This window comes from Hevea brasiliensis, chromosome 14 (genome assembly GCF_030052815.1).
Source record: "Hevea brasiliensis isolate MT/VB/25A 57/8 chromosome 14, ASM3005281v1, whole genome shotgun sequence".
Taxonomy (NCBI): Eukaryota; Viridiplantae; Streptophyta; class Magnoliopsida; order Malpighiales; family Euphorbiaceae; genus Hevea; species Hevea brasiliensis.
The window spans coordinates 3,381,484-3,448,328 of NC_079506.1; the positions used below are offsets into that span (position 1 = coordinate 3,381,484).

Consider the following 66,845-nt stretch of genomic DNA (forward strand, 5'->3'; position numbering starts at 1 on the left):
ATAAAGATGTTGAGAGAGATGAAAAACAAAAGAGTGAAAAAGGGAGTGCAAGAAAAGGTAAAGAGGAGGTTGGAGAGAAAGAAGAGAAATATATACCTCCAGAGCCTTACAAGCCACAGCTTCCCTTTCCACAGAGATTTCAAAAAGCCAAGCTTGATAAGCAATTTGGAAAGTTCTTAGAGGTTTTGAAGAAGCTATAAATAAATGTGCCTTTTATTGATGCTCTTTCCCAAATGCCTTCTTATGCTAAGTTTTTGAAAGAAATTCTCTCAAACAAAAGAAGACTTGAAGATTATGATACTGTAGCCTTAACTGAGGAATGCAGTGCTATCCTCCAAAGGAAACTTCCTCCAAAGCTCAAGGATCCAGGGAGTTTTTCAATCCCATGCCACATTAGGGAATCATGTTCTGTAAAAGCTTTATGTGATTTAGGGGCTAGTGTAAGCCTTATGCCCCTCTCCATCTATGAGAAGCTTAACATGGGAGATCTTAAGCCAACCCACATTTCTCTTCAGTTGGTAGACAGATCAATTAAGTATCCAGAAGGAATCTTGGAAAATATACCATTGATAGTTGGAAAATTTTACATCCCAGTTGACTTTGTCATTTTGGACATGGAAGAGGATTCTCATATGTCAATCATTTTGGGGAGGCCTTTCCTGGCTACAGCTGGAGCTTTGATTGACGTGAAAGGTGAAAAGCTTGCTCTTAGAATCGGAGAGGATCAGTTAGTCTTCAATATTGGCAATGACAAGAAGAAGCAACATGAAGATGTAGACTCTTATTTAAGAATTGATATAGTTGATGAGTTAGCAAAAGAGCACTTTAAAAAGAGCTATCCAAAGGCTTCTCTTGAAAGTTGTCTTGTCCATGAAGGGACTATCAATGATGAAAATTCAAAAGATGCTGTATTTGCACAATATTTGAAGAGTAATCCACCTTGTCATATGGCACCAATCTTTCAACTTGAGCAAGTGGAGAAAAGTGAGGTCAAGCAACCATCTCTCAAAGAAAAAGATGCACCAAAGGTCGTCAAGAAAGAAATGGTTGGATTTTTAGACAAAGCAACAAGGATCTTCTCATGTAATGGAAAGAAAATGAAGTATAGATTCATTGAAGCACCTATTATAATGGCCCGACCCACTAGTGATATTGTCTGCTCTAGGTCGAAGCCCTCACGGTTTTAAAACGCGTCATTAGGGGTTACGAACCACTAACTTATAAACCCAGCATCTCTCCCGTGTTTTACCGATGTGGGATTTGCCTAGGGTGTTACAATCCACCCCCCTTATCCCCCCTTATGGGACTCAGCGTCCTCGCTGAGGTTTGCCCCACTATCGCTCAAGGTTGCAAGCGGAGCGACTCTAATACCACAAATGTAACGGCCCGGCCCACTAGTGATATTATCCGCTCTAGGCCGAAGCCCTCACGGTTTTAAAACGCGTCATTAGGGGTTACAAACCACTAACTTATAAACCTAGCATCTCTCCCGTGTTTTGCCGATGTGGGATTTACCTAGGGTGTTACACCTATTGAAAATAGAGGCAATAAATTCCAATTCCAGCTACCATGAAACATGACAAGGGTCAAGCTAAGGACCATAAATTAGCGCTCTTGGGAGGCACCCCAAGTTTCTTTATTCTTTTTTTATTAAGTTTATTCTATTTGCATTATTTTTGTTTTATTTTAAATATCCCTCAAATTCAATTTTGACATCGTTGAATTTTTCCTTTTGTGGATGCATTTTGAAGGACTAGAGGCTATTGCACTATTGGGAAGTTATTCTTACTTGATGTTTTAATTGTTTACTTCCCCAAAACTGATTTGTTTTAGTTGCCTTTGTTACAGATTCTTTTGGCTTGTGCAAAGAAGTTTTTGTGAGCTAATTCTACAGCATATGATGTTAACTATTTCTTATTGGCTGAGGTTGAGTGTATTATTTTCATATATCTATGTCTTTAATATTGGTATTATGGTGAGTGGTTCATTTTTGTGGTTGTGAGCTCAATTGGGCTGTGTTATTCAATTTTATGGTGCTGGATTAGAAAAACTGAGCATGCATGATTTGTTTTTGTGGATAAATGCAACTTTCTGATTGTAGTGCAGTGGTATTGGTTCTTGCTAAGCTTAAAATGTGATTAATGTCAAGCTGTAGGTTTTGAGTTGAAATGATATTGCTCACAAGTTTTTGTGTAGAAATTTTTGCTATCATGAACTTGAATGTGCAACTAATTTGGATTTGCATATGTTGATGAATTTTTATATTAACTTTTAATGATTCATGCAAATTTTGGCTAAAAATTCTCATTTTTAATGAAGTTTAAACATTAAAAGTCATTTTCCCTTGCAATTTCCAAATTTGCAAAGTGATTTTATTAACTTTTGTTTCCGCTGAATTATGCATAGGCAAACTGCACAACTTGTGCAGTTTTTATACTTCATTTTTGTCCTGTTTCTCATTTCTGCGAAACCTGCACAACCTAGTGCATAACTTATGCAGTTTTGCATCACTTAACTTCCTGTTATTTCATTTTTGCCGAAACTTGCATAAGGACCTGCATAACTTGTGCACCATCACGTCCATCCCAGCCACCACCTCAACAGCAGCACCCCCATCCAGTTCAGCAGCAGACCCTTTAGACAAGGGCAAAGCCATAAAAATAGATTGATTCTTGATCTATTCTTGTTTAGCTTCTAGTAGTTTCCCTTTATATACAGTGTTTACATTTTTGTAGTTGCTGGAACAAATTTAACTTGCTTTGATTTAGTTTGCTGAGCAAATTGAATGGATGGTAACTTTGGCTTTTCACTGTTGCTTTACGATTGTGAGCTCCAATTTTGCATACTAGTGTACATTCCTTCTTGACCCACAATTTTTTTCATTTTTTCTATTATATAATTCTGCTGCAGTTTTTAGTCCACTGCACAACTTGTGCAGTTATTTATGCAACTCATTTCAAGGTTTTGTATGCTGCATAACTTGTGCAGCCTGCTTATACACTGTATATATTTACATACCTCTGCTGGTGTTTGCACATTTTTCCTTGATATATCATTATGCTGCAGCTTTTCAATATCTCGCATGTGTGAAACTCCTTCTGCAAATGTTCTGCATAGCCTGTGCAGTCCCTTATGCAACTCATGCCATACTGCACAGCTTATGCACTCTCCTTATGCACCTGTTCTATACAACATTTATTCTGCATAACTTGTGCAGCTTTCTTATGCATCACCATCATCTCTTGAATTCACATTTTAGCTACTAAATCACTGTCCTATGCCAGGTAACCTTTCACATTTGCTTTTCATTTCACTAATACTTAGTTATTCATTTTTAACTTGAATTTCACTATGCACTACCTTAGACATTGAGGACAATGTCCAATTTTGAGTTTGGGGGTATGCATTAATGTTTTAATTTTGATTTTTGCAAAAAGTTTTCACATTTTAATATAGGAAATAGTCCAAAAAAAAAAAACATTTCATTCCATTTCATTAGCATACACATACATTGTAATTAGATTGCATACATTATATTGTACATATATACATACATTACACATTATCTAGGTATCATACTATATAGATATTGCAAATAGATTTGTTTTATTTAGTTAATGCATTGCTCAATTTCTTTTTTTTTTAGGAATCATGCATTTATAAAATAAAATTTTTGCCAAGTCCTTTGAGTTATAGGAAGTTGCTTATGGAGTGATTTGACTTACCTTTAGTTGGGTTTGTCGATTGAAAGTTTCTTAAGAGGTGCAAAGTTTTGAAGTGTTTGTCGTTTGCCTATATCTTCTTAGCCAAAAAGCCACCCAATTAGTCATTTGGAGATGGAAGTGTTTAGAGAGAGCTATAGGATAAAAAGTAGTCAAGTAGTGTCTTACTAATCCTAGAACAAATTTTCTAAACCTTTCAAGGCGAAATACCAGCTTTTACTTAAAAAGAGAGGTGATTAGGCATTCTTTGATTTAAACCTTCTCATTTTAAACCTTTGGCCTTTTTCCTAATTAAAATTAACCCTTGCAAACCCCTTTGAGCCTCTTTATTCCTAATTTTTCTTGAAACCCTTATTGCTGCCTAGCCAATGAACCAAACACTCCAACCCTTTTCATGAGGATAATTGAATATTAGGTACACTTTATACTCTGATATTAAAAAAAATCCAAAATAAAAAAAAGAAAATATATATATATATATATATTAATGAAAGGGAGAAGAAATGCTTGTCATCTTGTAAAAGTGATAGTATATGTGCTTTTCACTATTGTCATTCAAATTGAAAGAAATCCACCCAAAGTAATTAAAGGAAATGAGTTTGGGGGTGGCATTTTTAGGAATAATCATCAAGAGAAAATATAAATTCAAGCTTAAAATATCAAAGTGTCCCTCCATTTTATGTATTTTGTAAAATATGCTAGTACTTGACAATTCTCATTGTGTATTTCTCTCCTCCATATATATAAATATAATGAAAAAAAAAAGAGAAAGAAAAAGAAAAAAAATAATAAAATAAGAAGTGTACCTTATGTTTTCAAGATTGAAAATATTCTCATGCTTTGAATCCTTTTTACCCCCTTTTCTTCTTAACCTCATTTTGAACCCCATAGCCCCATTACATTCCTAAAAAGACCTTTAATCTCTTGATAGTACTTGCTACATTAGTGGAGATAGGAGTAGGGAATTTGCCTATGGGATTGGAAATTTATTCATTCACTCATTAAATTCCATCATTCTATATAGAGACACTTTGGCTATTGATTGTTCTAGAATTCCTTTTGGGCATAACTCTCTCTTTTGATTGGTTGGTTTGGGAATTTTGGATAATATTTGACTTGATGGCTAAGCGGTGAAAGTTTGGATAAGCATTAAATTCTTTGTATTTTTGAAGGATGGGTATATGGATTGTTGGTATGGCTAAAGGTATGTTAAGTTACTTTAATAGGTGATTTTCATAGCTCTTTGGACAAGGAACCCCTAAAAATTGCATTATATTTTAAAGTTTGCTTGAGGACAAGCAAAGACTTGAGTTTGGGGGTGTTTGATACATACATTTTGCATAGTCATTTAAGTTTTATTTCATGGCCATTTTATTTGATTATTAGTCACTTTTAGCTAATTTTATTAGTTATTTAGATAGTTTTTCATAATTGCAAATTTTTGGATTAATTCGTAATTTTACTTTGTTTTGTAGGAAAAATGGTGTTTTTGAGGGACTAAAAAGGAAATTTTGCCATTGAGGAGTGATTTCTACAGCCAAAGATGTCAAAAACAAGTTTTAAAATTGAAGTATACATTGGCCAAATTGCGCATAACTTGCCGCATAAGTTGTGCAGTTCTGCACAAGGAGAAGAAACAATGTCCCAAACCTGCCGAAATCTGCATAAGTTGCCGCATAACTTATGCAAATTCTTGCCTTGCTTATGCAACCTCACGGAAAACTGCATAACTTATGCAGTCTTGCACTCTGCTCATGCAGCTTCGCACAGAGAGCCCAGGAATCAGCTGAAAACTGCATAAGGGATTGCATAACTTATGTAGTCCCATAAAGTCTTCATAATGAGCTGGAAGAAGATTCCCTCATAAAAACACACCTCAAACACACCATTTTAGGGCTACTTGTCAGAAAAAAAAGATATAAATAGGCCCTTATCCCATTTTAGAAGGAGAGGAAAACAAAAGAGAAGGAGCAGCAGCTGAAGAGTCAAAAAGGGGAGCAAAAACGTCACCCCTCCATTTCCAGACAGATTTGGATTTTTTTTTCCTTTCTTGCATATTTCCTACCTTTCTTGTATTGGGTTTCTTAGTTCTTAGCTTAGATTAAAGATTTATTGCCATATTAACTCAGAATTTCTTGTAAATATCATGGATTGTGAGTAGTTTTCTTTGATTCTGGAGTAAGGGATGTAATATTTTAGTTATTTTTGTGGATTTAAACTAGGTTAGTCCCAATTTAATGAAATTTATGAGGTTTAATCCATTTCTTGTGTGCTTATTCACATGCTTAATGAAGGGCCCCATTAAGTTATGTTCTTAATCCTTGGTTGAAGCACCGAAAGGAGAAAACCAAGTGATAGTTAATTAAGAAATTGGACTTAATTAACTTAAATATAGAAATAGACTAAGGGTTAAGAGGGTTTTAATAGATTGATTAAAGAACCTAATGGGTCTTGGTTAATTTTAACTCCACGAAAGTAGGATTAAGTTAATTAAGGCACTCTTTGTCTCACTCGAAAGAGTTTTCAAAGGATTTTAGAATTAATCTCCTTTAAACCATAAATTTCATAAATTGGGCTAGCTAGGGAAAATCCCAAAATAACTTAAATATGAACCATTAACTCCAGAATCGTATTTCATTAATTATTGCTTAAAATTTTACTTTTGAGTATTTAGTTTAATCTCATTTTATTAATTTTCATTATTATCAATTTCTTTATTTTACGAATTATTAAATTAGTCATTGTTTGGATTTAGTTTTGCATTTTCATACCTTATGCTTCAAATTCCTAAATTTCTTTTATTAATTTGATTAAAATACAATTTTAACATATTTTATTTTACATAAAAAATTCAATCATTAACACAACTCCTCGTGGGAACGATATCTTTTTCTATACTACTTGAACGACCCGTGCACTTGCGGTTGGGACACATCAGCGTGCCTTCTCTCTTTATATGTATACACATATATATGCATAGATTCAAGAACTATATATGTGACAATTTTCGTACAACTTACTCAACAGTTTTCTTTTGAATTTTCACAATTCACATGGGTTTAACTTGCGAAGAACGCAATCATGTATTGACTCAAGAGCTAGCTTGAAAAGAAAGGAAATCATATCGGAATAATATTGTCAATTCTTTTCTTTCTTTATTTTTTTTGTTGAAGATTTATTTTTGTAAACAGTATTTACATGAATTTCTAATAAAAATGAAGCACAAAATAATATATATTTATAATTAATTAATAATTAATTACTTGAAGATATACTAATTAAATCAATTTCAATTAACAAAAGATTACCAAAACCTAAATAAATAATAAATATGTAGTTTAGCATAAAAGTAAATAACATATGTCAGTCTACCAACTGTAGATAAGCATCATTGCAACAATTGCTATTATTATTATTATTATTATTATTATTATTATTATTATTATTATTATGAGATGTCAATTTATGCTAAATTATTATCTTATTTAATTATGTATTTTTTTTAATTAAAATTTTTTTATGATATAACATTTATGCAAGCTAAAAGTTTTATTTTTAAAGTTACGTAGATCTGATCCTTCATTTTGTTATGGATATACATAAACAACATTCGTGCGTCATTTTGTTATGGATATACATAAACAACATTCGTGCGTCGTCCAAAGTAAATAATTTTATTTTATTGTTTTCATTATTATTATTATTATTATTATTATTATTATTATTATTATTATTATTATTATGTGTTCAAATAGTTAAATTATAGGAGAAATATTGAAATTTTGGTCTTTGGTCACATTAGTTTTCTTTAGTAGAACTTGGGTGTGACATAACATGCCATGGTTGTATCTCAGTAAACCATTTGTTTAACCACGTTTCTTCTTCTAGAAAATGTTCCATAAGCTCCTTTGAGTCAAAAGTTAGCAAGACAGAACTTTCCCCCATATAGGACTTTAATGGAGAACACTCTCTCCCCAAAGAAGTATTCCTGAATTATAAGAAATGGTATTCATGTTGATGACAGTCCCAAAAGCCGACCAAGACAACCACTCCATGTTGTCGCTGCTGGATGGAAACTACCCCCTAAAATGAAATCTTTTTGCTCCACGAAGTGAGACCTCCCTCGGCAGATATCAAAATCCTTGGTAACTCTGTTCTTGTTCTGCTCAGTATGATCACCAATACACATATGAATATTTTGTGAGAAAGTCCTTCTCCTGAGCAACGGAAACTGGTGACCTAAAGTGGGTGCTATGGGAAGATGCTCTGTTGTGCCTGCGGTCCATGGTTCGCTCACGTTCCCTGCTTTTCCTTTGCCCAAACTCGTAGCTTGTTTTCTGAAGGTATCTTCGATTGTAATGAGATTCGAAAGCTCGAAACTTATAACTACTGAACCAAATCTTGTTAAGGTTAGCCAGAAGAATTTGAAGAGATGCCATTGTATGAACACAAGCGAACCCAAATCTCCTGCCCATCCGACTCAGCTTCTGTGGCACAAAAATCTCAACAATATCTCCAAACTTGGAGAAGGATTTCCATAAGGTTTCAGCATTCAAATCTGGAGGAAAATTTTCAAAATATATATGCAGTGGGAAGGCTATGGTTGAAGGTTGATTTGTTGCCATGGCAGGTGGGAGGGAAGAGTTTCATTTTGGTTATAGGTTTGATTGGCTCTTTTCAGTTGTTTAACTTATCTTGTTTGTGGAATTCAGATTTGAAGGTGAAGCTAACAAATCGGGTAGAGGACCTAGTGTCTGGGACACATTTACCTATGAGACTCCAGGCGCGTTGTGTGCGTTATTTTTTACTACAGTCAAGACATCTTATGATTATACTTATTGTTGTGCAATCTTAGAGAGGATATTAGATCACAGCAATGGAGATATAGCAGTTGATTTCTATTATCGCTTCCGAGTATAATAGTCAAAATTTTTCTTTTAATTCTTTTTATTTTCCTACAAAATTTTTGTTTACTATTAAAAATAAAATTTAAAAAGATTTACAAAGCTGATGTTGCAGGAAGATATAAAAAATGTGAAAGATATGGGTTTTGATGCTTTGAGATTCTCCATTTCATGGTCTAGAGTTATACCTAGTAAGTACTTAATCAATGTTTTGAACGGCTTCAATTTTCTACATTATACATTAATAATTTTCTTTTTTTTTCATTTTTTAAATTTTGAATATTTAGGTGGAAAGAGACATGAAAAAGTGAACTAGGAAGGGATTGATTCTTACAGTGATACCATCAAGGAATTTAAAGCAAATGGTTTTTTTCTTTTTTTTTTTTTTTGCAGAATAACCTTTTTATCTTTAATATTTATCAAACATATTCGAATAGTAAAAAATTGAAGTGTTGTATGAGTATTAAAGTTTTTCCCCCATGTTAAAACGACAAAACAATAAACATTTAGTATTAAAAAATTCGAACAAATACAAATAATTAAGTAGCTACCAATATATGACACTTCTAGTTCCTTAAATACTTTTTTCAAAAGTAAAGAAGGAACTTTATCTTCCAGTTATTCCATCATGAAGTTAGAAAATTACACCAAACTGCTAACTTATTTTGTTGCAAAATGCAGTTTTAAAACCTTTTGTTATGATTTTTCATTGGGATACTCTTCAAGCCCAAGAGGACAAGTATGGTGGCTTTTTAAGCCCTAATATTGTGTAAGTATACAACTTCATATATTACATTTTAAAACATTAAAAGGTCAAGATTTATCAGAACAATAATATTCTTATTTAAGTAATAAAATATCTTATTAAATGTTTGCATAAAATATAGGAATGACTATCGTGATTATGCGAATCTTCTTTTTGAAACATTTGGTGAGCAAGTGCAAAATTGGATGGCTTTCAATGAGCCATGGGCTCTTAGTGAAGTTGCCTATGATGATGGACTTATTGCCCCTGGTCAATGCTCACCATGTGTGAATCCTCAATGTCCCGTTGAAAACTCAGCAATTGAACCTTACATAGTTGCACATTATATACTTCTTGCTCATGCTACAGCTTTCCAAGTATATCGAGAAAAGTACAAGGTATATATGTGTGTATAATTAATTACTTCTTTTTTCTTGAAGTATAAATATATGTATATTTTAGTTATATTGGTTGTATAGGAAAGGCAAAGTGGCCAGATCAGGATAGCACTTGTTTCCCTTTGGTTTAAACCTCTCTCCAATAGAATAATTTATATCAAAGCATCCAAAATAGCTATTGATTTCATGTTTGGTTTGTAAGACTTTTCTTTTTTTTTTTTTTTAAAATTAAGTTGCAACTAATTCCTTATTATGTGTGCAAATATTTAAATAATATATTATTTATATAATTTTTAGGTGGATGGATCCTCTAACTTATGGTCGAGCTAGTGTAAGCCTTATGCCTCTCTCTTTATATGAAAAGCTCAACATGGGAGATCTTAAGTCAACCCATATTTCTCTTCACTTAGCAGACAGATCAATTAAGTATCCAGAAAGGATCTTGGAGAATGTCCCACTCAAGGTTGAAAAATTCTACATCCCAGTTGACTTTGTCATTCTAGACATGGAAGAGAATTCTCATATGCCAATCATTTTGAAGAGGCCTTTCTTAGCTACAGCTTGTGCTTTGATTAATGTGAAAGGTGAAAAGCTTACTCTTAGAGTAGAAGAAGATCAGTTAGTCTTTAACATTGGCAATGGCAAGAAGAAGCAACACGAAGATGTAGACTCTTATTTGAGAATTGATATATTTGATGAGTTAGTGGACGAGCACTTTAGAAAGAGCTATCTGAAGGCTCCTCTTGAAAATTGTCTTGTCCATGAAGAGAGTACCAATGATGAAAAACCAAAAGTGGCAGCATTTGCATAACATTTGAAGAGTAATCTGCCAGGTCCTATGGCACCAGTTTTTCAAATTAAGTAAGTGGAGAAAAGTGAAGTTAAACAACCATCTCTCAAAGAAAAAAATGCACCAAAGGTGGTCAAGAAAGAAATTGTTGGATTTTTAGATAAAGCGACAAGGATCTTCTCATTCAATGGAAAAAAGATGAAGTATAGATTCATTGAAGCACCTATTGAAAATAGAGGCAACAAATTCCAATTTCAGCCACCATGAAACATGACTAAGGTCAAGCTAATGACCTTAACTTAACGCTCTTGGGAGACATCCCAAGTTCTTTTTGTTTTATTTTAGTTAATTTTATTTTTTTTTTATTTTGTTTTTCTTAGTTTTCAATCACCCTTAGATTCAATTTTTGACAATTGTCTAAGTTTGCTTTGTATAGATGTTTGTCAGATGGAAAATGAGAAAATGCAGATTGAGAGAGTTTTCTATTCTTTTAATATGTGCTTATTAGGTTGCATAATTGATTTGGCTCTAAATTTAATTTGTGCTTATTATGCAACATATTTTGTTAAATTGGCAAGGAGAGTTATTATCAAAAGTTTGAATTGTGCAAAAGGCATCATTTAAAGGAGTTCTTCTCTTAATTTTTCATTCTAATAAGTGGTTGAGGTGATGTAACCAATTTATTTTCTTGATGTTGATGTTTGATGTGAGAGGATGCATTTGGATTGAAGAGTTAAATGATTCATTTATTTGTGGAATTGAGAATTGGGTTGGTGTGTATATTTTCATTTAATGTGTTGGGTTTGAATCCATATTTTTGAGATGGATATTTCTTATTGCAAATTCTAATTTGGTTAAATTTTGAGCTTTGGATTGTGTATTCTTTGAATGAGAATGAGTTGGCATTGTTTGAGATGATTTTTAGTATTTTAACGTTGCCTATTAAGTGCAAAAATTGAGTTTTCTATAGAATTTACTATTCATAAGGCAAATTCTATAAAATTTACTATTCACAAAGTAATTCTGTAGAAATTGGTACTATTTATATATGTATTTGTCCAAAAATTATTGTTCACAGCAGAATTTGATGCTTTTACTTTGCAAAAACAGTGTATTTGTTCATGTTTGATCCTAATTTTGATGTTAATGGAGTTTATGCAATTGATATTTTTTTATTTCAATTGAGTTTTAAGCTCCAATAGCTGTTTTGGAATGCATTTTTAAGTTTGCAGCACTATTCATGCTCTTTTATTCATTCTGCTGAAAATTACATAGCTTGGTGCATAGCTTATGCAGTTTTACTGCTACTTAGCTAATTGTATAGAAGATACTATTTACAGTGTACATTTCTATAGAATTTACTATTCACAATAGTTTTTGCATAGACCATGCACTAACCTATACAGCAACTCTATTCTAAGAAATCCATTCACTTTAATAGCATTGTTGAGGGACTTTTCAACCTTAATTGTTTCTAAATTGCCAATTCTTCATTCAAGGTAAATTCTTCTCAATTTTTGCAGCATGCTTTATAGTCTTACCATTACATACTTCATATAGCAACCATATAGAAAATTCGCATATAAATTTCTTATATTTAGTTAATGCATTTTTCATTTTTAGAAACCATGTATTCATAAAATAAAATTTTTGCCAAGTCCTTTGAGTTATGAGAAGTTGCTTATAAGAGTGATTTAGCTTACCTTTGGTTGGGTTTGTGGATTGAAAGTTTCCTAAGAGATGCAAAGTTTTGAAGCGTTTATTCTTTGCCTATAACTTCTTAGCCAAAAAGCCACCCAACTAGTCATTCAAAGATTGGAGTGTTTAGAGAGAACTATAGGATAAAAGATAGTCAAATGATATCTCACTAATCCTAGAACAAATTTTCTAAATCTTTCAAGGCAAAATACCAGCTTGTACTTGAAAAGAGAAATGATTAGACATCTTTTAATTAAAACCCCCTAATTTAAAACTTTTGACCCTCCTTTCATTAAAATTAACCTTTGCAAACCCTTTTGAGCTTACATTATTCCTAACTTTTATTGGAACCCTTATTCTTACCTAGCCAATGAACCAAACACTATCACCCTTTTTCATGAGAATAATCATGCATAATATTTGGTACACAATCGAAAAAAAAAAACAGAGAAGAAAAAGAGAAAAAAAATATAAAAAGGAGAAGAGATGCCTATCTTATGCAAAAGTGCTAGTATATATGAGCTTTTCATTATTGGTATTCAAATTAAAGGAAATGTAATTGAAGACAATAAGTTTCAAGCTGGTATTTTTAGGAACAATCATCAAGAAAAGATACAAGATACAAACTTAAAATATCAAAGTGTCCCTTCATTCTATACATTTTGTAAAATATGCTAGCACTTAAAAATTTCCATTGTATATTTCTCTCCTCTTTAAAAAAATAAATAAAAAAAAGAGTTTAAAAATGAAAAGAAAAAAAAGAAACGTACTTTATGTTTTCAAGATTAAAAATATTCTCATGCTTTGAATCCCATCCATCATTTTCTTGTTAACTTCATTTTAAACCCCATAGCCCCATTACATCCCTAAAAAGACCTTTGATCTCTTAATAATACTTGCTACATTAGTGGAGATAGGGATAGGAAGTTTGCCTATGGGATTGGAAATATATTCATTCCTTCATCAATTTTGACCATTGTTTATAGGGGCACTTTGGTTATTGATTGTTCTAGAGTTCTTTTTGGGCATGATTTTCTCTTATGATTGCTGAAACTTGCACAACATGTTGCACAACTTATGTAGGTCGGTTGTGCACCTTCATGGAAAATTGCTAGACATGTCGAAATCTACACAGCCTATGCAAATCTTGCATAGCATTTGTACTTCCTTATTAATTGGCTAAAGAAGTAAATATTCTCACATATGTAATGGCTTTATTCCAACTCATTTTTAGCCTATCCTAGGGTTTTTATCAGAGGTATTTAAGCATTCTTACATCACTTTTTGTAACAAGAAAGAGAATAAGGAAAAGGAGGAAGACATAGATAAAAGGAAAGGAAGCAAGCAGCAGCTGACATTCTTCTATACCTTGCCCAAATTTTGAAACTTCTTCTTTTTTCTCTAGTTTCTATATTTTTTTTACTGGGTTTCTTAATTCTTAGTTTATTTTCCAGATTTATTGCTTAATTTGCTTAGAATCCTTTGTATTAAATATGGATAGTGAATAGTTTTTCAAAGATTCTAGAGTTTGAGTATATAATATTTAAGATATTATGTGGATTTCAGTTGGGTAATCCATTTCTTGTATGCCTAATGATATAATAAGTGTAGAATCCCATTAAGTATTGTTCATAATTCTTGGTTGAAGCACCGAAAGGAGAAAACCTTGTGATAGATAATCAAGAAATTAGACTTAATTAACTTAGATCTAGAGATAAATTAAGGATTAAGAGGATTAGCAGATTGATTACAGATAATGAGTTTTAGTTAATTTTAACTCCGTGAAAGTAGTATTGAGTTAATTAAGATTTGTCTCGCTCGAAAGAGTATTCAAAAGATTTAAAAATTAATCTCCTTGAAATCCATAATTTTCATTTGTTTGAATAACCAATTTAAAATCCTAAAATAGTTTGAATATGAACCCTAAACTCTGGAATCACTTTATTATTATTGTTGATTGTTAGTTAATTTTAATTGATTAATACTTTAATTCTAGCTTTATTTCATTTGTTTGAGTAAATGATAAGTGCACAATTTATTAATTTTACTCCCATCACTTTTAGTGTTTCTAGTGTGTTTTTATGCATAATTTAGTTGATTAAAGTATATTTATCATTTAGGCATATTTTTAGATAGTTGTTGGAATAATTGTGTTAAATGAAGAAATTTTCAGCATTTAACCTTTGTTTTATTTTTCAGGTGTTTCTAAAGTTGTAGGTCTCCAAATTGAGTATTGTTTAATCCATTGAAAAGCTAAGATAGAGCACTACAAATGATAAAGAGGGACCAAAGCCCAAATCAGTCTCCAAAGGTTGACAAAATGAGCTATGGATCTATTGCAAAAGCCCAAACTTGATGTGTCACAACCAATTTTAGTATTTATTTTGTATCTAGAGTTTTAGCCATCCAAATGAAGTAAGCCTAAGCCCAATTGAACCTTAAGAGCCACCTCTACAACTTCTATGAAGGGCTGGAAGCAAAATAAGCCCATTTTAATTATCAAAAATAGCAATGAAGTCATCACTATGGGCTGGACTATTTGTCTAAATCAGTCCCAGTTTTTGGGCAATAACTTGAGCTGTAAACCTCGGATTTGGGCCAATGAGTACCCGTTCGAAAGCTAAGAAATAGGGCTACAACTTTTCTAAAGAGGACATAGACAGATTCGGAAAGGAAGTCATTGAAAATCGGCCTTGATTTAGAGACATGAATGCAGGCTGAAAATCTGTCTTTTGAATTTCAAAACTTTTCCTAGTTTGGTTCCTATCTTTGGGATTAGGTTTTTAATTATAAATATGTCTCTGGGTAGCAGCTAAAACACATCCAATTCAGACTTTCATTCTCCATAGAAGACCTTCGTTCTCTATTCTCTTTTTAGATTTCTTCTTTATTTTTCTGTAAGCCATGAACATGAGTGGTTAAGTTTTTAATTCAGTTCAAGGGATTCAAGTTCTTTTGCTTGATTTGTGAGACCAGGTTCTTAATTTAATTTATTTCTTTTTGAATATCTATTGTTTTCTGATTTTATTGTCTTTGATCTATTAAATGATTTGCTAAAAAGGCCTATTAGTTAATTATTTGATGTGATCAATTGCTAGTTCATCTTCATAATCTGTAATTGTTGTGTAAGATTGAACATGAGTAGCAATTAGGTTTTATTGATTATGATCTTAGTTTTCAATAATATTCTAAGGAAACAATAGGGTGAATTATATGATTTATGCTTCATAAATTATTGTTCAACTTAACTACTTCCTATTCTTAAAGCAGTTATTAATTTGATGAGGATTGCTTAATACCAATTCAGTTAATAATTAGAGTCAACAAGAGTGCTGGGATCAAATTGATGAGTATAGGGAAGTCAGGAGTTTACCTCGCTGTTTGGTAAATCTACATTAAGTATTCAATAAGATATGATTGTATTTTTTTTGTCTATGATCGAATCAATGCATTGGAATGCGAATTACCTTGGACTAAAGTTTGTTTAATTTGAGAATTTCTTATTTAATTTTAAATCTTAATTTTTGATTTTTGAATTTTTCTTTGGATTGCGAATTAACCCCCCCAACCTTTGTTTCTTTTTCGATTACACAAGTGCACGAAATTTAATAATTCAGTCTCTAGGGTTCGACCTGGATTTAGCACTTACTGCAGAAAATATTTCATAATTGGTGATTTCAATTAATTTAATTTCTGGTGGATTTGACACCCATCAAGAATTTTGGCATCGTTGTCGGGGATTGAAATTTATTGGATTTTGTGTTTTTAGCGTTAGGATATTTTGTTATTAATTTTGTTTGTGAGTTGTTGCTGTTTTTAAGTTTTCGAAAAAAAAAAATTTTACGGTGTTACTATTCAGCAAGAAGTTTAGTTGAATTTGGAGGGCAGCCCATACCTATTTTGAAGGAAACAACGTTCTAATCAAGACCAATCAATCCATAGGATTTCTTGGCCCCACTCTGTTGAGGTTAAATTCGATTGTTTTCTAGGGTTTTGAGGCATTTTTCTGTTTTTACTTTGATTTCTTTTTGTTTATGACAAGAACTTCTCAATCTGGTGAGTTGATCTTTGATCCAGAAGTAAAAAAAATAGCTAAACAGTTGAAAAAATTGGCTAAGCAGGCTAAGCAGATTTCGAGTACATCTGAAGGAGTCCAATCTCCAAGGGAGTTAAATTCGGATTTGGATTCAAATTTCAAAAATGAAACCATGGCTGCTAGAACTTTGAAAGAGTTGGCTGCTCCTGATCTAAACCAACAGCCTTTATGTATTCAATACCCTGCTTCAAATGTTGCTTTTGAGTTGAAATCTAGACTAATCCATTTGTTGCTTAAGTTTCATGGTCTTGCAGGTGAGGATCCATATAAGCATTTAAAAGAATTTCATGTTGTGTGTTCCAGTATGAAACCTCAAGGAGTTTCGGAAGATCAAATCAAGCTTCAAGCTTTTCCTTTCTCACTGGAAGGCACAGCTAAAGATTGGTTGTATTACCTTTCTTCTAGATCTGTCAACTTATGGAATGGGATGAAGCAGATATTTTTGGAGAAGTATTTTCCTGCTTCCCGTGCTGCCAATATAAGAAAAGAAATTTGTGGCATCCGGCAGTACAATGGAAAAAGCTTGTATGAGTACTGGGAGTGATTTAAGAAGCTTTGTGCAAGTTGTCCCCATCATCAAATAAGTGAGTAGCTGTTGATTTAGTATTTCTATGAAGGATTTCTACCAATGGACTACAGCATGATAGATGCTACTAGTGGAGGAGCTTTGGTTGACAAGACACCAGAAGAGGCAAGGAGGCTGATTGCTAACATGGCAGTAAACTCTCAGCAGTTTGGAATGAGAACGAATCACACACCTAAGAAGGTTAATGAGGTAAGTACATCTAACCTTAAGAAATAAATTTTTTATTTAACTTCTTTGGTGAGGCAATTAGCTGTAGGGAACATGCAAACTGTTAAGGTATGTGGGATTTGTTCGGGTTCGGGTCATGCTACTGACATGTGTCCTGCATTACAAGAGGATGAATCAATGCAACATGTTAATGCAGTAGGAAATTATGGACAGCCACAACACAGGATGATCCCTTTTCTAATACTTATAATCCAGGATAGCGAGATCATCCCAATCTGAGTTATAGGAATCAACCGGTGCAAAACCGATACCATCAGTAGAGACCACAAGTGAATCAACCACCTCCTCCTCCCTCAAATCAAGGTATGTCACTTGATGAAATTGTTAAGGCTTTGGCTAACAATACACAATAGTTTCAACAAGAGACTAGAAATAGCATTCAAAACATAGAGAGGCAGATTGGTCAGTTAGCCTCATCTGTGAGTAAGCTGGAAGCTCAAGGTTCTGGAAAGCTTTCATCACAAACAGTTATGAACCCCAGAGAAAATGCGAGTGCTATACTGTTGCGGAGTGGGAAAGAAGTTAATAACCAGACTCTAAATGAGTCAATGAAAAAGAAAAAGCAAGGAGCAAAAGAGCCAAAAGAGTCTGAAGTTCCTGAAGTTGAGGTAAATACTGAACCTAACTTGAATAAGGTTAATAATTCTATTCTTCCTCCATTCCCTTGCAGGTTGGCCAAGGCGAAGAAAGAAGAATAAGAGAAAGAAATTTTGGAGACCTTTAGGAAGGTAGAGGTCAATATACCTTTACTTGATACAATCAAACAAATCCCCAGGTATGCTAAATTCCTTAAGGAATTATGCACTAAAAAGCGCAAGTTGAGAGATAATGAGAAGATCAGTATGGGGGAAAATGTGTCAGCATTAATTCAGCAAAAATTACCCCCTAAGTGTAAGGATCCAAGTTCGTTTTCTATTCCCTGCAGAATAGGTGATTCTAAATTTGAACGTGCAATGACAGATTTAGGAGCATCTATTAATGTTTTGTCAAATTCAGTTTTTCAAACTTTAAATTTGGGTCCTTTGAAAGAAACCAGTGTCATTATTCAGTTATCTGATCGTTCTAATTCTTACCCATTGGGAGTAGTTGAGGATGTGTTGGTGCAGGTTGGAGAATTGATTTTTCCTATAGACTTTTACATTCTGGATATGGATGATAGTGCTCTTTCATCAAATTCATCTTTGATTTTGTTTGGAAGACCTTTCCTAAAAACTGCCAAGATAAAAATTGATGTGGATGAGGGTACCTTAACTATGGAGTTTGATGGAGAGACTGTCAAATTTAATATCTTTGATGCTACGAAGTATGCTGCTGATGATCATTCTGTCTTTTCTATTGATGTTGTTGATACATTTGTGTAGGATGTGTTTGAGTTAAGCATGGAGGAAGAGTTAGAATATAAGGCCATTAGACATTGTAACTTGAATTTGGATACTACTGGTGTGGAAAAAAATCACAATTGCATAAATTAGAGGAAATTCGCCTTAAGGCTTATGAAAATTCTAGGATCTGTAAAGAAAAGACAAAGGCATTCCATGACAAACTAAGGAAGCAGTTTGTGATTTGGCAAAAGGTTTTATTGTATAATTCTAGATTGAAGCTAATGCCAGGTAAGTTGCGTTCTCATTGGATTGGACCCTTTGTTGTTACTAATATGTTTTCTTATGGTGCAGTTGAAATTCAAAGTTTAGGAACTAACAAAGCGTTTAAGGTCAACGGTCATGAACACAAGCCATTTTATGAGGGGTTTCAGGAGCATTCAGTGGATTAAGGAGCTTTGCCATGTCGAGTTAACGACGATTAACAAAAGCGCTTCTTGGGAGGAAACCCATGGGTGGCTTGTTAGCCACAATTAGATTTTTTTTTCCTTTATCTTATTTTATTTTCTAGCATTTTTTTTCCTTTTCTTTTGCATTTGGGCTTTACATTGGGGACAATGTAAGTTTTAAGTGTGGGAGATGAGAAATTTGTTGCTGCAATCTTTTTGAATATTAAAAAATAAATAAAAATAAATAAAAAAATTTTATTCTCATAAGCTTGATTCATGATTCTATATTAACTCTCGAAGAAAAGTGCTTTGTCCTTGAAATGACTTTTCTATTTTAGATTGAATTTTTGAAATTTTAGGCAAGGTAATAGTATCTTTAATGATGGATTTTCCCTCTTCTCCATAACATATGACAATTTTTTTTTCGTGCATAAATCATTTAGACTTGATTTAATGGTGAAATGATTAGTTATGTGTACTTTAAACTAGTGTCATGCATATTCATAACTTTGTTTAATCTATCAGAGCACTTTATAATATGTAGATGCATAAATTGGGGGAAATAAAAGATTGAACTTAAAAATTGCTCCACTATTTAAGTTAAGCAAACTAACCAGGGGTCATCATGAACCCCATGTCAATTCTCAGGCTAAAAGCTAGCTAGGATATGAGCAAGGTACTTTTCTGAAGATAACGGTTGAAATAAAAAAAAAAAAAAAACTGTGACAAAAGAGAAGTACCAATTTCAAATATAAAAAAAAAGGGCATTTCTATCTCCCCTAAGATTTGCAAAGAGCTATAATTATTGTGCCATGATAAATTGGCCTTGTGTTTTGGTGTGTATTGATTTAAAATTTTATGGAACTTTAATTGTGTGAGCTTAATTGATTTCAAGCCTTTTGTTTTGTGTTGGAAAATTGTTGATATATTTGTATGGTGTTGATGGAATTTGTTGTGATAGTTATTACCTTACTTGCCTCTTCTTTCAAACTTTTAATCTTTTGTTAGAGAATGTTGTGATAGGGTAAAGTTAAGGAACTTCTAAGTGGAGTTGATTGAGAGTTTAAGTCATGCTTGAGGACAAGTATAGAATAAGTGTAGGGGAATTTGATAAGTGCATAATTTATTAATTTTACTCCCATCACATTTAGTGTTTCTAGTGTGTTTTTATGCATAATTCAGTTGATTAAAGTATATTTATCATTTAGGCATATTTTTGGATAGTTGTTGGAATAATTGTGTTAAATGGAGAAATTTTCAGCATTTAACATTTACTGTATTTTTTAGGTGTTTCTAAAGTTGTGGGTCTCCAAATTGAGTGCTGTTTAATCCATTTAAAAGCTAAGATAGAGCACTACAAATGATAAAGAGGGACCAAAGCTCAAATCAGTCTCCAAGGTTGACAAAATGAGCTATGGATCTATTGCAAAAGCCCAGACTTGATGTGTCACAACTAGTTTCAATATTTATTTTGTATCTGGAGTTTCAGATGTCTAAATGAAGCAAGCCTAAGCCTAATTTAACCTTAACAGCCACCTCTACAATATGAAGGGGTAGAAGCAAGATAAGGCCATTTTAATTATTAAAAACGGTAATGAAATTGTCACCATGGGCTGGACCGTCTGTCTGAACTAGTCCCAGTTTTTGAGCCATAACGTGAGATGTAGACCTCTGATTTAGGCCAATAAGTATCCGTTGGAAAGCTAAGAAATAGGGCTACAACTTTCCTGAAGAAGGCAGAGACAGATTCGGAAAGGAAGTCATTAAAAATCGGCCTTGATTTCAAAGACGTGAATGTAGGCTGAAAATCTGTCTTTTGAATTTTAATACTTTTTCTAGTTTGGTTCCTATCTTTGGGATTAGGTGTTTGATTATAAATATTGTCACGACCCAACCTATGGGCCGGACCGGCACTAGGACCTGGGCCAGCCTAAAGCCCCCGAGGCCCGTAGTAAGCCTAACTATTCCTTAACCCAACTCTAAGGCCCATTTGGGTCCAATTTCAAGAATTTAACCGGACAGAGTCCGACCATAAAATGGACCTTTCAACGGGGAGTTTTTGACTCACCCGACCTGTAAATATAATATATAATCAATTGGGGAGCTCAGCTCACCCTCCACATACTTAAATGTCATAAAAATAAATGGGAGCTGAGCACCCTCATCTAGTCCATCAAACATACATGTAATAATGAGTTTACAGGTCTAACATGGTAATTATATTATAAACCCAAATCAAATGAATATTTCTGACACATGCGAAAATTCTAGAAGTTAACTGAATTATACAAACATTAATAAATGACTTGCGAGGGAGAAAAGTAGGTTAACCTCAAAAATATCCTCCTGTGGCCTGGAAAATATTGAACAGGAGTGAGCGTTCGACTCAGAGAGTAAAATATCAATTTTAACCATAATCTCTATAACTATCTAAAGCTAATGCATCCTGTAAAGTGAAATGCAACATTAGCAATATTTTCACATCATAACAACAAAAAGGTAATTTGGAGCACTCACACACTCGATAATGTCAAACAATACATATATGGGAGCTAATCCCCTATACAGCTCTCTTAATCCAACTTGTACCAGCGAAGAACTCAGCTCGGACTTCCACTTAAATAACCAAATCGGGGTCCCAGCGAAGAACTTAAGCCGTGTCTACCCTGAAGGACCGGGTCCCAACGAAGATCTCAAGCCGTGTCTACCCGTCCTATCCATAGTCAACACCACATCACAAGTATGCCAACGCACGCACACTGCTCCAAATTACCACAACAACATCCATGGCACTTTAACAGTTATGAATGCAACATAAAACGTGCCTAGAGTTTAACTACATAGATACATACATATAAGCGATGCATGGGCATGCTTAAACATATAATAATATCAAAATTACAATTAAAATGAATATTTTACTCACAAACTTGACAAAGGTCACTGAGGCGGCTGGGCGGAGGAAGAAGGTTGTCCCTGCTCACCTGACAATTTTATTACAATCATTTAATAAAATTGACTCAATACAAACTAAGTCGTGTCGAAAATCCGGCAGAGTCTCCCCTATACCTAGGACCTACCTAACCTACAAAAGGGCTCAAAACGCACTTCTATATTCATAAATCATACACTCACAACTCAATCACATCACACAGCCCCTCCTGGGCCCATCCAAATAGTCATCAATCACAATATGTAAATTTATAGTTTAGTCCTTATAATTGATCCTTTTTGCAAAAACTGCCCAAATAAGCTCTAAAAATTCTAAAACTTTGCCTCACAGTCCTTAGCAATATTACTAGACTATTGCAAAAAGAATCATAATTTTCTGAGCTACCACGAATATTTTATGGACTTTTAATCCCATTTAAGTACTAGAAAATTACGAAAAAGTAAGGTTCGAGTTTACCTATGCCGATTCCGACTTCAGGGACGCACTCGGGATGTCTAACAATGGTGGGGTAGCCAAAATCTCGATCCAATTCGGAGACTTTTTCGATAGTCGGTCTGTCTGGCAGAAAATTTAGACCCGGACAACTGTCGAATTTCTGCGAATTGAAGATACCTACACGAAGCCCACAACACGGGGGTTAGTACATAAATTTTATGGAAATTTCTAAGCTCATTTAATACTCAGAAAAACACTACGAAGTTCCGTGGGACCCATCAAAAATGGTGTCGAAAAATTTTGAAATTTATATTTCCGCGAAGCTCTCGACGAGTGGAGCGCTCTGGTACTCTCGGTTTTCTCGTGAGGTTTACGGTTTGCGAGAAATCTAGCTCAAAAGTCAAAATGAGCTAAAACTTTCTGGACAAAAATTGGACAAACCACTCGATAGATTTTGGTATTCTTGGTGTCTATGGAAAGCTCTCGAGGTGTAGATGGTATTTGACACAAGACCCGGCCCGATTGGTGGCCGGATCGGCTGGGAAGATGATGAGTCGCACGCGCGGAGGGGAGGCGTCCGCGTGCGTTTTCCTGCCTCTTGGTGCATCGGCCGGCAATGAGGAGGTGGTGGGGTAGCGCGCAGGCGAGCTGGAGTGGCTGTGGAGGCGGCAGCGTGGTGAGGGGAGGAGGGAGGAGAGAGAAAACGGGAAGAGAGAGAGAGAGAGAGAGAGAGAGAGAGAGAGAGAGAGAGAGACGCGCGCGGGGAGAAAGAAAAAGGAAGAAGGAGCAGGTCCGATTCGGCCAGTCCGATCCGGTCCGTTTCTATTCGGCCAGTTCGATTCAGGATACAAAATTTTGAATTTTTACTCTGCCTTGGGACCGAAAACGAGCCCAAAAATTTCGAAAAAATTCTAGAAAACTCAGAAAAATTTATAGACTTCAAATATATTTTTAGTTTTGTCACGTGGTCTTTAAATTAATTTTTAAAAATCATCAAAGTTTTTATTTTCAGAAAATCAAACCCGATTTCTAAAATCCGAAAAAAATTTCAAATAATTTCCTAAAATTCAAATAAAATAAAATATCAATATTTACCCAAAAATAATAAATTTAAAAATTAGGAGTGTTACATTCTTCTCCCCTTACAGAAAATTCGTCCTCGAATTTTTACACAAGGTAGAATAAAGTACAAGATTACACATTGAATAGATAAGGGTACTTGCTACGCATGTCCCGTTCTGACTCCCAAGTGCACTCTTCCACTGACTGGCTCCTCCACAAAACCTTAACCATAGGGATCTATTTTGATCTTAGCTGCCTCACTTGGTAGTCCACTATGGCTACAGGTTGCTCCTCAAACATCAAGTTTTCTTTCAACTCTATTACATCCAGCTGTAGTACATGAGAAGGATCAGGAATGTATTTCCTGAGCATGGAGATGTGAAACACAGGATGAGCATGAGAAAGGTTGGGTGGTAGCTCCAACCGGTAGGCAACTGCTCCAACTCTATCAGTAACCTCAAAAGGTCCAATATACCTAGGTGCCAACTTGCCCTTCTTTCTAAATCTCATGACTCCCTTCATCGGAGAAACCTTTAGGAATACATAGTCGCCTACTGCAAACTCTACATCCCTCCGTCTGGGGTCTGCATAACTCTTCCGCCTACTGAAAGCTGTTTTCAATCATTCCCTGATTAAAGGAACCATCTCTGAAGTGTACTGCACTAGGTCTATATCATGCACCTTCGCTTCTCCCATTTCCGTCCAACAGAGAGGAGACCTACACTTTCTTCCATATAGTGCCTCATAGGGTGCCATCCTTATGCTGGAATGGTAACTGTTGTTGTAGGCAAACTCTACCAAAGCTAGCTGATCATCCCATTGACCTCCAAAATCCAAAACACTCATGCGAAGCATGTCTTCCAGTGTTTAGATTATCCTTTCTGACATCCATCATGCGAGGGTGGAAAGCAGTACTAAAGTTCAACTGTGTGCCAAGTGCCTCCTGCAACTTCCTCCAAAACTGAGAAGTGAACTGGGGCCCTCTGTCAGATATTATGGAAGTAAGAACTCCATGCAATCTGACTATTTCTCGAATGTAGAGTCGGGCGTACTGTGCCACAGAATATGTAGTCTTCACAGGCAGGAAATGAGCTAATTTAGTTAGGCGGTCTACAATTACCCATATCGAATCATATCCTCGAGTGGTACGAGGCAACCCAGTCACAAAATCCATGGTAATCATTTCCCACTTCCATTCTGGGATAGGGAGCTCTTGCAGCTTCCCTGACGATCTCTGGTGTTCAAACTTCACCTTCTGACAAGTCAAGCACTTGGACACAAAGTCTGCTATGTCTTTCTTTATGCCATTCCACCAATAGCTATCTTTCACATCATGGTACATCTTGGTGGAGCCTGGGTGGACATTGTACAGTGTATAGTGTGCCTCTTGCATGATTTCATTTCTGAGATTGTCCACATCGGGCACACATATCCTAGAACCTTGCATAAGGGCGCCATCATTGGCAAATCCAAACTCACCACCTTCACATTGCTGTACTCTTTCTATGATCTTCATCAATTGTTGGTCTCTGTGCTGGGAAACTCTAACTCTGTCTCACAAGTCTGGCCTCACTGAAAAATGAGCCAACAATACCCCCCTCATCTGAAAGATCTAGGATTAAACCTTGATCCATCAACTCATATACTTCCTGAATCAACAGTCTCTTCTCTGCTGAAATATGCGCTATGTTGCCAGAAGATTTTTTGCTCCAAGCATCTGCTACTACATTGGCCTTCCCAGGGTGGTACTGGATGGTGCAATCATAGTCCTTTAGAAGCTCCATCCATCTCCTTTGTCTCAAGTTTAAACCCCTCTGTTGGAAGATGTACTTCAAACTCTTATGGTCGGTGTATATCTCACACACTTTCACCATACAGGTAGTGTCTCCAGATTTTTAGTGCAAAGATTATAGCCGCCATTTCCAAATCATAGGTGGGGTAGTTCTGCTCATGCCTCTTCAGCTGCCTTGAAGCATAAGCCACTACTTTTCCATTCTGCATCAAAATACACCCTAAGCCAACTCTGGAGGCATCACAGTACACGGTGTATCCTTCACCACTCATAGGTAGTGTCAACACAGGGGCGGTGGTTAGACACTCCTTAAGCTTCTGGAAACTCTCCTCACAGTCATCTGTCCAAATGAATGGAACATTCTTCGGAGTTAACTTGGTTAGGGGAGCCGCTATCCTAGAAAAATCTTGCACAAAACACCTATAGTAGCCAGCTAGACCTAGAAAACTTCGCACCTCAGTGACTGTTGTAGGCCTAAGCCAATCAGTTACAGCTTCAATTTTCTTGGGATCCACTTGAATGCGTTCACTAGAAACCACGTGTCCTAAGAATGAAATGCTTTCTAGCCAAAATTCAAAATTTGAAAATTTGGCATATAGCTGGTGCTCCCTCAAAGTCTGCAACACCATCCTTAAGTGCCACACGTGTTCTTCCTCGGTCCGAGAGTATACCAAAATGTCATTTATGAATACGATGACAAAACGGTCCAAGAATGGCCTAAACACCCTATTCAGCAAGTCCATGAAGGATGCTGGTGCATTAGTGAGTCCAAAAGACATCACCAAGAACTCATAATGACCATATCTTGTCCTAAATGATGTTTTGGACACATCCTCATTCCTGATTCTCAACTGATGGTAGCCTGATCGCAGGTTTATCTTGGAAAAGAATCTAGCCCCTTGGAGCTGATCAAACAGATCATCGATCCGAGGAAGTGGATACTTGTTCTTCACAGTCACCTTGTTCAGCTATTTATAGTCAATACACCACCTCAATGACCCATCCTTCTTTCTCACAAATAGAACAGGAGTGCCCTAGGGTGAAGTGCTCGGATGTATAAAACCCTTGTCCAAAAGCTCCTATAGTTGCTCCTTTAGCTCTTTTAATTCTGCTGGTGCCATCCTGTAAGGCGGCATTGATATGGGGTTTGTACCCGGCACAACATCAATGTAGAACTCTATTTCCCTTCTTGGTGGCAACCCTGGAAGCTCCTCAGGGAAGACATCCATGAATTCTCTGACAACAGGAACATTTTTAATGTTGACACCTTCTACAGATGTATCTCTCACCAATGCCAAATACCCTTGTTATCCACGCCTTAACATTTTTCTAGCACTAATTACTGACACCAAATTATATGGAGCCACGCTCCTGTCACCATCAAAACTAAACTCTTCCACACCAGGTATATGGAAATACACCTTTTTGTTCCTACAGTCTAAAGTGGCATAATGAGTTGCCAACCAATCCATCCCTAAGATTACATCGAAATCTATTACTGGTAGAGGAATCAAATCTGCTGGGAGGATCCTTCCATCCATTACTACTAGGCTACCCAGAAAAACCATGTCTACATCTATGTTGTCACTAAGTGGGGTAGCTACAGACAAAGGGCATTCTAAAGTTGTAGGGTTTCTACCCAATCTCATGGCAAACACAGGGGAGACAAATGAGTGCGTAGCACCCGGATCTATCAAAACACGAGCCTCATAGGAACAAACTAGAAGAATACCTTCCACAATTGCATTGGAAGCCTGAGCATCCTGGTGGGTCAGGGTAAAAACCCGAGCTTGACCCCTACCCTGAGTGGCAGAACCCTGATACTGACTTCTACCTCCTGATCTGCCTCCAAATCCACGTCCCTCTTGTCCTCGGCCCTGTTGGCCACTGAACTAACTGCCTGCCATGCTGGAAGCACCAGGATACAACTGACGAGGAACATTTGCAACAGAACCCTGTGACCCTATCTGTGGCTCGCTGAACACGGGGCATTCCCTAGCAAAGTGACCTTGTTGGCCACATCTGAAGCATACTCCTGAACCCATCATACAAGGTCCTGAATGTCCTCTTCCACACTGTGCACAAGGTGCTAAGGAGGATCCTGAACCAGACCTAGAACTGCTTTATCTCGAACTGTGATCACTGCTGGATCCATACCCTGGTCTGAATCCTCGAGATTTGTGTCTAAAACCACTTTTCTTATTCCTGCTTCTTCCTCTGTAATTAGTTTGGCCACCACTATCCGTAGTATTCATGTGGGGAACACCTGAAGAACCCTCTGCTCTATTTTTCTTTGCCCTTCTGCTGTCATCCATAGCATAGCTAATCTCAATATGTCTGGCTCGATCAACTACCACATCAAAAGACTAATCAGACATCATGGCCAGGATTGCATACCTCCTATCAAGCCCCTTTAGGAACCTCTTCACCTTCATAGTTTCTGTAGCTACTGCTTTAGGGGCATACTTGCTCAATTCCAGAAATTCTGTAGCATACTCATCTACAGACCTGCCATTCTGTCTTAAGGCCTCAAAGGCCCACTGCTTTTGATTTCTGAAACTTTCTGGTACAAACCAGTTGATGAACAGTTCCACAAACTGAGTCCACGACAAACCCTCCATCCGAGGTAATATGTAGTCATTCATCCATTGTCTAGGTATAGGCCCCATGACGTGCTGTATACACTCTATAAGTCTTTTATCAGTCAACTGCAACTCTATTCCTGCCTGTCTGTAGGAATCCAAAAACCGATAGGCATCGTCTGACACATCATAAGTACCAGGCACCAACTTCTTAAAATTGATTATCTGTTTGTAAGGTTCCCCTCTTGGTGAGGTAGACTGCTGCTGCTGCTGGGGAGGGTGGACCATATACTGTGCCATCATATCGATGATTCTTTGCAAACCAGCTAGAGTAGGTGCCATTGGGTCCATGGGACCCTGTGCCATAAAAGACTGATCCTGAACTGGTGGCAGCTGCTCTTCTACTTGAGCAGCTCTAGGCCTCTTACCCCGCCTCCTCAAGGCAGGCTCCTCATCCTGTACCGACACCTCGTTAGGCACATCTGGTTCTGGTGCAGTGGTAGCTCTCCTGCTTCTATGCATTTTCCTGAAATTCAGCAGCATTAGCCCACAATATATCAAAATAACATGTTACACAGCTCTATAGATTCATATTACACACAATTATATGAAGCAAAAACTAGAAGCAAAGATGACAATGCAAGATGAATATGGACCCAATTTTCCGCATGTGACTCCTAGTAGACTCTTCCCAACACTTTAGACAATTATTCCCTATGAATCTGGAGCCTAAGCTCTGATACCACATTTATCATGACCTAACCTATGGGCCAGACCAGCACTAGGACCTGGGCCAGCCTAAAGCCCCCGAGACCCGTAGTAAGTCTAACTATTCCTTAACCCAACTCTAAGGCCCATTTGGGCCCAATTTCAAGAATTCAACCGGACAGAGTTCGGCCATAAAATGGACCTTTCAACAGGGAGTTTTTGACTCACCCGACCTGTAAACACAATATATAATCAATTGGGGAGCTCAGCTCACCCTCTACATACTCAAATGTCATAAAAATAAATGGGAGCTTAGCTCCCTCATCCAGTCCATCAAACATTCATATAATAATGAGTTTACAGGTCCAACATGGTAATTATATTACAAACCCAAATCAACTGAATATTTCTGACCCATGCGAAAATTCTAGAAGTTAACTGAATTATACAAACATTAATAAACGACCTACAAGGGAGAAAAGCAGGTTAACCTCAAAAATATCCTCCTGTGGCCTAGAAAAATATTGAACAGGAGTGAGCGTTCGACTTAGAGAGTAAAATATCAATTTTAACCATAATCTCTATAACTATCTAAAGCTAATGCACCCTGTAAAGTGAAATGTAACATCAGTAATATTTTCACATCATAACAGCAAAAAGGTAATTTGGAGCACTCAAACACCCGATAATGTCAAACAATACATATATGGGAGCTGATCCCCTATACAGCTCTCTTAATCCAACCTGTGCCAGCGAAGAACTCAGCTCGGACTTCTACTTAAATAATCAAATCGGGGTCCCAGCGAAGAACTCAAGCCATGTCTACCCTGAAGGACTGAGTCCCAGCGAAGATCTCAAGCCGTGTCTACCCGTCCTATCCATAGTCAACACCACATCACACGCACGCCAACGCACGCACACTGCTCCAAATTACCACAACAACATCCATGGCACTTTAACAGTTATGAATGCAACATAAAACATGCCTAGAGTTTAACTACATAGATACATACATATAAGTGATGCATGGGCATGCTTAAACATATAATAATATCGACATTACAATTAAAATTAATATTTTACTCACAGACTTGACAGCGGTCACTGAGGCGGCTGGGCGGAGGAAGAAGGCTGTCCCTGCTCACCTAACAATTTTATTACAATCATTTAATAAATTTGACTCAATATAAACTAAGAAAAAAGATCAAATACGTCCTAAGTCGTGCCAAAAATTCGGCAGAATCTCCCTTATGCCTAGGATCTACCCAACCTGCAAAAGGGCTCAAAACGCACTTCTATATTCACAAATCATACATTCACAACTCAATCACATCACACAGCCCCTCTTGGGCCCATCCAAACGATCATCAATCATAATATGTAAATTTACAGTTTAGTCCTTATAATTAATCTTTTTTGCAAAAACTGCCCAAATAAGCTCTAAAAATTCTAAAACTTTGCCCCGCGGCCCTTAGCAATATTACTAGGCTATTGCAAAAAGAATCATAATTTTTTGAGCTACCACGAATATTTTATGGATTTTTAATCCCATTTAAGTACTAGAAAATTACGAAAAAGTAAGGTTCGGGTTTACCTATGCCGATTCCGACTTCGAGGACGCGCTCAGGACAATCTGACAATGGTGGGGTAGCCAAAATCTTGATCCAATTTGGAGACTTTTTTTGTAGCCGGTCTGTCTAGTCGAAAATTCATAGACCCGGACAACTTTCGAATTTCTGCGAATTGAAGATACCTACACGAAGCCCACAACACAGGGGTTAGTACATAAATTTTATGAAATTTTCTAAGCTCATTTACTGCTCGAAAAAATATTACGAAGTTCCGTGGGATCCACCAAAAAACAGTGTCGAAAAATTTTGAAATTTATATTCCTGCGAAGCTCTCGACGAGTGGAGCGCCCTGGTACTCTCGGTTTTCTCGTGGGATTTACGGTTTGCGAGAAATCTAGCCCAAAAGTCAAAATGGGCTAAAACTTCCCGGACAAAAATTGGACAAACCGCTTGATGGATTTTGGTGTTCTTGGTGTCTATGGAAAGCTCTCGAGTTGTAGATGGTGTTTGACTCAAGACTCGGCCCTATTGGTGGCCGGATCGGCCGGAATTTGCCCGGGAAGACGAAGCATCGCGCACGAGCAGGGGAGGCATTCGCACGCATTTTCTGGCTGCCTGGGGCGTCGACTGGCCGTGGAGAGATGGTGAGGCGGCGCGCCGGTGAGCTGGGGTGGCAGCATCGTGGCAAGGGGAGGAGGGAGGAGAGAGAAAACGGGAGAGAGAGAGAGAGAGAGAGGTCGGGACGCGTGCGGGGAGAAAGGAAAAGGAAGAAGGAGCCGGTCTGATTCAATTCGGCCGGTTCGATTTAGGATACAAAATTTTGAATTTTTATTCTGCCTCTGGACCGAAACGAGGCCCAAAAATTCTGAAAAAATTCTAGAAAACTCAGAAAAATTTGTAGACTCTAAATATATTTTTAGTTTTGCCACGTGATCTTTAAATTAATTTTTAAAAATCATCAAAGTTTTTATTTTCGAAAAATCGAACCCGATTTCTAAAATCCAAAAAAAAATTCAAATAATTTCCTAAAATTCAAATAAAATAAAATATCAATATTTACCCAAAAATAATAAATTTAAAAATTAGAGGTGTTACAAAAATGTCTATGGGTAGTAGCTAAAACACATCCAATTCAGACCTTCGTTCTCCATAGAAGACCTTCGATCTCCATTCTCTTTTTAGATTTCTTCTTTATTTTTCTGTAAGCCATGAACATGAGTGGCTAAGTTTTTAATTCAGTTCAAGGGATTCAAGTTCTTTTGCTTGATTTGTGAGACCAGGTTCTTAATTTAATTTATATCTTTTTGAATATCTATTGTTTTCTGATTTCATTGTCTTTGATCTATTGAATGATTTGCTAAAAATGCCTATTAGTTAATTGTTTGATGTGATCAATTGCTAGTTCATCTTCATAATCCGTAATTGTTGTGTAAGATTGAATATGAGTAGCGATTAGGTTTTATTAATTATGATATCAGTTTTCGATAATAACCTAAGGAAACAATAGGTTGAATTAAATGATTTATGCTTCATAAATTATTGTTCAGCTTAACTACTTCCTATTCTTAAAGTAGTTATTAATTTGATGAGGATTGCTTAATACCAATTTAGTTAACAATTAGAGTCAACAAGAGTGCTGGGCTCGAATTGATGAGTATAGGTAAGTCAGGAGTTTACCTCGCTGTTTGGTAAATCTACGTTAAGTATTCAATAAGATATATGATAAGTGCATAATTTATTAATTTTACTCCCATCACATCTAGTGTTTCTAGTATGTTTTTATGTTTAATTCACTTGGTTAAGTATATTTATCATCTAGGCATATGTTTAGAGAGTTGTTGAAATAATTGTGTTAAATGGAGAAATTGTTAGCAATTGCATTAATCTGACTCTTTCTGTATTTTTCAGGGTTTTGGTGAAGTTCCAGAGCATAAAAGTGTGAAAGGAAGCTTGGATAGGTTGAAGGACTGAGAAGCATTGTTGATACAAAGTACACGGGTCGTGTAAGTACAACCATAGACCCGTGTAACATTCTGCCAGAAGAAATCCAGAGAACCGAGGAAGAAACAAAGTACACAGGCTGTGTAACTTGACCCGTGTAAATCCTGGAGACCCGTGTAACTTTCTGTGCTAATACAAAACATGCCCATTCAGCTCCAGTAAGTTACACGGCCTTGGGTCGTGTAGTGATACACGGGCCATGTATCTGTCGACAGTCAATTTCCTGATTTTGCTCCAATTACAGTTTTTAATAGAGACTCTAAAAACCTAACCCTAGACCATTTAATATAAATAGAAGAGGCCGCAGCTGACTCAAAGGACCATTTTTCGGACGCCTCCAACACCTTCAGATCCGAATTCAGCAGTCTCTCCATTCGTCTTTTAGATTTTCGTCTTTATTCTTCTTTATTTTTTCTGTAAGCCATGAACATGAGTGGCTAAGTTTTTAATTCAGTTCAAGGGATTCAAGTTCTTATGTATGATTTGTGAGATCAGGTTCATAATTTAATTTATGTCTTTTTGAATATCTATTATTTTTTAATTTCTTTGTCTTGGATCTATTGAATGATTTGCTAAAAAGGCCTATTAGTTAATTATTTGATGAGATCAATTGCTAGTTCATCTTCATTATTCGTAATTATTGTGTAAGATTGAACAAGAGTAGCAATTAGGTTTTATTGATTATGATCCCAGTTTTCGATAATAACCTAAGGAAACAATAGGGTGGATTAAATGATTTATGCTTCATAAATTGTTGTTCAGCTTAACTACTTCCTTTTCTTAAAGCATTTATTAATTTGATGAGGATTGCTTAATACCAACTCAGTTAATAATTAGAGTCAATAAGAGTGCTGGGCTTGAATTGATGAGTATAGGGAAGTCAGGGGTTTACCTCGCTATTTGGTAAATCTACGTTAAGTATTCAATAAGAGATAATTGTATTTCTTTTGTCTATGATCAAATCAATGCATTAGAATGCGAATTATCTTGGATTGAAGTTTGTTTAGATTGAGATTTTAATATTTAGTTCTTGAATTTCTGATGTCTTCTGATTTTGTGTTACAAACCCCCCCCCCCCAAGTCTTTGTTTCTTTCGTTTTTCATTACACAAGTGCAGGAAATTTAATAATTTAGTCTCTAGGGTTCGACCTGGATTTACCACTTGCTATAGAAAATATTTCATAATTGGTAATTTCAGTTAATTTAATTTCTAGTGAATTTGACACCCACTAAGAATTTTGGCGCCGTTGCCGAGGACTAAAATTTATTAGATTTTGTGTTTTGTGTATTCTGTTTATTAATTTTGTTTATGAAGTGTTGCTATTTTTAGGTTTTTGAAAAAAAAAAAAAACTTACGGTGTTACTATTTATTAAGAAGTTTGGTTGAATTTGGAGGGTGGCCCATGCCTATTTTGAAGGAAACGACACTTTGATCAGGACTAATTAATCCATCGGATTTCTTGGCCCCACCCTCTTGAGGCCAAATTCGATTATTTTCTAGGGTTTTGAGGCATTTTTCTGTTTTTACTTTGATTTCTCTTTGTTAATGACAAGAACTTCGCAATCTGGTGAATTGATATTTGATCTAGAAGTAGAAAAAATAGCTAAACAGTTGAGAAAATTGGCTAAGCAAGGTAGGCTTATTCTGAATACTCCAAAAAAGCTAAGTTCGGATTCCAATTAGGATTCGGATTCAGAGTCAAATTCCGAAAATGAAACTATGGCTGCTAGAACTTTGAAAGAGTTGGCTGCTCCTGATCTAAACCAACAACCTTTGTGTATTCAATACCCTGCTTTAAATGCTGCTTTTGAGTTAAAATGTGTACTAATTCATTTGTTGCCTAAGTTTTATGGTCTTGCAGGTGAGGATCCATATAAGCATTTAAAAGAATTCCATGTTGTGTGTTCCAGCATGAAACCTCAAGGAGTTTCAGAGGATCATATCAAGCTTTGGGCTTTCCCTTTCTCACTGGAGGGCATAGCTAAGGATTGGTTGTATTACCTTTCTTCCGAATCCTTCAACTCATGGAATGGGATGAAGTAGATATTTTTGGAGAAGTATTTTCCTGCTTCCCGTGCTACCAACATATGAAAAGAAAATTTGTGGCATCGGACAGTACAATGGAGAGAGCTTGTATGAGTACTGGGAGAGATTTAAGAAGCTGTGTGCAAGCTGTCCCCATCATCAAATAAGTGAGCAGTTGTTAATTCAATATTTCTATGAGGGACTTCTACCAATGGACCGCAGTATGATAGATGCTGCCAGTGGAGGAGCTTTGGTTGACAAAACACTAGATGAAGCAAGGATGTTGATTGCTAACATGGCAGCAATTTCTCAGCAGTTTGGAATGAGAATGGATCACACACCTATGAAGGTTAATGAGGTAAGTACATCTAACCTTGAGAAACAAATTTCGATCTAACTTCTTTAGTGAGGCAGTTGGCTGTAGGGAATATGCAAACTGTTAAGGTATGTGGAATTTGTTCGGGTTCTGGTCATGCTACTGACATGTGTCCTGCATTACAAGAGGATGAATCAATGCAACATGCTAATGCAGTAGGACATTATGGACAGCCACAACGCAGGTATGATCCCTATTCTAGTATTTATAATCCAGGATGGCGAGATCATCCCAATTTGAGTTATGGGAATCAACCGGTGCAAAACCGATACCAATAGCAAAGACCACAAGTGAATCAACCACAATCACCTCCGCCTCCTTCAAATCAAGGTATGTCACTTAATGAAATTGTTAAACCCTTGGCTAACAATACCCAACAATTTCAACTGGAGACCAGAAATAGCATTTAAAACATAGAGAGGCAGATTGGTCAGTTAGCCTCATCTGTGAATAAGCTGGAAGCTCAAGGTTCTGGAAAGCTTCCATCACAAACAGTCATGAACTTCAGAGAAAATGCAAGTGCAATACTATTGCGAAGTGGGAAAAAAGTTGATAATCAGACTCCACATGAGTTAATGAAAAAGAAGAAGCAAGGAGAAAAAGAGTCTAAAGTTCCTGAAATTGAGGTAAATACTGAACCTAAACTGAATAAGGTTAATAATTCTGTTCTTCTGCCATTCCCCTGCAGATTGGCTAAGAAAAAGAAAGAAGAACAAGAGAAAGAAATTTTAGAGACTTTCAGGAAGGTAGAGGTCAATATACTTTTACTTGATGCAATCAAACAAGTTCCCAAGTATGCTAAATTCCTTAAGGAACTATGCACTACAAAGCGCAAGTTGAGGAATAATGAGAAGATCAGTGTGGAGGAAAATGTGTCGGCATTAATTTAGCAAAAATTATCCCCTAACTGTAAGGATCTAGGTTCGTTTTCTATTCCCTGCAGAATATGTGATTCTAAATTTGAATGGGTAATGGCAGATTTAGGAGCATCTATTAATGTTATATCAAATTTATTTTTTCAAACTTTAAATTTGGGTCCTTTGAAAGAAACCAGTGTCATTATTCAGTTAACTGATCTAATGCTTACCCATTAGGAGTAGTTGAGGATGTGTTGGTGCAGGTTGGAGAATTAATTTTTTCTACAGTTTTTTACATTCTGGATATGGAGGATAGTGTTCCCACATCAAAGTCCACTTTGATTTTGTTTGGAAGACCTTTCCTAAAGACTACCAAGACAAAAATTAATGTGGATGATGGTACCTTAACTATGGAGTTTGATGGAGAGACTAGAAAGGCTGTCAAATTTAACATCTTTGATGTCATGAAGTATCCTGCTGATGACCAATCTATTTTTTCTATTGATGTTTTTGATACAATTGTGCAGAATGTTTTTGAGTTAAGCATGGAGGATGAGTTAGAAGTGGTGATTAGTCAGGGAATTCAAGATATCAGTACCAATCAACCATTAAGTGTAGAGGTTCAAGAGGTAGTAATGGCATTGCAGTCATTACCTCCTGTTCCAAAAATGCATGGAGTATCAAAGATTGACTCACCTGTATCTCACACAAAATTATTACCTTCTGTGGTGTAGGCACCAATTCTTGAACTAAAGCCTTTACCTGAGCATTTAAAGTATGTTTACTTGGGAGACAATGAGACACTTCCAGTTATCATCTCAAGTAATTTAACAAAGATTCAAGAAGATAGATTGACTAGAGTTCTGAGAATACACAAGGAAGTAATTGGATGGACAATAGCTGACATCAAAGGTAGAAGTCCATCAGTGTGCATGCACAAGATTTTACTGGAGGATGAGGCTAAACGAAGTAGAGAAGCTCAAAGGAGGTTGAACCCACAGATGATGGAAGTTGTGAAGAAGGAGATTTTAAAGCTACTGGATGTAGTTATGTAACGGCTCGGCCCACTAGTGATATTGTCCGCTCTGGGCCGAAGCCCTCACGATTTTAAAACGCATCACTAGGGGTTATGAACCACCAACTTATAAACCCAACTTTTCTCTCGTGTTTTGTCGATGTGGGATTTGCCTAGGGTGTTACAATCCACCCCCCTTATGGGACTCAGCATCCTCACTGAGGTTTACCCCACCATCGCTCAAGGTTGCACGCGGAGCGGCTCTAATACCACAAAATGTAACACCCCTACCCGGTCTACAGTATAGCAGAGCAAAGTGTGCTACATTCGGTGCCGGAGCACCCTATTCTGTCTTGTCATGTACAATAATAATTCAATTATATTATATTACGTGAAGAAAATTTTTTTTATCCCATTCCATCACATCATTTCTCATGTCAATTGTTATGTACAATATCATACCATTACTCATAAAATTTTCAAATAAAATAAACTTGCATTTTATTCATATAACATTACTCACAATAATATAAAATTTTATATACAATCCAAAATTTAGTTACACATCTCAATCTGATTTATTACATACAATAACCAAAACACAAAATCTAACTATACATGAGCCCTACCAAAATGAACTGATGAGGTGACAATCTACACTGTAGTAGATCTGCTCAAGTCCTGTCTAGGCTCTACTGCTGCTACTACTATGGCTCTCCTATACCTACGCGTGGTAAGAACCAACGCGCTAAGCATAATGTTTAGTGGTGCATATATTGAAATAAAAATAAACAAATAACTGAAATAATTATTCTACATGTATTCTTATAAGGAAATATAAAATTTTATGAATTTCTAGGTCTTTTACATGTTTATAGAACTTTGGACAAAATAAATTAATCGGAATCTTTTTATCATGTATCTTATGTTTAATTCAATGAAGTTCACCTTAACAATCTTCTCATGTATTTATTTCAATTAAAGATTTCTACTCATTTCTGTGCCCAAGTAACCTATGACAGATTATAAAGACTGGATACACGGGAGTATACGAGGTAGATAGCCGTATGTCTATCAAGTATATAACAGTCATATCAGGCACAAGGCCAACAGGCAGGCATAAGCTAGTAATAATAAAAATTGGCACTATGGCCATCGGGCAGGCATAAAGCTAGTAGAACAATCATCTTAGACATATATTGCCTATTAATGATTATCCTTGTGGGTAGTACTGCAATATGTAGTCCCTAATTGGTATACCAATCTATCCAAGCTATATAAATGAGTCTAGGTGTACTTTGGGCAGAATAATATTATTAAATATTTATAATTTTATTAATTCATGTTATTTTTATGCTTAACAATTTATTCTAATTCATTTCATCTCATATGCCTAATTGTTTTATGGACTTTTCTTTAGGTCCAGATTTGGTGCATTGTTTTTACATAGCAGATTGACTAGGATGTGGCCACTGTTTGGCCACACTCCCTTCATAGAATTTGTTTCTCTATGTCTTATAGTCTCTCAAAAATTTTTATTATAATTTTTCAAGTTTTGTAGAATTAATTATGGCCAAATCACTGGCCTGGACTCATGTACCCTGTTCTACCAGGGCTCATGTTCAGATCAGTAACTTTGACTCCCATTTTAGGGTTCTGATGTTCATAATTTGAGGACCAAGTCTAAAACAAAGTTGGAGCCCTGTTTCTTAGGGTTCCCGATCAGTATGGCTCAACCTAATTGGAGTTTTCTAGTAGGAGATATAGCTAAATGTGTGTTCTAAGGTCATATGATTCTTTTGAAAATTTCCAGATTTTATATGTAAAATTAACCTAGTCAATTGACCTAGTTCCCTAGGTTTCTGGGTTTTAAAAGACCAATATTGTATATCTATGTCTTATAAAACTTTTTCCATTGGTTTCATTGCATTTGAATTTTTATAGACCAAGTTATGGCCATTTTGCCAAAACTGGTCGGGTGAGCTTTAGTCCAGAAAATTCTAGACAGAATGGTGCAGGTCAGTTTGGTGTTCTAACTTGAGTCAATAATTTCATTTGGTTAAAGGCATTTCTAGTCTTGGTGTTCTCAATGAAAGTTGTAGTCCTAAGTCTAATCTTTCCAATGGTTAAATTCAGGTCATTTAGACCTGTCTAGAGGGAGTTATGGCCATTTGAACATTTACTATTCATTTGGTTAATTTTCTGAGTTCAAGGTCTGGACATTCAGATTGGGATAGTAAATTGATCAACTTATAGACAGAATTTGGGCATGGTTTCTTCATGAAAAATGGGGCATTTTGTCCTAGGTTTCATCTCCAATTGGCCTCACACCAATTGGAGCAACGCAACTCCAGTTATAACTCAAACAATGCACTGGACTCAAAGGTCCGATTTTCCTACATAAGAATCAACACTCCCAAATTCAATTCTCCCAACTCCACAAATTGCATTTGACATATATAGCACTTCTAATAGTCATTAAATCATCTCAACATCATCCATTTCAAGACACACATCAATTTCCTCAAAGTTAGGTAAAAAACCCTAACTCACATTCCTCAATTCATGTAAATACATGCCAATCAATTTGTTCATCATAATTACTCATCAATATCATTAATAAACGCAAATAATTTCCTCAAAACCATCAAACCACAACTCTTATAATGGCTGCTGAAATTTATTAATTTCCTATCCCAATGAATTTCTTTTAATTTCATATCAATCTAACTTAATTTAGCAAGCTTGTCATGCTTAGAAAAGAAATAGAAATGAATTAGTGCACTAACCTCTTTAACTACTTTCTTGGCTTGTTAAAACTTCGAGTTTTCTTCACTTTATAACAATTAAAATGTTCCTCTTGATGTGGAGATTAATTTTTGTGAAAGGGGTTTAGGGTTTTGGGGTAGAAAGCTTAGGGAAAATCAAGTTCAAAGCTTGATGAAAATGGGGGAAGGGAGCTCTAATGGTGGACGACTTATAGAAGAAAGAAGATGAGGAGATAAAATCTAAAATTTTAGTCAATTTTTGTCTCATTTTAACTCTCCTTATCTCTTTATAATAGCTGTTTAATTCCTATTGGTTACTTTCTCCTTTAATGATGTCATTCTAAATAATTATATTTTTAATTCTTTCTTTTTCCTTTTCTTTTCTTTTCTTTTCTTATTTTCATACTCAATTTCATGTTTTTAATTCATTTTATATATTTTAATCTTTCTTATTTTAATTGACAATTAGGTCAAAATTCAACTCTAGGATTGAAATGACCAAAATGCCATTCCTTGGACTTATCGAGTTATTTTTGTCTATACCGATAAATAAAATTTTCTGGATTTTCTTTAACATTTTTAATGTCATTTATACCTCATTAACCCTTAAATTAAGTCCCAAAAATTATCTCTCGGGATTCCTCATGTGTTTGGAGTCGGTAACTGTCTTTACTGATACTTCCTCGTACGGTCACCCATCGCTGTGACCCTGGCTCGTTTAACAGAGTTGCACTTCATTTCTTTTACTTTTCTTTAATTTTAGTTAGTCTATATTCAATCAATTTATGTTTTCTCACTCTAGTTTGAGTCTAGTTCTAGACATTCAGACTGTCCGAATAGAAAATTAGTCATCGGAACAGTAGGATGCACAGACTATCAAAAGTGAGAGTGTTACAATTCTCCCCCTCTAATAAAAATTTCGTCCTCGAAATTTACTTGGTGTAAATAGCCGAGGAACTACTTCTCCTTAGTCTGTTTTATTAGTCCTGGCTTTACGATCTTATTTTCAACTAGTTCTATACCTATTTACTTTTATCTCGTACATAGGATTTATTATTACATATACTAAAATTTTATAACGAGAAATATACCTCTAACAATGTCTGCCAACTCTGGCTCCTCCTGTGCCCTCATAGCGTACACATGCTACTCGAGCCTCGGGTCGCTCAATCGTCTCAGAAGCTGGTCTCTGTGAGGTACCTATCACCTTTGGTCTCACAGGTCGTCTACCCCTCTGAACTACAGGGGCAGATCTCTCAGTCCGTGGTGGGGCATTGGAAACACTCCTATGGGGACAATCTCGTAGAAAATGGTCTGTAGCTCCACATCAGAAACATCCCCCAGTCAATAATCGGCACTCTCCACGGTGCCTCCTCTCACAGTAGGTGCATAATGGTATGGAGGTAGATCCCCCTACCACTATGCCAAGAGAACTTCCCACTGACGCTCTGGAATGTCCTCCTCTCTGAGTAAACTGAGACCCCTGTCTCTGGCCTTGGCCCTGGGAAACCTTGGGCCTTTTACCCTCAGAAACTCTTGTACTGGACTGACCTTGTCTAGAACTCCTCTTTCGCTGTCTATCTCTCCTAGACTACTCCTCATTTTGTACTCTCTCTACATTAAGTGATACAGCCACTAGTCGAGAAAAATCCGTATGCCCATGTGCCGTCACTATAATTCTGATATTATCATTCAGTCCATCCTCAAACCTACGACACCTCTTTGCCTCTGTAGGCATTACCTCTCGTGCATATCTACCCAGCCTCACAAACTCCCTCTCATACTCAGAAACCGTTAACTGTCTTTCCCGTAAGGTCAGAAACTCTCTCCTTCGGGCCTCTAAGTATATATGACTAATATACTTCTTTCTAAACTCAGTCAGAAAGAAATCCCAAGTAAGCTCCATTGGTTGTACCGTTCTAGACACTGTATCCCACCACCGGTAGGCTTCCTCCTGTAGTAACGACAGAGCGCACTCTAACTGTTGCTCTGGCGTGCAATGTAACTGCCTCAGCACTCTCTCAGTCCGCTTTAGCCAATGCTCAGCAGTGGATGGGTCATCTTTCTTCTTACCCATAAGGTCAACGGCCCCATACTTTCTTAACTTCTCTAGTGGGGACTGTTGTGTAGGCTGTGGGGTGGTTCCGGTAAACTGGTAGAGCATCTGAGTCATTTGCTCCAAAAACGCTTGCTGCGTTCTACCCGCTGTACTCCGGGATGACTCCTCTCTCCTATCTCGCCCCTGACTACAGACAGGTGCATGACTACCAATTTCCTCCTCCTCCACTGGTCTGTAATACCCTTCCTCTAAAGGATCAGACTCCATCAATCCTATAAAACAAACAAAGAATAGATTGGCATTAGTGTCACCTCGACTCCTAAATAAGGGCTCATGCATGTTATGCACACTATATCTTTCTGTCTACCTATGCCTATGAATGCCTAAACCTTTGCTCTGATACCAATAAATGTAATAGCCCGATCCTTCTCCAGTTAGTATTGTCCGCTTTGGCCCATGGGCCTCAAATATTTGTCCCTTGGGAGGTTTCATTCCCAAAAGCGCGCTGACCAGGTGAGGAAGGCTCCCACATATATGGCCCAAATCTTTTCTTCCTGTTTTCGATGTGGGACACGAAGTTTCCACCCTAGTGTGTAGCTGGTTGAACAAGCACGTCCCAACCCCACCCCTGGGTCGTGATAAGCCCACCAGCTTCCACTTGGTGCATCCTCGCACCACACACCATACTAGAGGGAGTCCAGCTCTGATACCAAATATGTAATGGCTCGGCCCACTAGTGATATTGTCTGCTCTGGATCGAAGCCCTCACGGTTTTAAAATGCGTCACTAGGGGTTACGAGCCGCCAACTTATAAACCCAGCATCTCTTCTGTGTTTTGCCGATGTGGGATTTGCCTAGGGTGTTACAATTTATTTACCCAATTTCAGACAGAAAATGGGTAAGTCCAGTCCAAAAGTCAAGAGTCACTGTGATAGCAAATCAAGATAATGAACTTGTTCCAATAAGGATTCAAAGTGGATGGCGAATGTGCATAGACTACCCCAAGCTGAATTCAGCAATAAGGAAGGACCACTTCCCACTACCATTCATTGATCAGATGCTTGAGCGGTTAGCAGGTAAGTCTTATTTCTGTTTTCTCGATGGCTTTTTTGGATATAATCAAATTGCGATTGCACCAGAGGATCAAGAGAAGACTACCTTCACTTGTCCTTTTGGAACTTTTGCTTTTAGAAGGATGCCCTTCGGGCTTTGTAATGCACCTGCCACATTTCAGAGATGCATGATGAGCATATTTTCATATTACATTGATACATGCATTGAGGTATTCATGGATGATTTTACTGTGTATGGTGATTCATTTGATGCATGTTTACATCATTTAAATTCTGTTCTTGAGAGATGCATTGAGAAAAATCTTGTTTTGAATTATGAGAAGTGTTATTTTATGGTGGAATAGGGGATTGTTTTGGGTCATATTATCTCTAATAGGGGTATTGAGGTGAATAAATAAAAAATTGATTTAATTGTGAACTTACCCTACCCCACAACTGTAAGGGTAGTACGCTCTTTTCTTGGTCATGCAGGTTTCTATCGTAGGTTCATTAAGGATTTCTTTAAAATAGCATTGCCTTTGTCTAGACTCTTACAAAAAGATGTCTCTTTTCAGTTCAGTGAAGAGTGCAAGGAGGCTTTTGATAAATTAAAATCTATATTGACATTACCCCTTATTATCCAGGCTCCTGATTGAACTATACCGTTTGAAATTATGGGTGATGCGAGTAATTATGCAGTGGGAGCAGTTTTAGGGCTGCGTATTGGGAAGCTCTTTCATGTGATTTATTATGCATCCAGAACACTCAATTCGGCTCAGCGCAATTATTCTACGATCGAAAAAGAGTTTTTAGCTATAGTTTTTGCTTTAGATAAATTTCGGTCATATTTGCTTGGTTCCAAAATAATTATCTTCTCTGATCATGCAGCGTTGAAGTATCTCTTGGCAAAGAAGGAAGCAAAACCAAGGTTGATTAGATGGATCCTTCTGCTACAAGAATTTGATCTTCAAATCAAATATAAGAAAGGAGCTGAGAACTTGGTAGCAAATCATTTGAACAGGTTAGTGACACAAGAAGATCCATTTCCTTTGCAGTAACTTTTTCCTGATGAGCAGTTATTTAAATTGCAAGGTATGATCCCTTGGTATGCTGATTTGGTGAATTATTTGGCTACTAAGGTTGTGCCTTTTGATTTGAGTAGAGCTAAGAAAGAGAAATTGAAAAGTGAGGCTAAGTATTATGTGTGGGATGATCCTTATTTGTGGAAATTTTGTTCAGATCAAATTATTAGGAGATGTGTTCCTGATAATGAGATTCAATCTATTCTTACTTTTTGTCACGCCTATGCATGTGGAGGTCATTTTGGACCCAAGAGAACAGGTAGAAAAATATTAGATTGTGGTTTTTACTGGCCCACTATATTTTGTGATTCATATTTGATTTGCAAAAATTGTGAACAATGTCAAAGAACAGGAAGTTTAACCCGTAGGAATGAGATGATTAAGAATCTAATACTTGTTTGTGAGATTTTTGATGTGTGGGGTATTGATTTTATGGGTCCATTTCCTTCTTCTTCTGGCTTTGTTTATATATTACTTGCTGTTGATTATGTTTCAAAATGGGTGGAAGCCAAAGCCACCAGGATTGATGATTCTAAAGCTGTCATAGGTTTTATCAAGTCAAACATTTTTAGCAAGTTTGGAGTTCCTATAGCTTTAATTAGTGATCGGGGCACACATTTTTGTAATAGAACTGTTGAGGCATGTTGAGGAGATATGGTGTTTTCCATAGAGTATCTACAGCTTATCATCCTCAAATAAGTAGGCAAGCAGAGGTGTCTAATAGAGAGATCAAGTCTATTTTGGAAAAAACAGTGAAGCCAAATAAAAAAAATTAGAGCCTTAGACTTGATGATGCATTGTGGGCCTATAGGATTGCTTATAAGACACCCATAGGTATGTCCCCCTTCATATTGGTATTTGGTAAGCTGTGTCTCCTTCCTGTTAAGTTAGAACATAAGGCTTCTTGGATTGTTAAACATTGTAATTTTGATTTGGATACTACTAGTGTGGAAAGAAAATTACAATTGTAGGAATTAGAAGAAATTCGACTTGAGGCTTATGAGAACTCTAAGATCTATAATGAAAAGACCGAGGCATTCCATGACAAACTAATTCTAAGGAAGCAATTTGTGGTTGGACAAAAAGTTTTATTGTACAATTCCCGATGGAAGCTGATGCCTGGTAAGTTGCATTCTCATTGGATTGGACCCCTTGTTGTTACTAATGTGTTTCCTTATGGTGCAGTTGAAATTCAAAGTTTAGGAACTAATAAGGTGTTCAAGGTCAACGGTCATAGACTCAAACCATTTTATGAAGGGTTTCAGGAGCATACAGTGCAGGAGCTTAAATTGAGTAACCCAATTTATGAGGATTAAGGAGATTTTCCATGTCGAGCTAACGACGATAAACAAAAGCGCTTCTTGGAAGGCAACCCATAGGTGGCTTGTTAGCCACAATCAGATTTGTTTTCTTTCTCTTATCTTATTTTATTTTATTTTCTAGCATTTTTTTTCTTTCTTCTTTTACATTTAGGCTTTACATTGGGGACAATGTAAGTTTTAAGTGTGGGGGAGGAGTTTTGAATAAAAAAATAAATAAAAAAATCATTCTCATAAGCTTGATTCATGATTCTATATTAACTCTCGGAGAGAAGTGTTTTGTCCTTGAAATGACTTTTCTATTTTAGATAGAATTTTTTAAATTTTAGGCAAGGTAATAGTAACTTTAATGATGGATTTTCCCTCTTCTCCATACCATAGAGCAAATTTTTTTTGCTGTATAAATCATTTAGGCTTGATTTAATGGTGAAATGATTAGTTATGTGTGCTTTAAACTAGTGTCATGCATATTTCAGAACTTTGTTTAATCTATCAAAGCACTTTATACTATGTAGATGCATAAATTGGGGGAAATAAAAGATTGAACTTGAAAATTGCTCCACTATGTTAGTTAAGCAAACTAACCAGGGGTCTTCATGAACCCCATGTTAATTCTCAGGCCAAAAGCTAGCTAGGATAAGCTAGCTAGGATATGAGTAAGGTACTTTTCTGAAAGTGACGGTTGAAAATATATATATATATATATATATATATATATATATATATATATATATATATATATATAACTGTGATAAGAGAGAAGTACCAATTTCAAAAGAAAAAAAAAAAGCATTTCTATCTCCCCTAAGATTTGCAAATAGCTATAATTGTTGTGCCTTGATAAATTAGTCTTGTGTTTTGGTATGTATTGATTTAAAATTTTATGGAACTTTAATTGTGTGAGCTTAATTGATTTCAAGCCTTTTATTTTGTGTTGAAAAATTTTTGATATATTGGTATGGTGTTGATGAAATTTGTTGTGATGGTTATTACCTTACTTGCCTCTTCTTTTAAACTTTTAATCTTTTGTTAGAAAATATTGTGATAGGGTGAAGTTAAGGAACTTCTAAGTGAAGTTAATTGAGAATTTAAGTCATGCTTGAGGACAAGCATGGAATAAGTGTGGGGGAATTTGATAAGTGCATAATTTATTAATTTTACTCCCATCACATCTAGTGTTTCTAGTATGTTTTTATGTTTAATTCAGTTGGTTAAGTATATTTATCATCTAGGCATATGTTTAGAGAGTTATTGAAAAAATTGTGTTAAATGGAGAAATTGTTAGCAATTGCATTAATTTGACTATTTCTATATTTTTTAGGGTTTTGGTGAAGTTCTAAAGCATAGAAGTGTGAAAGGAAGCTTGGATAGGTCAAAGGACTGAGAAGCATTGTTGATACAAAGTACACGGGTCATGTAAGCACAATTATGGACCCGTGTAACATTCTGAAAGAAGAAATCCAGAGAACCGAGAAAGAAACAAAGTACACGAGCTGTGTAACTTGACCCGTGCAAATCCTGGAGACCCGTGTAACTTTCTGTGCCAATACGAAACATGCCCATTCAGCTCCAGTAAGTTACACGGCCCTGGGTCGTGTAGTGATACACGGGCCGTGTATCCGTCGACGGTCAGTTTTCTGATTTTGCTCCAGTTGCAGTTTTTAACAGAGACTCTAAAAACCTAACCCTATACCATTATTATAAATAGAAGAGGCAGCAGCCGACTCAAAGGACCATTTTTCGGATGCCTCCAACACCTTCATATCCGAATTCAGTAGCCTCTCCATTCGTCTTTTAGATTTTCATCTTTGTTCTTCTTTATTTTTTCTATAAGTCATGAACATGAGTGGCTAAGTTTTTAATTCAGTTCAAGGGATTCAAGTTCTTATGTGTGATTTATGAGACCAGGTTCTTAATTTAATTTATGTCTTTTTGAATATCTATTAGTTTCTGATTTCTTTGTCTTTGATCTATTGAATGATTTGCTAAAAAGACCTATTAGTTAATTGTTTGATGAGATCAATTGCTAGTTCATCTTCATAATCCGTAATTGTTGTGTAAGATTGAACAAGAGTAGCAGTTAGGTTTTATTGATTATGATCCTAGTTTTCTATAATAACCTAAGGAAACAATAGGGTGGATTAAATGATTTATGCTTCATAAATTGTTGTTCAGCTTAACTACTTCCTTTTCTTAAAGCAGTTATTAATTTGATGAGGATTGCTTAATACTAACTTAGTTAATAATTAGAGTTAATAAGAGTGCTGGGCTCGAATTGATGAGTATAAGGAAGTCAGGGGCTTACCTTGCTGTTTGGTAAATCTACTTTAAGTATTCAATAAGAGATAATTGTATTTCTTTTGTCTGTGATCAAATCAATGCATTGGAATGCGAATTACCTTGGACTGAAGTTTGTCTAGATTGAGATTTTACTATTTAGTTCTTGAATTTCTGATTTCTTCTCATTTTGTGTTACAAACCCCCCCCCCCCACCCAAATCTTTGTTTGTTTCGTTTTCTATTACATAAGTGCACGAAATTTAATAATTTAGTCTCTAGGGTTCGACCTGGATTTACCACTTGCTACAGAAAATATTTCATAATTGGTAATTTTAGTTAATTTAATTTCTAGTGGATTCGACACCCACTAATATAATTGTATTTCTTTTATCTATGATCGAATCAATGCATTGGAATGTGAATTACCTTGAACTGAAGTTTGTTGAATTTGAAAATTTTTTATTTTTGAATTTTTCTTTGGATTGTGAATTAACCCCCCAACCTTTGTTTCTTTTTCCATTACACAAGTGCATGAAATTTAATAATTCAGTTTCTAGGGTTCAACCTGGATTTACCACTTACTGTAGAAAATATTTCATAATTAGTGATTTTAGTTAATTTAATTTCTGGTGGATTCGACACCCATAAGTAAATTTCTTACAATTTTAGTTAAATTTCCCATTTAAATTATTTCTGAGTTGAATTTCCTATTATATCACTAAATTTTTAATCTCTTATTTTAATTACTTTTTAGTTTAAATTTGGCTAAAATTAGTTAATTTTATATCAAAAATTCAATCATTAACACAATTCTTCAAACGAATAATATCTTATCTATACTAATTGCACGACCTGTGCACTTACGGTTGGGCCACATCAATAGTGACTTTTAAAATCACCACTTTAAAATAATTGTAGAGTCAACATAGTGGAGAGGTTATTTCATTTAGACATTTTATGTGGAATGGTAAATAAATTCATATGTAAACAACTATAATTAATAAATTTTTTAATAAAAAATTATGCATTTTTTAAGACTTAATTAATTATTAATTTATTACTTTATATAAATTCTCATATATGAAATAGATTATAAAATATAATTTTTCTCTCTCATTTCGCCATGACCCGTTGTCATTCCTACACTTTAGCCCAATTCCATATCTAGTCATTATCCCTTTATTTAGAATCTAGAATGATTCAATTTAATTAATATCTTTTTTATTAATTTTTATTTTTGAAATGAAAGAATTCGATTTATTTTAATTTAAAAAAATCATTTTTAAATAAATAAAAAAAAATGCATGCTTGTGTGAGAATTCATTTAAATTCTTTTCTTGCAAATGATTTATTTTAAACGAAGCCTATAGCATTTTGGGAAGTATTGAAACACCAAGTAATTAATAAAAAAATATATTTTGCAAAATGTCCTTTGAGATTTGATGAAAAAAATGTGAGAATTATTTTTAATTTGTAATAATTTAGTATCTTATTTAAATGCTCAACAATTATGTCCTTATATATTAATTAAAATTAGATAAAGATTATCACTAATTATAAATAAAATATCCAAAACTGTTTTAATTCATTGCAAAAAATTATTATTTAATTCTTAAAATTTTAGGAAAATTACTTCGTGTTTCATTTGGATCATCAAATGCATCTTCTCTTGTCGTGCAACAGATGCCAATGAAGCTGAGATTAGAGCTATTCATAAGGCCTTATTAATCACCAAGCGACACTTTTCTTGCAATTCCATTACTCACAATCTTATTTTTAATCTGACTCTCTAAACTCTCTCTCTTGCGTATAAGGTAGTTTGCCGAAGCCTTGGGCACTTAGCAACTACATTAATGAGATTTTCAACTTGATTACTTCTCTGCCCCAAGTCCCCTTTGTTCATACTCTTTGGGAAGCTATTTCTCTAGCTGATCATCTTGCAGAAGCCGGTGTCTCTCACTTCGAAGACTTCATTGCTTTCCTCTAATTTATATCTGCTACGCATTTTTTTTCCCCCTTCTTCAGACGTCTTTTGCTTGTTTTTCTTGTCTCTTGGGTTTTCTCTTTCTATATCTTTGGCAAGTTTTTTTTTTTTTTTTTTTTTTTTTTGTTTTAGCATGGCATATATAGACTTGGTGTACTGCAGAGAGACCTGAGTTTAGTTCATATGTCAGATTAAATTTTTTCTGCACCAGCTTAATTTAAATTTAATTTTAATATATCGACTTAGCCTAAAAAAAAAAAAAGAAAATTACTTATGCAATTCATATAATTTTAAAAATGAATTTACTAATTCTAATATTTAATTTCATTAATATTTTAGTCCCCTCATTAAAGATTTTATTTTTTTTATCAAAAATAAATATGCACACATATAGGCTCAAAAAATGACACACATTGAAGATTTATTAAAATACTACAAATTGAACAACCGAATTACTAACACCTAACATATAAGCATTTTGGAAATAATAAAACATAAACACCTCCATACTTGTAATCAAGCATGTAGAGTAGTAAAAACTGCTCTATGTAACAATTATTTTGCTCAGATGATTGATTGTGACAGGAGTTTTATAATAGTTAATAGTTAAAACATATTTATTGCTATCTCACGTCCAACATCCCAATCCCATTTTTATGTATATAAGTTGTATTGTTTAAATTATCTTTTCTTCAAATATTAATTAATAGTATTCAATATATACATGAATGACATAAAAAAAAAAAAACACATAAATGATGGATGATTAGTAAGATTAGAAACTATGATGAAAAGAGTCTTGAGAAAATAGTCAGGCCTAATTCACCTTTAAAAACTAGTTAAAGGGGGGAGGATTCTTCAAATCTTTATACTTAACACTCTTACCTTGATACCCAGTTGATGTGGTACAATACAATCCCCTACATCGAGATAACAATACAATCCCCTACATCGAGATAATGATTGACTCTGATACCATGTAAAGAAAATGGGCTAGATTTAACTCAACCCCAATAGCAAGCTCAAAGATGAGGATTCTCAAATCTTTATATTTAGCACTCTTGCCTTATAGCTGGTCCATATGGGAAAACATACTCTCCTTAAATATGTCTAGTAATGAATATTAGAGTGAAGTTTGTAGAACTAAATATTTGTAGATAGTTCAATATCGAAATAAGAGTTGGCTCTGATAATATAAGACTTAAACAATCCATTTTGAACTAATTTTTTAAAATGAGTTAGACTCGATTATTTTTTCAAATAACTTATTAATGAAGAAAAGATTAACAATTGCGTCTAAAACATTGTCGATAAGCTCATTATCAGAAATCCACTAAATGGATGTCCACAGGTCACAGAACAGTGGCTGGCTTTTGAAAGCAATATAATTTCTTACTTAAAAAGAGATTTTCTTTCGATTTTTATTGTATAATTTAGTTCTTATTGGGAGTGTTCTTTACTTCTTCTTTTTGTCCAGCTAATTAAACTGGTTTTTGTATAGGATAGATCGAATCCAAATCTCCTAAATTATCATTTTTTATATTTATTACATGTTTAATTTCTTATCACTTACTCCACATGAATATTATATATATATAATATTCATGTGGAGTAAGTGATAAGAAATATATATATATATATATATATCTCGACCCAAGAGTTATGAGTTATGTGACAGTTTAATTTGTTACCACTTACTCCACAATTATTGTTTAATTTTTTTTTTCTGAATTAATTTCCACATGATGAATTTGGCTAGAAGAATGCAATATATGTATATATACACTCAAAGAGTTATATATGTGACAGTTCTTTTACCACTTACTCAACAATTTTCTTTTGATTTTTCTTCTGGATTTGGCTTGTGAAGAATGCAATATTGCATTGACTCAAGAGCTAGAATGAAAAGAAAGAAGAATATATCGAAATGTTGTCAATCCTTTTCTTTTTATTTTATTTTTTTTTTATTGACGGTTCTTTTTATACAGTGTTTACATCTATAATTAATTACCTGTAGATATAATAATTAAATTAATTTAATTCCCAATTTATTTATTAAAAACAAAATTTCATTAAATATTAAAATTGCATTATTTTTATGAGAAAATAATTTTATCATGATGTTTTAAATTTAAACAATAAATTTTATTATAGATATTGTATCGTTATTTTGAAAGGACAATAATGTTCCTTTTAGCATTAAGGGAGAGAAGCTTCCAATTTTGCACCATTTGATTTCTAAGGGTTAAAACTATTTATTAAAAATAAAGTAAATAATAATTATTTTTTATTTTATGAACTAAATAATTTATAAGTCTATTAAAAATGAAACTATATATGTGTGTGTGTTAAATAATTGGGGAAATTAAAATTTAAAAAAATGGTTGAAAATTGTTAATATGTGAACATCGACTCAAGAGCAACATGACATTTTTTTACCACCGACTGAAGGGTTATGAAACAGTTTCTTAGCACTTACTCCACAACAATTTTATTCTGAATTTTCACATGGATTTAGCTTGTGGAGAATGCAATATATGCATCGACTCAAGAGCTAGCTTTAATTTGTCACATTGATTACAGAAGATAATTTGTATTAAAAAATCAATCCATCTTTTTTTTTAAAAAAATATTGTAGATTATTATGAACAGTGTTTCAAGAATTTATTATAAATTAATAATCAAAGACTATATATAGTAATTTGAATTTCTTATTGGGGAGATAATGACTTGTAAGTAATCTTATCTATTATTAATTATGTGTTAGTTATACTAGCTAGTTAAATAAATTAATAATAAAACATATAATAAATATATAGCAAAAAATTAATACATTTTTAAGAAATATAATATTTTTTAATTTAATAAAAATTTAATGACAGATAATAATTATCGATTATTTTGAGGAAAGTGACACTCTCTTTCTCACCATAGATATAATAAATATCAAAATAGATAAATAAAAAGATTCAACACACTTTATATATATATATATATATATATATATCAACTAAACTACTCTTAATTGACAAAAAGTGCTATTTTCAAACCTTCTAAACTTTTTTAATGAGTTTTAGCTAAAAATCTTCCAAATTGAATTGATCAAAATCAGCATTACATTAGAATCTAACCTCTCTTTTTTTAAGGCATGCATGCATTACGGTTGCCCTTTCCATAATAACAATAATATTCAATAAAAAGAAAAGATAATTAGATAAAGGAGTTATCTAAAGAATACGACCACCTAGCCATTTAAGATTTTGGCTCCTACGATATAATTGCTTCATTATTGTGTCTATCGCTCATTACGAAAACCGAAACTTTTAAGAAACAATTCATAACTTCATTTTTGTCTGTCGGTTTTCATTTGCACCATATCGATTTTATCACCTATTTTTAAGTGTTGGCTTCCATTATCTAATTTTTTTTTTTTTTCATTTCATTTTACTATATACTTCTACCTATGCCTTGCTAATATTGTTGTTTCAAAAATTTTATCCTAAGACTATCAAAACTTAAAGATAATTGATGAATAATTAAAGTATTTTTTTTTAATAAACACATAGACTTATACTCAGTGAACAAATTTTGTAGAATTTTTTCTTTTAACATATTAATTAGTCGATTTTAGCTTTACGAAAACTACAACAAAGGTTTGACAAATTTAGTTTTATCTAGCCACAAGAAAATGTCCAACCTCTTATTTGTAAATTATCAACAGTTATATGGTTCCTGGAGTTACAATATAAAAATAGTTGAAATTTGATAGATTCATCCATTCTTAATTTTCGGTATAACTTATTATATTTGCAAAGTAAACTTATCTAGAAGTTTAAATTAGGTCTAAAAAATTGTTTGAAGTTCAATTATATTAAATTCATTTCTAAAAGAAAGTTGATGGAATCTTGCTTTGGCTTTAATGCCATGAGACTCTGCTAGCATTTATGGCTTTGAGACACCACTAGTTGGGTGAAAGGTAAGTTTACTGTTTAATTATTAGGTGAAAGGTTAAGTCTGCCCACATTTATCGATGTCTGGACAAAAGTTAAGTGATCATTTTATTGGGTTTTTGTATTAACTTTTGATTTTTAGACTCTTAATTTTATTTAAGCCTTTTTTAAACATAAAACTATTGAAATAACTAGTCAAAAATCAGAATTCTAATTATAAAGTTGAAAGATAAAATTTTTAGTTGTTAGCTTTTGAAATTTTAATTGTTAGTCATCAATGCAGCGGTATATAATTCATTGGTAATCTCATGTATGTTGAATTTGAGAGACAAGTTCAACTCCCTCTCTTTTATATATACAATAAAATAAATTATTAATCGTCAATATTAAATATTTTACCTTCAACCACTAACGGTTATTAGCTATACAGCAATTAAATTAAACATGTTTTTCACTAGATTTATTTATAGATATTGGATGAAAATAAATTATATATATAAATATATATATTTATACTGTTTAATAAATAGTGGGAATTGATTTGATTGAATGTTATATAGCTTTGACACATAACAAATTAATTAATTATTTGGACAGAAATAAAAATCAATCTAAAAGTTAAAATTAGTTCTAAAAAATCATCTAAATTTCAATCAAATTACGTTTTAAAATATATTCGTTTCTGTAAAGTAAGAAAGTTGCATGGCACGAAGAAACCTTACTTTGGCTTATATCGAGGAATCTTTGGCTTATTTTAATGCTATTATAGACATTAATTAGAAGCAGCAGCCATGCATGCAAATCATCACGTGGACAAATTTACAATTTCATGCCATTGCATGAACTTCTATATAAAGGAGGCACTGCCAAAGAAGTGAAATCCACAGGGGCACTTGAAATCTCAATACCATAAATTATGGCTTTGGCTACTAAACACTCTCTTCTGCTGTTAGGGATTCTCATCTTCTTCATGAGCTTGTTAGCTCATACTAAGCCAGCAATGGCAGATGATGATGATGATGATATCCCTGCAGATTTTAGCCGTAGTTATTTTCCAGAAGGCTTTATTTTTGGGACTGCCACTTCTGCTTACCAGGTATAAGCTTTTATTCTGGGATCGTAGCAGTTTTGTGGTCTCCCAAAATCTCTTTTTCACTAGAATGAAAGTTCTTCAATCTTCACGTTTTTAACTTCATATTTTATCTAATTCTATGTTTTTTCACTTGGCCTTTTCTGCCTAATTTTGGAAAAATTATACAGTGAAACGGTTATTCCAACTAAAACTTCTAGCTGGAATGAGAAACAATTAATTAATTGATAGATGTCTAAGAACTTTTTCATAATTTTTCTTCATAAATTCTCACTTTATAAAAACAAAAAGAAAAGAATAGAAAATCTTAAAGGATGAACATAAAGTACTAAAGATTCCAAGTGTTTCTTCACTAACTATTATTTAACTTCTCTTCTTTGTGGCATTCAGATTGAAGGTGCAGCAAACATATCAGGCAGAGGACCTAGTGTCTGGGACACATTTACGCATGAGACTCCAGTATCTTTGTGTGTATATGAGTAAATTATTTAATCTCTAAAATCCTTATATATAAAGAGAAGGAATGAAATTATTGAGTGCTCATGAAACAGATGCTCCTTCTCTCACATGCCTATAGGACTAATGGTCCATATTCTAAGAAATAATTGAAATTTTGTGAATATGAAGTGCATTATTTTTTTACTGCACTCGAAACATCTTCTAATTTTCCACATATATGCAAAATGTTACTTATTTCTATATAATCTTTTTGATTGCAGAGAGGATATTAGATCACAGCAATGGAGATGTTGCAGTTGATTTCTACCATCACTTCCGAGTATAATAGTCAAAACTTTTTTTTTTAAATCTTTTTCTTTTCCTACAAAGTCCTTGTTTACTGTCAATAATAAAATTTAACAAGATTTATGAATTGAGGTTACAGGAAGATATAAAAAATGTGAAAAACATGGGTTTTGATGCTTTCAGATTCTCCATTTCATGGCCTAGAGTTATACCTAGTAAGTACCTAATCAATGTTTTAAACTTTTAAAAATGTGTTGGCTTCAATTTTTTCAACATTATATATTAATAATTTTTATTTTTCCTTTTTAAATTTTGAATATTCAGGTGGAAGGAGACGTGAAGGAGTGAACCAGCAAGGGATTGACTTTTACAATAGCGTTATCGATGAAATTATAAAAAATGGTGATAATTATCTTTCTTTCTTTTAAGAAAAAATCAATCTAACGATTAGAACTTTTCCATCTTTGATATTTAGAAAACATATTCAAAACAGTAAAATTGTAGGCTTTTTTTTTTCTTTTTCTTTTTACCATGTTAAAACCACAAAACATTAAACTTTTATTATTGGAAAATTTGAACAAGGGAAACTAATCAAGTAGCTAACAATATTGTCATCTAATTCCTTTATTATTTTTTCAAAAATAATGAAGGAACTTTATCTTCTAGCTAATTCCTTCGTGAAGTTAGAAAATACACCAAATAGCTAACTTATTTTGTTGCAAAATGCAGACCTAAGACCTTTTGTTACAATTTTTCATTGGGATACTCCTCAAGCCTTAGAGTACAAATATGGTGGCTTTTTAAGCCCTAATATTGTGTAAGAATACAACTTCATATTAGATTTTCAAAATATTAGAAGGTCAAAATTTCTTTCAACAATAATATTTTCATCTAACTAATAAAATATCTTATTAAATGGTTGTATAAAATATAGGGATGATTATCGTGATTATGCGGATCTTCTCTTTGATGAATTTGGTGACCGTGTGAAATATTGGATGACTTTCAATGAACCATGGGCTCTTAGTGGATTTGCCTATGATGATGGAGTTTTTGCCCTTGGTAGATGCTCGGCTTGGGTGAATCCTCTATGTCTTGCTGGAAACTCAGCCACTGAACCTTACGTAGTTGCACATCATATGCTCCTTTCTCATGCTGCAGCTGTACAAGTATATCGAGAAAAGTACAAGATATCTATGTGTGTATAATTTATTACTTCATTTTTTTTCAAGTATAAATGTTTGTATATTTGAGTTATATTGACTGTGCAGAAAAACGAAGATGAAAAGATCGGGATAACACTTTTTACCTTTTGGTTTGAACCTCTCTCCAATAGAGCAATTGACATAGAAGCATCCGAAACAGCTCTTGATTTCATGTTTGGGTTGTAAGTTTTTTTTTTTTTTTTCCAAATTACGTTGCAACTGAGTCTTTATTACGTGCACAAGTATTTAATAATATACATATATATATATATATATATATATATATTTTATATATATATATATTTTTTCAGGTGGATGGAGCCTCTAACCAATGGTCATTACCCAAAAAGAGTTTAAAATTTAATTGGAGATAGATTGCTCACATTTAATGAAACAGAAAGTGATGCTCAAAAAATCATATGATTTTATTGGCTTACAATATTACACTTCATATTATGCAAAACCCAATTATACAGTTGATCCAGAATATATCAGACACAAAACTGATAGTCATGTTCATGTGCAAATGTGTGTGTAAACTTTTATATATTTATTGAAAATTTATTGTTTTTTTAAAAGTTAATTAATAACATATATGGTCTTTTTATGCAGCTTTTGATTATGATGGTAATCTCATTGGTCCACAGGTTAGCATACAAGGAAATAAATTGGTAAAAATACAAGAAAGAGAGAATTATACATTTATGATTGATATCTCTAACATAAAAATTAAAATTTGCAAGCTTACTCACCCTGGTTTTACATTTTTCCAAAAGGTATCCGAAGTCTTTTAAACTATACCAAAAACAAATACGATGATCTTGTAATTTACATTACTGAGAATGGTAAGTAGTCAATACTTTTCTTTGATAAGAATGCTAGCCTGTGAATTAAAGTTCTATTTTAGTCTGATCATTTAAAAATTTTTTATACACAAATTTAGGGGTTGACAATGCTAATAACGAAACTCAACCTATTTCGGATGCACTTAAGGATCAATTCAGAATAGACTATTATCAAAAGCATATGTGGAAAGCATTGGAATCTCTCAAGTGAGTATAATCTCCAAGATACTAATATATAGATTTTTGATAATCGTAATCGATTTTTCTAATGATAGTTGGTTTTGGCAGTAATGACGATGTTAAACTCGGAGGTTACTTTGCATGGTCATATTTGGACAGCTTTGAATGGAATATTGGTTATACTTCAAGGTTTGGTTTATACTATGTAGACTACAAAAACAACTTGACAAGATACGAGAAGGATTCAGCTAAATGGTTCACCAAATTTCTGAACAATGAAGTCTCTAAGAAGTCACTGCCTTTAAGCAAGACCACCGGCCAAGTTACTTCAGGTAAATCAAGGAAGCTTGGCAAATACTACATAATGTGAAGGTGCCGTATCGATTTGTGTAGCATTTTTGTTTCTTGCTGTTAAATAATATCACTGGACTACTGCTCAGCTCCAGTGACCTAGTCTCTGTTGTAATAAATGTTTTGGTGATGCGATTTCCCTTGCTGGAATTCCAAGCATGCCTCATTGTATTACTGTTCTATCTTTGAAATAAAAGCTATTATCCTTTTGACTTGTGTTTTAAGTAAATGTTTATTTTAATACGTAGTGTCATGTGGGTCTTTTTCATTGATTGAAAATAATTATTTATTTATTCATTGAATATAAAATATTATATAATAAAATATAATTGTGACATATAATATTTGATGGTCCATGCTACCACCCACGGACAGAAACAGCCAAAAAAAGCACCATTGTTCTAAGGCAAAAAATTTAACAACTATTATATATTTTATATCCTAAATTTATAATAAATTAAATTTAAATAAAAAAAAAGTCATCCACAAGAGAGTATTTGTTTATTTTTTGAATAAAATATTACTTTGAATGTTAATTTATGAAGTATTATTATTTAATAATTTAATAACTTTACTTCTCCTAATTAAATAATAAAAAAATTCGCAAAACGGTTTTTGATAAGATATATTTAATAGCTGAAATGAACACAGAAAGGTTCCTTGTGTTCCTATCTCCGACTTCTGTCATGGCACCGGTAGCTACCCTTCATGACCAGCGTTAGAAGTTGTCACTACCGCCGGCAGTCAAGAGTTTCCCACCACCACCTGACCCCCGCAATCTAATATGGGACATTGTCAATCGCAGAAAACATTTCCTGTAATTGGGAACTCTGAAGCTCAGAGGTTTTCAGCTCTGGATTTGATGGTAATTTACAATTTCCTTCTTCTAATCGCGGTGTAACATTTTTGTCATTTTTCTTGCGCGGATTCCTGAGAGGGATTATTTACTGAACTGGGTAACTAACGATTTCATAGCTTGCATTTAAGATCACCAAATCGCCAGAATCAAGGTATGATAGATTAAAACTTCCTCTAATATCTGTAGCATTCAATTTTTGCTATTGCCTTTTGTTAAGCAATGTTAAAAAGTGGATCTTTTCATTGAAATTAAAAAAAAAAAAAAAGAATTCAAGTGCGGAATGGATCAACCCAAGTTTTACCTTCTGTTTATTTATTTTGATAAGCTCCTTTTGTTCATTTCTTTGCTAATTTTTGTGGGGATTATTTATTGAACTGGGTAACTAATGGAGTAGCATTTGGGAGAGGAAAAGGAGGACTTTTTACATTAGTGATAGTCATAGTGATATAATTCAGATTGCTGCAACCTGCAATCTTCAGAATCATCTGAATTAGAATACTGAAACCTTCAAGAGGGCAAAGTTTCAATTAAGCATGGAAACTTTAAGATTGCTCACTGAACTGCAGAGATTAAGATCGGTGAACTAAACATGCATCATTAAATGAGTTCTTTTTTCTATTGAAAATGATTCGTCATGGGCAGGAGCTACTCTTGTGATATTTAATTCGTCTTTAACAATTTGAGTTACACTTGTGCTCTGAAAAGTTTTAGAACTTTTCTATGATCTTTGTGTTACTTTTCTTGTCTTTAATATTATATCCTTCTGATTGGTTCACATTGTAGCTAAATAACCACAAAATGATGGTTTCTTGAAGTTTAGAAATTTTTATTTTTTGATCTGGATGTGCGGCATTCCTCTGTAGTTAACCAAATTTGTGTTTCAAAGTGTTTTGCTAGATCAATGATGATAAATCAATCCAAATAGAATATGTCAGTTGATGGCAATTATTGATAACTGATAATTTATTACGGTTGATGATATATATTAAGTGTTTGATAAATTTATATATATATTATTATTAATTTATTATACATGTTAAAAATATAATATATACTTAATATATATATATATATATATATATATATATATATATATATAGACACACACACATTAAACAGTTTCATACTTAGAATCGAGCATGTAGTAAGAGTAAAATAACATAGATTATGGTGAATTTTACGCTCTCTTTTTATCATAATTAATAATTAAAATATATTTACTATATATTCAATGATTATTTTAAATAATTATATAAAAATTTAGGCAACGCCAAAGTCAATGGTGGAATTTAATTTTTTTATCTAATTTTTTAAAGTATGCTTTTATTATAAATCTAATTTATAAAAATATGTAAAATTTTAGGCTTTAGAGACACGCAAGTTATATTATTATTTTTTTATCAAAAATAAAATATATGACAATTTTAATAGAATTTTTATTCTTATATAATTTACATCACATATACTCCATGTAATAGAGTACTTATTCAAATTATCTTTTCTTCAAATATTAATTAATAATATATGTTTATAAAAAAGTATAAACGTGGATGATTAGCAAGATTTGAAACTCTGGCAAAAAGATAAATTAACTAAAGAAGAAAAGATCAAGAATTGTGTCTAGAACGTTGTCGATAAGCTCATTGTCAGAAAATATTAATATTTCTCACTTAAAAGGATTATTTTTCGATCTTTGTTATAGTTAATTTAGCCCATAATTTTGGAGTGTTCTTTACTTCTTCTTTATGTCCAGCTAATTAAACTGGGAATTTGATTAAAATAAAAGTATGACATTTATTAGGCTTAATTTCTTACCACTTACTCTACAATTATTTTTTTTTTCTTTCTGAATTTTCACATGGATTAGGCTTATATACATGTATGGACTCAAGACTTATACCTGTGACAGTTTTCTTACCACTTGCGTACTCAACAATTTTCTTTTGAATTTTCACGATTCACATGGATTTAGCTTGAAAGGAAAGGAAAATATATCGAAAAGATATTGTCGATTCTTTTTTTTTTTTTTTTTTTATTAAAGATTTATTTTTATAAACAGTGTTTACAGGAATTACTAATAAATAATTAAACGCAAATTATAATATATAATTAATTAATTGATTACTTGAAGATACACTAATTAAATCAATCTCTATTAATAAAAGATTATAAAAAGTAGACAACGTATGTCAGTCTACCACCAGTAGATAAGCATCTCGCACTCCAGTTTTGACGATTGATAAATTTTAATTAAAGTTTTTTTAGTGGGAAATTGGAGCGCTGAAAACTGGATTTTAAGTACACTAAGTAAGTAGAATGCTTTTAATCATTGGATTAAGTTAGACTGGGCAATTTTAATTAAAGTTTAATTAGAATTAAAGATAATAATTCTAATATTATTAAATTAAATTTTATTAATTTTAATTTCTAATAATAAATATTCTTTCTTAAAAGTTTCAATAAATTAATCTCATCAAAGTTACATTCTTTTTATGAGAAATAATTTTATCAAAAAATGTAAATCATGATCAACATTGTATATATATATGACATTGATTGAAGTGCTATTTGGGTTTAATTGCTTGCCACTTACTCTACAATTATTTATTTTCTGAATTTTCACATGGATTTGGCTTGAAGAGTGCAATATTTATGTATATGCATCGACTCAAGAGCTATATATCTGATATTTTTCTTACCACTTACTCAACAATTTTCTTTTGAATGTTCACAATTCACATGGATTTGGCTTGTGAAGAATGCAATCATGCATCGACTCAAGAGCTAGCTTGAAAAGAAAGGAAAATATATCGAAATATTGTCAATTCTTTTTTTTTTTTTTAAAGATTTATTTTTATAAACAGTATTTACTGGAATTTCTAATAAATAATTGGGCACAAATGTTTACATACTTTATACATACTTGAAGATATACTAATTAAATAAATCTCAATTAATAAAAGATTATAAAAAGTAAATAAATAATAAATATAATGGTTTAGCATAAAAGTAATATAACGTATGTCGGTCTACGTTGAGCAGATAAGCATCTCGCACCCCCATTGATAACTTTCCAATTTCTTTTTATCTATTTATTTGATTTTAATTAGAATTAAGATAATAATTCTGATATTATCAAATTTAATTTATTAATTTCAATTTCTAAAAGTAAATATTCTTTTCAAAAAGTTTTCAATAAATCTCAAATTGTACTTTCTTTTATTTATACATTTTATATTATTATTTTTAAAATAAATCCAAAAAATTATCTACTTAAACCGTCTTCAACAAATTTAAATTTTGAATGATCTTTGAAATTAGAAAATTTGAGTTTATTATTATGTATTAAATAATTTGAAATTTAAAAAATTTTTATTTATTCATTAATTGATGAATTTTTTTTAATAGAGCTAAAATTATTTTTAAGACTATAAACTTTTAATTTAAATTACAATTGAAACTAAATCAATAAAAAGAGTATCTATTTAAGTCATCTTCAAGATTATAAACACAACAAATAACTAACAGTAAAATTTTTTTAGCAATATTAATTTTTTTTCATAAAATTAATATATAGTAACAATACAAACAATTATTACTAACAATATATATAAAAAATATAGCAGCAATTATTGTTATCACTAAAAATTTCTTTCAGTAAAAATTATTGATGTCAATAACAATTTTTTACGACAATCATAATTTTGTTATAAAATGCCTATAGTCATAAATTTGTAACGGTTATACGTAACCATCTATATGTATATATAAAGTAAAGAGGTATTTTCAATAAAATAATACGTGGCACTTTTTTTGAAAAGTTTACCATGTGTTACCTTTCATAAATACTCTCATTTATGCTAATTATTATTTTTTTTATTTTTCTTTTAATTATCATTATTATTTACAATAATACCTTAACATTTATGATTTAAATTATTATTTACTTTAAAATTTGATTTTTAAAAAATTAACACCTTTTATGATTAAATATAATAATTAAAAAGTATTTATATTATTTTTTATAAATTCATTTATGAAAAATATTATTTGCCATATGTTACGCTTAATAATAATAATAATAATAATAATAATAATAATAATAATAATAATAATAATAAAGGTCATTGATGACTATTAATTTAAAGAAAATTAACTATTAATTTGTGATCTCATAATTAATCATAAATATTTTCCTTTATACTAATTATTATTTAGTTTTTTTTTTCTTTTAATTATTATTGTTATTTACAATACTACCATGACATTTATGATTTAAATTATTATTTTCTTTAAAATTTAATTTTTAAAAATTAAGAAATTTTGTAATTAAATATAATATTTAAAATTTATTTATATTATTTTATAAATACTAAATTATTTTTTTTATTTTTCTTTTAATCATCATTATTATTTATAATACTACTTTAACATTTATGATTTAAATCATTATTTTCTTTAAAATTAATTTTTTAAGAAATTAAGACCTTTTATGATTAAATGTAATATTTAGAAATTATTTATATAATTTTTTTTAATTTTATTTATGTAAAAATATTATTTGCTACATGTTACCCTCCATAACAATAATAATAATAATAATAATAATAATAATAATAATAATAATAATAATAATAATAATAAAAGTCATTGATGATCATTAATTTAAAGAAAATTGACCATTAATTTGTGTTCTTATAATCAACTATTATATAATTCAATTAACTTTAAATTATTTTAGATCTTTAATAAATATTTTTATTATATTTTTATATTTTCTATTATTTTTACTATAAAATTTTTATTAAAAATTTGAGAGACAAAAAGTGTAGTTTACATAAAAAATTATAAAAATAAAATATAGAGATTTAATTTATTTATAATTAGTATGTAATATTTTTTATATTAATAATTTATTATTCTTTGCATTTCACTTTCCTAAAATTAATTAATGTTAATTATTATTATTATTATTATTATTATTATTATTATTATTATTATTATTATTATTATTATTATTATTGTTACTACTGCTAACTTATGACAATTTAATTGAAATCTTCAAGTAGATAGGAAATATTTTACTATTATAAAAATTAAATTTGAATGTTTATTATCGTTTTTTTACTATTATTATTATTATTATTATTATTATTATTATTATTATTGTTACTACTGCTAACTTATGACAATTTAATTGAAATCTTCAAGTAGATAGGAAATATTTTACTATTATAAAAATTAAATTTGAATGTTTATTATCGTTTTTCTATTAAACAATATTTAATTATAAATTAATTTTTTATTTAAATTATTTTCATGTGTTTGTCTATATATAATATATCATATGAGGTATTTAATATATATTAAGCACTCTCTTTTTACCAAGTATTTTTATTTCATATAAATACTCTTAAATCTTTTTTTAATTTGTATTATTTTTTATTATTTCTTTTAAAAATTATTAGTTACCATTCTCAAAATTTATTTATTTAAATATATTTAATTAATTATTAATTTTTTTTATAAATTTCTTATTTAATATTTATTAAACTTTTAAATATTTTATTTCATTATAATTATATATCAAAAGCAATAATAACTAATATTTTGATTATCCATATTTTATTATCATTAATTTTTAATAAATTTACTTTTAAATTTTAATTAAATATCTATATTTTTATGCATAAATTTTTTATATATAAATTATCTGTCAACTATATTTTTATATAGAAGTAGAATTTCAAAGATAAATTACAAATATAATTGTATAAAAAATTTAGTTAAAAATAAAGATAATTAAAAATAATTAAAGGTACAGTATTAAAATTATTGAATTTATTTTTTGAAAATAATATGTACTTTTAATATTTATTATGTTAATAGAAAATGATAATATTTTAAAATTTTAATTTTTATGAAATGTATTTATTTTATATCATAAATTTATGTAAAGTGAAAATCATTTTTGTCAAAAAATTATTTTATAAAAAATATATCAGATTAATAAAAAAGAATTTATACTTAGATATAGTATTTTTTAAAAATAATATAATAGAATGTTATTTTAATTAATAATAATGTTATATATTTTCATTATTATTAAAATTAAATAATTTTAATCATTATTAGTAATTTAATTATTTTTATTATATTAACAACAAAAAATATTATATTTATATATTTTTAAAATAATATTATTTTCTTATTAATTTATGTATTTTTTGTAATTTATAAAAAATAAATATTAATTTACATAAATTATATGATAAAATATAAAAATTTAATAAAATTTAAATTATTTTTTGAATAAAATATTTTTATTACATTTTAAAAGAAATAATTATAAAAACTACTTTCAATATATGTATAAAAAGAATTAAATAAATATTTAATGAATGATATCATAAATTAATTAAAAATTTATTATTATAATAAGGAAAAATTTATTCAAATTAAATTAAATAAAAAAATTTAATTTAAAATTAATTTAATAATAATAATTTATCTTATTTAAAATATAATTAAAAATTAAATTAAAAAATAAAAATTATAAATTACCCATGTATAGTATAGACATTATACTAGTTTATATGTTATTACTGTAAATTTATTATAGAAAATTTTATATTTTTGACAGTGCTCTTTCTTGTAGTGAAATCTTGAATTTATTCATTTACTACCGAGGGCTATATGACGTATTTTTTTTTTTTTTTTACCACCGACTGAAGAGTTATGGGACTCACAACAATTTTATTCTGAATTTTCACATGGATTTAGCTTGTGGAGAATGCAATATGTGCATCGACTCAAGAGCTAACTTTAATTTATCACATTGATTACAAAAGATTGAACAATATGTCAAAAATTCCACTCCCTATGCTCCTATGCATTGGGCAAGAGAGTGAATTAGATGGAGAGATTTAAATTTTATTTTTTAATTTAAAATTAAAAAAAAAAACTAATAAAACTACTCTAATTGGCAAAAAGTTCATAAGTTTTCTTGTTTTTCAATATATATGATTAGGTTTAAAAGTTAGATAAAGAAAAAGAAAAGATAATTAGATAAAGAAATTATCTAAAGAAGAAGGCCACCTAGCCATCCTACAATATAATTGCTTCATTATTGTGTCTATCTCTCATTATTAAAACCTAAACGTTTAAGAAACAATCCATACTTTCAATCTTGTCTGCCGGTTTCCATTTGCATTGATTTCATCATACATTTTTAAATGTCGACTCACATTTTCTTTTTTTTTCTTCTTTTAATTTCTTTTCATTAACTGTACATTCCTACATATGCTCTATTTTGCAATCATTTTCGAGTCAGTGTTAAATAAAAAATATAATGATACGTTATATATATATTTTTTAATTTTAATGTTAAGCAGAGACGTATACATTAATTTTTTTTTTTTTTGTAAACATATAAACATATACTTAGTGAACCAATTTTATAGAATGTATTCTTTAATATATAAAAATATTAGTTGATTTAGACTTTATGAAAACTACTACAAAGGTTTGATAGATTTAGCTCTGTCCTGGCACAAGAAAATGCCCAACCTCTTATTAGTAAATTATCAATGGTTATATGGTATATTCTTGAAACACCTTAAAAATATATTCTTGAAATTTGATAGATTTATAATCCATTAATTCTTAGGTCTAAAAGATTATTTGAAGTTCAACTAAATTAAATTTTAATTCTAAAAGAAATTTGATAGAATCTTGCTTTGGCTTTAATGCCATGAGACTCGGCTAGCATTTATGGCTTGTATAGAACATTCAGGTTAAGTTTACCGTTTAATTAACCTTTCTACATTTATGAACATCTGGACAAAAGTTAATTGAGTTTTTTCCTGTCATTTTTTAGAAATTATTTTCTCCATAATTATTTATCATTTTAAGAAGATCAAGATTTTTTTTTTTTAATTTTGTCCTTATCTCTACTAAATACAATAACTATTTATCTAATTTTCTAAAATTCATATTTAATAATGCCTTTTTTCTTTTTTAATTAAGTAAGATAAAGAGCAATTTAGTTAAATTAAGAATTATTTTATTATAATTTAAATGATTTAATTACTTTCTTAATTGCTATGAAAAACTTTAAATGACACATAAAAGTGAACAAAGCTAGTATTAACTTTTGATTTTTAAACTATTAATTGCATTTAAGGTTAAAAAGTAACAAAAGGCATTTAATAAACATATAACTCTTAAATTAATTCTTCAAAATTGAGACTATTAACATAATTACTTCCTCCGTATTATTCAAAATGCCTTTTAAGGTTTTTTTATAAAGAAATAATTGGATAATCTCATTTCTAAAAAAATAAAATACTTATAATTAATTAAAGTACCTTTCAAATGTAGAAAACTGATAAGGAAAAGATAAATGAATGGATAATAATAATAGATAAGAGTAAAGTTTAAAAAAATATATATTAATGTCTTCTCAATTTTCTAAATGGCAAATAAAGTGGTAATTTTTTTTTTCCTAAAACAACACTTGAAATGAATGGAGGGAGTATAACCATTGAATCAAACATATTTTTCACTATATATAGATATTGAATGAAAATGAATGGTATATGTACATATATGTTTACAGACATTATAGTTATTTTTATTTCTTTTAATAAGTAGAGAGAATTGATTTTATTGAATGTTATATATATATATATATATATATATATATATACTTGTGTGGTATATTCTTGCAAAACTAGATAATACATTATTTGAAAAGAAATAAA

At 32.6% G+C, this 66,845-nt stretch overlaps 1 protein-coding gene, 1 non-coding gene and 1 pseudogene across 2 annotated transcripts; 2 read left to right on the forward strand and 1 right to left on the reverse strand.

The window, feature by feature from the left end:
* The first annotated feature begins 8,345 nt into the window (after positions 1–8,345).
* Positions 8,346–10,580, forward strand: LOC110646952 (beta-glucosidase 12-like). Its single transcript, XM_058133293.1, has 7 exons — positions 8,346–8,383; positions 8,435–8,636; positions 8,742–8,817; positions 9,308–9,395; positions 9,514–9,769; positions 9,851–9,957; positions 10,067–10,580. Exons 1-7 carry the CDS (start codon positions 8,346–8,348, stop codon positions 10,578–10,580), a joined length of 1,281 nt encoding a protein of 426 aa, XP_057989276.1.
* A 6,248-nt stretch (positions 10,581–16,828) lies between these two features.
* LOC131173535 (small nucleolar RNA R71) lies at positions 16,829–16,935 on the reverse strand. Its single transcript, XR_009143851.1, has one exon. It is a non-coding gene; the product is annotated as a small nucleolar RNA R71 (small nucleolar RNA).
* Positions 16,936–53,722: 36,787 nt separating this feature from the next.
* On the forward strand, positions 53,723–57,240 carry LOC110639372 (beta-glucosidase 13-like; annotated as a pseudogene).
* The last annotated feature ends 9,605 nt before the right edge of the window (positions 57,241–66,845 follow it).

Bases quoted from the DNA above. Each gene is read 5' to 3' on its own strand.
- LOC110646952 (XM_058133293.1), top strand. From the start codon at position 8,346: ATGGCAGGTGGGAGGGAAGAGTTTCATTTTGGTTATAG. The intron at 8,637-8,741 runs GTATAATAGTCA...CTGATGTTGCAG, and splicing joins ATTTCTATTATCGCTTCCGA to GAAGATATAAAAAATGTGAA. The intron at 9,396-9,513 runs GTAAGTATACAA...CATAAAATATAG, and splicing joins TTTTTAAGCCCTAATATTGT to GAATGACTATCGTGATTATG.